Here is a 63,965-nt window from a genome sequence, read left to right on the forward strand (position 1 = left end):
TTTTTGACTGCCTTAGCTACCTGTGCTGCCACCTTCAGTGATCAGTGGAGCTGCACACCCAGATCCCTCTGCATATCAAAACTTCGAACAGTTCTGCCATTCACTCTATAGTAAGATGTACTGCTTCATAAAGAATTACATTTACATTGAACCTTGAAGTCACAAAGCATTCTATTGAAACAGAAAAGGACATTGAGCAGCAACAGGAGAAAGTCTGGTGAGAAGACTGAAACCGAGGACAAAAGGAAATGGTTGCAGAAGTTATTTAAGGGGAATGGAAAGGAAAAGCTAACAGTCTCCTGATGCCAGTGTTTCTTCAACATGGTGATACTCAACAGTCGATTCTTCTTCTGGAGCTGTGGACAGGCAACGAAATAATTTACTTCAACTCTTCATCCCCTAGTTGAAATGGAACAGATGAGCCAGGCCAACATTTTAACAAAGTTATGCTATCCTTTGCTTTTTTCTTCAGACAGATCATAAAACCAGCGATTCTGAAAGGTCTGGCTTATATGAGTTGTAGGTCCAGTTTGATTATACCTAACAGATACTGCCTTAGGAAAGAGGCTTTCAAGTTTTTTTTTAAATACATGCACAATGAAAGGGGAGTGGCCAGTTTTCCCAACTCAGCTTATCTCTAATTTGGTTTGGTTTTAGCAGTCTGGCTGTTCACAGAAAACAGTCAGTGGATGTGAAGCTGCTAGCCAAAGAAGCAGATCCATGCTGATCCTCCCTCTCTCAGACATCTCTCCTGTATGACCCTATGTTTGGTTTTACCTTTTGTGACAGGACAATTTGAATCTGGATGGAAAAAAAACAAATAAAAGACATTGTGGTCACACCTTACACTGAAAAATACTTCAAAGACTGATATAGGAATTATTTTAGACCTGATAAGGATTGTGGTGGAACAGAAAGAATTTCCAGCTCCTAAACTTAGGCACATTGCATCGCAGATTAGTGGTTTGTGGGAGTGGTGCCAAGTCTGAGCTTTGCCAGTGAATGAACAGACATTGGCATCAAAACTAAAAATACTTGGTACAGAGGGGAAACCTGAAAGATCTTGTGTTACAGGGTAGCATCCCTACCTCTAGGCTAAGGAAGTTGGAACCACATGAGGAGCCTCAGTATTTGACTGAAAGGGTGTCAATTTGGCCTGAGGAAATCACCTTCTTTGGGGCCTGCGAGAACAGAAAATATGGGTGACTTTATTCAGCAGGAGTTAAAATTCCACTATCCTGTCAGCAAGTTCAAATTTAGATGTTATGTTAGTGGACCTCACACTTCTCCCCACTGGTTTCTAGTTCTAATACATTTGTGTTCCATGAATTCTTATCATATTAAAACTGGTTACACTTATATTCTACCTTTGTGATTAAGTAAGTGACTGCCAGAATTTAGTGTCACTTACTTCACATTCAGTTAAAGGTGATGTGTATTGGTATTATGCCACTTTGTCTGAAGTCAGTGGTTGAATTACGTGGCTCAAACGTGAGGAGCAGGAGGCTCCTCATGTGGGTCCAACTTCCCTAGCCTAGAGGGATGCTAACCTCTACCACAAGATCTTTCCTGTGAGCATGTCTTCTGGGTCCAATGAGCATATTACACAACTCAGGTTGCACGAATATACCATTGGAGTGAAGTAGCAGTGATATTAAATTCAACATGAATGACACAGATAATTGTTTGTGGAATTTGAAGTGTGGCATGTTAATCACAATGACGGAATCAGAAATTATCTTCCATTTTTGTTTTCTTCTTTATTGCTGGTTTAAAATGGTGGTGCAAGGGAATCATGAGACGAGGGATGATTTTCAGTGGTGAGAGCTCCCATCAGCTGACAACGCAGCAGACATGTGTGGGCTGCAAAAAATCCTCCTGGGTAAACAGGAAACCTCTTAACCAAGACCACAACTTTCCATACAAACATTGGGGTTCATCACCATTATTTGCTGAGGCTTAAAGTACTGGCAAGCCCAGTTGGCAAGCATTAATGGTTGCAGGTAAGTTAAGAACATTGCATTCATAGTGAAAGAAACCATGCAATTCACACTTTATGGAACTTTCTTGCAATGTCCAGTATTGCATTCATCATTTGGTGAGATATGACTGAACTTACAGACTCAACCTGACATGCCAAGCGAAAAATCACTGACAGAGTAACTAGGGGCCAAGCAGCCTGATGACGTAGTTATCAGGGCAAGACTTGAACTTGTAATCTGGTGAAATAGATTGAGAGATATTTGCTTCAATAGTTTAAAATGATATAATAGGTTATTTGTTGATCTGGGAAACTTACATTCTTTGGAGTGGATTTTACATAGCCATCAAGATGATGTTCAGTAGGAAACTGAAGAGTTCTGAATGAACTCAAACTCAAAGTCATAAGCTCTGGTGGACAACACCCATGGACCACAATAACTCAGGCTAATTATGTGATATGGGTTTAGATCAGAGTGGTGCTGGAAAAGGACAGCAGGTCAGGCAGCATCCGAGGAGCAGGAAAATCGACGTTTCGGGCAAAAGCCCTTCATCAGGAATAGAACAGGCTGATTATGTGATATGCTCAGTGGACCCAGAATACATGCTCACAGGAGAGATCTTGTGACTCAGGGTAGTGTCCCCACCTCTAAGCTAGGGAAGCAGAGTTCAAGACCCACTTGGTCTCCAGATGTGCAATAATACTCTGAGCTGGTTGATTGGAAAATATCTATATAACCACAGGAAGTGATGTGATGTCATTTGACCTTGCTATTTTTCACAGCACCATGACAAATGTTAAGATGTTTTAAAAATAAATTCAATGTTTTCCTTACCTCAGCAGACTCTGTAAATGTTCGTCAGCACCACAACAGGACCAAGTATGTTACACAATCAACCAAACTTGACCTGATTCAAATGCTTTTGGCCTGGTTACCATTGTAATAGCGTGCCCACATCAGTGTATTTTTTTCTTTTAGCATTAGATCCAATTTGCTCACAACTTCACAGAATTATATTACTTAAAATGCGAATGTTCTAAAATGCCACACGCTATTCAATTACTGAACAATAGCTTTAACAAAGCAGCCAGGCCTCCCCCTCCTCCATCCCATTCCCCCACCCCACAATAGATGGATGACTCAATAATGACTCTGAATATGACACGTGAAAATGGATCGTTACAAGTTATTTGGAACTTCAGCTGTGAATATACACAACATCTTTTTGACAGTACCTAGAGGAAGGAAAGAAAGTAAGTACCTGAAAGCTTGAACAAAAATCTAAATGCTCAACACTTTAAACAAAATGGTGACGCTGTTCTAGTGGGTCAAAACAACCAGGTCAAAGTTTTCTCAACAATTTAAATCAATGGTTGGTATGCCAAACAATAAAAATGTCACAAAACATGTGACCAACTTCAAAAAGTTTAAAAATGCGGAATGCTCAAAAAGCAACTTATATTTGGTTGAAATAAACCCTGAGTAAAAGCCTTATAACAAAGACATGCACTGCGTTCTGGCAGCTGACCATTTACATTTTTAATATTACGTTGGATCTTAAGATTTTTCTGATATATTTCGAGTTCACACTAGAGATTTTTTGCACGAAACTGCTCCAAGTCAAGATTGACACCAGAAGTAGATCACCCAGATTATAGCAAAAACATTTTCAATACAGTGCATTATCAACCCTAGATGTGCCAGTCATGTCATTGAAAATCCAATCTGCTCAACAAATTCAGACAACTAATAATTTACAATCAAGATGAAGCATGGAGCAAAATCTGTTAATTTCTGCAACAATTAGTCATGGCCTTTACTACATTTCTTATCACAGAGCAGAAGCTCCCCTATATTACCTGTTCACAAAAAAGGAATTATGTTCATAAACTGCCTTTAATATAATGAAATAGCTCAGGGTGTTACAAAGGGCCATTATGAAGTAAAATATGACACTGCATAAGGAGATATAAAGTTAGATAGTCAAGTTAGTTGATATAAAGTTAGTTAGATAGCTTTGATCAAAGAGGTGGATGTTAAGGAGTGTCATAAAGGAGGAAAGCAGGATCTTGAGATCAAAGTATAGGGAAGGAATTTCAAAACTTAGAGCGAGAGCAGCTAAAGACACAGTCTCAAATGATGGGGGTACCAGTTCAAATTGAGAAGCTCAGGAGGTCAGAATGAAAGGAGTAGTTGATATCCTCGAGGATGGTAGGACTGCATGAAATTTCTGACATTGAGAGGGATATGGCCATGGAGGACACTTAACAGCTAGGAAGAATACTTTACAATCAAGATATTACTTGACCAGGAGACAATGTAGCCCAAAGAGCACAAGAGACAAATTAAGAGCAAGTTCAAATGTGAGAGACAAATTAAGAGCAAGTTCAAATAGTAAAGTCTAAAAGTAAAGATAAATGGTTTGCAACTGAAGATAAGCTCAAGCAAAATTGGATAATGTTGCAGGGGCAGAAATGAATTTTCTTAATGACAGCATGTATGTGTGGTCAGAAGCTCATCAAATATGACACTAAGGCTGCAAACAGACTGTTGCCATTGACAGGAATGATTTCAGTAGCTGGGAATGGAGATCATAATCAATGGTGTCTGTTTTCCATTCACTGAAGCTGAATAGAATTTATCCTTGCTCTGCTATAGGGGGGAAAAAAAGCTAGCTGTTTGGTGAGACCCTTCCTCCAGTAGTTGGCTCTTAACTTCAGTGGACGACAGAAGTTAATTGGTGAGCACCGGTAAGTTTTCAGCTATTCTAATTCTAATAAATAATTTATAAAGTTACAGGATAGTAGGTCAGCTTGGCCAAATGGAGCGTGTGTACTGCATTTTGTGAAAAGTTCTAGATGCACAATGTAATCCAGACAAACACATCCACAGAAGGTGACGTTGGCTACATGAAGGTGAGCTCCAGGTTTCATAACTGTGCTTCATTAGCTTTTCAGCCAAGTAAAACAGTTGATCACATAAACATTTATTACCACATAGATATAAAATACCATCAAATTCAGTGCATATGGAAAAAGTCACCTACATGCTTTCTTAGGAAACTTAGGCATAAACATATGAACATAAGAAATAGGAGCTGAAATAGACAATTCAGCTCCTGAACCAGTTCCACCATCAATAAGATCTGTTTGCGTTTCGAATTCTACATTCCCAACTATCCCTGATAACTTGTGAGTTTCTGGCCTATCAAGAATCTATCTGCCTCTGTCTTAAAAAACCATTTAATGACCTCGTCTCCACTGCCTTCTGAGGCAGAGTTCCAAAGAAAGACATTTCCCTCATCTCTGTCTGAAAGGATTATTCCTAACTTAGAACTGTGCAGCCTCATTCTAAATTCATCCAAAAGAGAACATCCAAATTACCCTGTCAAGACCATTCAGGATCTTGTACACTTCAATTTAGTCACCCCTTACCCCTCATTACTCCAGTGAAAATACATCTAGCCTGTCCAAGGACAATAACCATAAGATATAGAAGCAAAATTAGGCCATTCAGCCCATCCAGTCTGCTCTGCTGTTCGGTCATAGCTGATAGGTTTCTCAACCCCATTCTCCTATCTTCTTGTGATCCATCATCCATCTACCAATCAAGAACCTATCTATCCCTGTCTTAAACACACTCAATGATTTGGCGTCCATAGCATTCTAAAACAATGAGTTCCACAGATTAACTACCTTCTCGCTGAAGAAATTTCTCCTCTTCTCATTCTAAAGGGTCATCTCTTCACTCTGAGGCTGTGTCCTCGGGTCCTATCTCTCCTACCAGTAGAAACATCTCCACATCCACACTATTCAAGCCTGTCATATTCTGTAAATTTAAACCAGATCCCCCTTTATCTATCAAGTTCAGACCCAAAGTCCTCAACCATTCCTCATATGACAAGTTCTTCATTGCCAGGATCATTCTTGTAAATCTGCTGTGGACCAGCCACTGCCAGCAGATCCTTCCTTAGATATGGGGTCCAAAACCACTCACAATATTCCAAGGGTGTCTCACCAGAGGTTCTTACAACCTCAGTAGTGCATCTCTGCTTTTGTATTCTAGTCCTCTTGAAATGAAAGCTGACATTGCATTTGCCTTCCTATCCTCATAAAACAGCTCTTTCATTTCAGGTATCAATACAATAAACCACCTCCAACACACTTACAGCCTTCTTTAAATAAGGAACAGCATTTGAGATGTGGTCTGGCAAATAGACAAAGTATAAGATCCTTACTTTTACATTCAATTCCACTTTTAATAAAATATAGCATCCCTACGACTTGACGAGACTTGCAGCTCCATCAGTTTTCCCAGTATCACTTCTTTTGTGATCATAATTATGCTAAGTTAATCTATCTGTTCCACTTCCTGATTTACTGTTATTAAGTGGAATGTTGCTTGTATCTTCTATATTGAATGCAGAAGCAAAATATTTGTTCATTGAATCTGCCATTTACTTATTGTTTACAATTAAATCCCCATTCGCCCTGTCCAGAGACCCGAAACTCAGTTTTCTCTTCCTTCTTAAATACCTGTAAAAACTCTTGCTATCCATTTTTCCATTTCTAGCTAGCTTCCTCTCATACTTTAATTTCTTCCTCCTGGTTAATCTTCTAATTATGTTCAGCTGTTCTTTATATTCTGACCAGCCACCCGTTTTGTCACAGTTATATACTTTTCCCTTATGTTTCATGCTTTCCCTAAATTTTTTTAGTTAAGCCTACATGGTAGGTCTCCCTTTAAGACTTTTCATTATAGCAGGAACATATTTATTTTGAATATTCAGAAATATCTCTTTAAATTCTGCCATTATGCCTGTATTGATCAATCCCATAGCAGAGTGTGCTAGTTCATTTCATCTAGCTTAGCTTTCATGCACACATAGTTGTCTTTACTTATGTTTAAAATCTGAGTCTTATATTACTTCTTCTCTCTTTCAAGCTGGCTGTAAATTTCAACTGTGTTATGGTTGCTGCTACCTTTACACTGAGGTCATTCATTAATCCTGTTACATTACACAATAGAGACCCAATTATAACCTGCTCTCTGGTTGATTCCAAAATGTGCTACTCAAAGAAACTATCACAAAAACATTCGACGAACTGCCCAACAAGGGGACTGCTACCAATCTGAATTGACCAGTTACGTGTATTTTAAAGATACGTATGAATATTGATGTCTCTGTCTCTCAAGCACCCGATATTTCGTGGATACTTTGGGTCAGATTGTAATCTCTATTAGGGAGCCTGCATTCCTTCCTTTACTGTTCCATAACTCCATCCAAACTGAGTCTGCCTGCTAATCTCTCCTTAACCAACTTTATGTCTAACTACTGTACAATTGCCATTTTAAGTGCTCTCTCTCCATATTTATCCAGCTTCCTATTTTCCTTGTCATGTACTTCTCAATATTAGGACCTAGTCCCCGTTATCCTGCAGCCATGTCTCCAAATTGTGATCAGATTGTCTTTATTTATTTAACTCAAGGTGAGTTACTAATCAATTTATTTTATTAAGAATGCTACGCACATTCAGATCCAGGCTTCCAAATAAATGCACTCTTAGGCAGCAACAATCACAATATGATTGAAGTTTACATCCAATTGACTGGTATGTCCCTGAATTGTTACATGTTTCATAATGGATTGAAGACAGAAGTACCAATCTTCCAATACAAATCTTACTTAACCAACAGAGGACCTTTTGAAACATTTGCAGTGTAATTAGCATCTTTAATGCAAAAATATTTCTTTAAACCACCATGCCATGCCATTCCATCTTTCTCGTGTAATCTCTCTCAGAACATAAGGATCACATTCCTCCCAATTTTCTGAAAACATCCCTATTTCATTCCTATTCCACATCATTATCCTACTCCATCCCTATTCACCATGTCATTATTCCATTACTATCCCATTTCCATCCCCAATGACACATTTCCCATGCCAGCCTATCCTTCCTCCCACACTGTCCCCTGTCTGCCATGCTGTCCTCGAAGCATTGCGGATGATACGAAAGTCGGAGGAGTTGTTTACGGATGATACGAAAGTCGGAGGAGTTGTTGACAGTGAGGAAGGATGTGGCAGGTTACAGCGGGATATAGATAAGCTGCAGAACTGGGCAGAAAGTTGGCAAATGGAGTTCAATGTAGCTAAGTGTGAGGTGATTCACTTTGGTAAGAGTAACAAAAAGATGGGGTACTGGGCTAATGGTCGGATACTTGGTAGTGTGGATGAGCAGAGGGATCTTGGTGTCCATGTACACAGATCTTTGAAAGTTGCCACCCAGGTAAATAGTGCGGTGAAGAAGGCATATGGCGTACTGGCTTTTATTGGTAGAGGAATTGAGTTCCGGAGTCCTGAGATCATGTTGCAGTTGTATAAGACTCTGGTGTGGCCGCACCTGGAGTATTGTGTGCAGCTTTGGTCGCCATACTATAGGAAGGACGTGGAGGCACTGGAACGGGTGCAGAGAAGGTTTACCAGGATGTTGCCTGGTATGGTAGGAAGATCGTATGAGGAAAGGCTGAGGCACTTGGGGTTGTTTTCATTGGAGAAAAGAAGGTTTGGGGTGACTTGATAGAGGTGTACAAGATGATTAGGGGTTTAGATAGGGTTGACCGTGAGAACCTTTTTCCACATATGGAGTCAGCTATTACGAGGGGGCATAGCTTTAAATTAAGGGGTAGTAGGTATAGGACAGATGTTAGGGGTAGGTTCTTTACTCAGCGAGTTGTGAGTTCATGGAATGCACTGCCAGTAGCAGTGGTGGACTCTCCCTCTTTATGGGCATTTAAGCGGGCATTGGATAGGCATATGGAGGATAGTGGGCTAGTGTAGGTTAGGTGGGCTTGGATCGGCGCAACATCGAGGGCCGAAGGGCCTGTACTGCGCTGTATTCTTCTATGTTCTATGTTCTATGAAGCCAAAAATTCCCAATCTCATGCCGCCTTCCTCCTGCCCTCCTATATCATCTTCCTCACTGCATACCTTACCCCTGATGTGAAATATCCCCTCCATTCCTCTCCTCCCTTCCTGATCATGCACTTTATGTTCTAACACAGTGTTGCCACACCACACACACCCTCCACCATCCTTCCCATATTGTTCTATCTGAATTAAATAACTTTCATATTTTAAGATAATGTTCCTGTGTGAATTAATGTTGTATATATGATTTATTCCTCAGGTCCTTTACAAAATAACGTGCACATACTATCAAAGGCACCACTGAAGGTAAAACCTGTGACTGAACATCTTCAGAGCACTAAGATGGGGAAGGAACTTCTCTCAAGTGGTTAGTATTGTAGATTTTTTATCTTATTTTCATTTTTCAAAACTGAATGAAAGGTAAGTATGGCCAAATAACCAGAGTCGAGAGTGTGGTGCTGGAAAAGCACAGCAGCCCAGGCAGTATCTGAGGAGCAGGAGAATCAATGTTTTGGGCATAATCCCTTCATCAGGAATGAGGCCATGGGATGTTATGAAACTTGAAAGGGGTCAGAAAAGATTTGCAAGGATGTTGCCAGGGCTGGAGGATTTGAGCTACAGGGAGAGGCTCAATAGACTGGGGTTATTTTCCCGAAAGCGTCGGAAGCTGAGGGTTGACGTTATACAGTTTATAAAATCGTAAGGGGCATGGATAGGGTGATTAGCCAAGGTTTTTTCCCTGGGGTGGGGGAGTCCAAAATTAGAGGGCATAGGTTTAGGGTGAGAGGGGAAAGGTTTAGAAGAGACCTAAGGGATAACATTTTCAAGCAGAGGGTGGTGCATGTATAGAAGAAGCTGCCAGAGGAAGTGGTGGAGGCTGGTACAGTTACAACATTTAAAAGGCATCTGGATGGGTATATGAAATAGAAAACATTTAGAGAGATTTGGCCCAAATGCTGTAAAATCAGCCTATGTATATTTAGGATATCTAGTTGGAATGAGCAAGTTGGACCGAAGGGTCTGTTTCCATGTTGTATAACTCTATGACTCAATCTCTATTTTAAGTGTGTAAGGGTTTATATGTATATGGGCCAAATGCTGGCAAAAGGGATTAGATTAATTTAGAATATCTGGGAGGCGTGGACGAGTTGAACCAAAGGATCTGTTTCTATGCTTTATAACTCTATGACTCCATGACTCTATGACTACCAATCGCATCATTCTTTTGGAGGTCCCATTATGTGCTGGAAGCATGTGTTTTATCACCCTTCAATCATTCTCAGATAATTATTCTTTAATGTTTTGCTTGTTTACATTTTCATAAATCACCAACCTATGTAAAACACACAAGTGATCTACTGCGTTGATCTACTACAGGCCCATAAAAGAAAGACTGCAAAGCTTATCTTTTTATTTCATTTTTTGAAGTTATATTTATACTATTAGTAACTGTAAGGTAATGTAACTTCTTTAAAAATTTCTCTATTTTGTATGTAAGATCTGTACCTAGGTTCCTAAGTACCTAATTTGTACTAAGATGGAAGCATCAGGATGACATTGTAAGCTTTTCATTGTACTCCTATACTTCTTGAGAATTTGTGACAATGAATCTAATTTTAATTCAGGTCAGTTTACCTGTACAGGGATCAACACCAAAGGCAGGGATAGTAGTTTAGCAAGTATGATAAGCATTTTACATCACAAAATGATCAGATTAATTTATTAATTTCAGTTTGCAACATGTCTTTCAACATCCTGGAGGTATTTACCAAGAATGTGAAATGAAATAAAAAAGTATATTTATTTCTATTTTAGTGAGTGTGATCTTCTTTCTGCAAGTATCACTGGGTAAGTCAAACACATTTATAGTTTATATACAGTGGTAAGCTTCACTAGCCCAGGGAACAGTAATGTAGTGATTAATTTATTTCAGTATTAATCCAAATGAACTTGCATTCAAATCCCACCACATCAGTTTGATGATCTGAATTTGGGTCAAACAAATAAGTTAATGAAAGTCAGGAGAGATATATTTAAAGGCTCGATGAATCGATATCACTCGATTTATGCAATTCGCTGAAGTCAAAATTACCTAAACAGCATGAAAACAGGTTGACCCCTACATATTGGATGAATGAGTTTTACTGATGGCTGGAGCTTCCCCTGACTGTAATGTCTTCCTCAACAGAAATTAGCTTAACCAGTGCAAAAGATTAGGTAATGATAAGTCCAAACTATATTCAGCACAGCTGCAGTTTCACGATGACTTCTGCAAGTTTATATTTTTTTATTTGCTCAATTCTGGTCTAATCAGCAGATTTGTATAGCCCAACATTGTATATTCATAATTGGGGTTGTCTCAAAATTACATTCATGGAGGTTTTGAAAACTTAATATTTTTTGATTGCAAGGACACTTTTGAAAACACCTGAACATAGCTTTTAATTTGGTGAGAAACTGACTACCAAAGCCCTACAGAAGTCGTAAATATGGTTCTGTATATGTCCTCCAGGTCACTTTTAGAGATTTAAAATGCAGCTACTTGAAGGTGACAGCATGACGAAAAGAGCTTTAGTGTGACAAATCTATTTTCACTTCTATTAAACACATCACTTTCAAGTTATCATTCTGAAATATATCAAGCAATACTTTTAAAAGTTATATTTTAAAGCACTTTTCAATTTTACAGGTCTACAAATACTTGGTGTTCAGGAGTACACAAACACATTTTTTTCAGAAATTTGCAGAATAATTCTTTCTGAAAAAGTATTACTTTGTATTCAGTTTCAGACAATGCAGAAACTCTATCTCATGTTTTATTTCTCTCTCCCTGTCAAAGTGCTGTGAGTGACTATACTGGAAATATCATATTCACCGATCAGTTCAATAACCACCCTCAGCAAATCAGGTTCAAACTCTTAGCAAAACCTATTTGTTCACATTTAGTATTGTCTCATGAAAATTCCAAATAGGTTGTGAAGATATTTTTCACCAGTCCAGACAGTATTCAGCATTCGTTTCACCTGTTTATTAGAATGTATCACAGTTTCAATTGTTAATTTTAAATTATTATAAAAGTATTTAATTATATAATTATTCTACATTTAAAAAAGAAAATACTTTCTAATTTCTTTTGTTTTAAGGTAGATCCAGGAGGTTATCTGCCAACTTGGTTGAACATAAAGGCTCTGAAAACTAGAGAGAATGAAGGATACTTATAGCATTGTACTTGAAAGGGTGTTGACGGAAACAGCAAGGGTCATTTTGGCAGTGAAAAGTTCAAGGCAACAGAGAAAGTCGGTCTCTGGAATCTGACTAGCTTTCTCTGGTCTAATTGGAACTTGCAAGGTTTGACAAGAATGACAAAATTAGTCCAAGCAAATTGTTCACTATAATGAAAGTTTCAAACACTCAAAGCCAAAACATTTTGTTAAGGAGGTTTGCAGTAAGACACAAATTCTTGACCGAACTTTCTCACTCAAATTGTGAAATACATGCCCAGAGAAACCCATTGAAGTGGAGGCAGTACTTGGAATCACTAACAATTAAATGTGTGTAAAGTGTGAAGCTGAGCTGGATTTATCTAAAATTAAAAATCACACAACACCAGGTTATAGTCCAACTGGTTTATTTAGAAGTACAAGCTTTCAGAGCGCTGATCCTTCATCAGACCTAGTTATCAGATGAAGGAACAGAGCTCTGGAAGCTGGTACTTCCAAGTAAACCTGTTGGACTATAACATGGTGTTGTGTGATTTTTAACTTTGTCCACCCCAGTCCAACACCGGCACCTCCACATGTTGTGTAAAATTGACAGTTTTGCACAGACCAATGACTTTTCTAGCTCCCAGACATCTCTTTCTAATCATCAGCTACATGCCCCATCATAACAGATGTCTGTTTCTGTCTATTTTATCCAGAAACAGAAATAAGCTTACACCTAAATTTCTTTTGGCTTAAGTACAAATTAAAACATGCAAATTAATGTTAATTGATCAAATATTATGGAACATGAGAATCCAAATTGCATTTACTTCACATAGTGCTGCTGCAGAAGTACTGAAGACAGTTTATTATTAAGTTAAATGCAAAGATTATCCTGGAATCAAAAGTAATAGCCCTCTTAGAACCTCATCAAATGTTTGTTCTGACCAAGGCTACAGCAAAGTCTATCGTGGGTTTTTTTCTTCAGATTTGCCACTTTATCGGCTTTAATATTTGAAATAACTTCAACATTTTCTTCATACTTTAGTCTCTTCCTACAAACTAGTTTGTTACTACACAAACTGGGCTCAGTACAGACCAGAAGGTGGTAAATTCTTCCCAGAAAATGTTGATCCCTGTCTGTGCACCCACCTGATTTATGCTTTTGGCAGCTTGGCAAACAATGAACTCACTACCTATGAATGGAATGATGAGCCCATGTTCAAGAGATTCAATGATCTGAAAATTAGGTAAGCCATATCATTCCTTCTGCATTGCATTTGTTACAAAAAGCATTTGTTGCTAGCTGTTCTTTTCAAATCTGAGATAGATAAATTTATTAAGCAAAGGGATATAGACCAAAGACGGGAATGTAGCTTTAGGCCATAGATCAACCATGATCTCATTGAATGGTGGGACAGACCTGAGGGGCTAAATGGCCTACTCCATTTCCAATGTACAAATCCCAGATGCGTTTTGCAATTTAGTTTTCTCGCATTGTATTACTTTAAAACGTTGTGACCGTGATAACCACTAGAACCATTACATAATCTTCACAGAGAAATTAAATGATCATGCAACATACTTTATGGAAATCCTGAAAATCACAGTTTGTATTCTTTCTCTTAATAGAAATAATAATCTGAAAACCCTTTTAGCTGTTGGAGGTTGGAATTTTGGTACCACCAGGTAATGTTGATCATATTTTAATTTTCACAAAATAGTAAAAGGCAAAAGTAATGTTTGAGAATTGACAATTGACAATGTCAGAACTTCTCCAAACTGGCTATTAAAGTCCAGCTGAAAATTTATAATTATGAGAAAATACTTCATCAACATATAGCGAGCTGAAGGAATTCTGTCCTTCCTATCATATTTGTCGAGAATGTCGAGAATAATAGATTGATGCCAGTCAGAAAACCCAACAATATGGTAACTTTAGCAGATAGGAACAAGTGCAGGAAATTTGGATTGGTACACTTTTAGTGGTGGTTATGTAGGTGCAGACTCAACAGGCCGAAGGGCCTTTTCTGCCCTGTATGAATCTATTAACAAAGAGTGTAAATATAAGACATTGGATAATTAATTAGTGTCTATAAAACAGTGACATTTGTTGAAATACTCCAAAGATTATTATGAAATATTGCAGGTTTTCAATCATTGAGGAGATGTGTAAATCATCTGTCAATGCTTATGTGGATGGCAAGGGTGGATGGCATCTGGCCTAAATGATTTTCCAGTTATTTAATAAAGAACATCCCCCACATTCCTCTCTGCATTTCACAGCTGCTCAAGATTGTTAATGATAAGGAAAGTCATCATTTGTATTTTCTCATGCAACTACTGATCACTGCTAAAATTATTTTAATGTCTGGCACACATAAGCTAAAATAGTGACTCCAGTTAAAAATAAGTTCTTTAAACCATGCTGAGAATGTGAAAGGTGTGCTGTCAATGGAAGATTTTTCTTCCTTTCCTCATCCTGGAGGGCTTGTTTCATAGCTTGACATTTTGTATGAGAAGATAAATTACCTTGCATCAATCCAAAATTTACCATTAATGAATTGGAACCTGTGTCTCTATTAACTTTCAATTACTTTTTTCTGTAGCCAAGTCCAATGAAAGAGGTCTCATCTGAGACTGTAATTCCTGACTCCCAGTTTTACATTCTGCATTTTTTTGGTCTCCACAGCTAAGGAAGAAGTCTTATGATGCCAGGTTATAATCCAACAGGTTTATTTGAAATCACAAGCTTTCAGAGCCTGACCAAGGAACTGCGCTCTGAAAGCTTGTGATTTCAAATAAAACTGCTGGATCATAACCTGATGTCATGCAACTTCTGTCTTTGTGCACCCCAGATCAACACCAGCACCTCCACATCATAGTTAAGGAAGGGTATATTTGCCTCAGAGGATGTCCGGCGAAAGTTCACTGCATTCATTTCTTGACGAAGAGTGTTGTTCTATGATAGAAAGCTGAATAAATTGGTTTGATACCCTTTGGAGTTTCAAAGTACAGGAGGTGACCTCTTGAAACTATAAAATTACAAAGGTCCTTGACAGGCTAAAGAGAGATTGTTTAACGCAGCTACAAATCTAGTACACACAAGTTAGACTTTGACACAATCCATTTGGATGGTGCACATGCAATGGGTTTGCTGGAAGTTGGTGCAGGTGTGAAATTGACATAGCATGGTGACATATAGCAACATGTCAACTGTCCTGTCTGCTCATTGCTGACAGCCATGAAAACCCTGCTTGTCTGTGTGTCTCCATTAAAAGGCAGAATTACCAGAAGCATAAAAGAACAAAAAGGTAGAATCTCTGCTATGAGCATGCAATCAGGTGCAAAAGGATGGAGAGCGTTAAGAGAGCAAGCAAGGAGCCTTGATCTGCAGCTTGGCCATATACATGAGATGGAAGCATGTCCCGGTCTGTAAAGTACCTTGGCAGCAGCATTGTAAGGGAAAATGCTGGTGCACTCCGACATGCAAATTGAAATGCAAAACCATCTTCTAAGTGGATGGGAGGTGGGACATAATGATGCAGTGATGCCTGTACATGCGGAGTGCCAACGTCCATGGATGTGGAATATATGCAGCTCCTGACCATGGAGCATGCTTTAAGATACTGGTTGCTTGGTATCCAAGATGGACAGCTGAAGGAGATAGCAGTAAACTGGAGTTACCAGATAAGCACTTTGACTTCCTCTTCATCTTTGACTATCTAGTGGGTTAAAGAATAGGAAAGTATGTATTAATGAGGCAAGGTTAGGTTATGATGAGATGTAAATGCATGATAATAAATGCAAGTAGTCTTCTTGCTGCTCAGTGGTGAGAGACTTACTCAGAGTTCAGCATTTAGTTGGAAATTGTGACAATGTTTGCTTTTGATGTTGTCACTGGTCATCTCACCCTACTTTCTCAACATTCTCAGCAACGCCCAGATCATTGTGTATCTGAGAAAATCTGTCCATGATGTCTGCACTGCTTAAAGTGAAGAACAGTTTGGAAAGATAGGCATTTTTTATGAGTTAGAGACCAATTGATTTATAAACATTCAGTGAATCACTACACATTATAAAACCCATTTGACTTCACCTGCTCAAAAGGCAAATGAGAGAAATTAACTTTAAGGTTGGTTTACGATTATTCAGAGCTGGGGACATCATGAGGGAGAGAGATTGGAGTTAGGAACATTCTCCAGTTTCAATGTATCTGTGTTTTCCTGGGCGAGATCATTGTGATTACTGAGAGAAGTTAAACAAAATAAAAAACAGACAAACTTGCAATGTAAACAGAGTAGGTGACAGGATAGTTATAACACAGAAAAATGTTCCTAAATTAAGCTTTGATCTTATATTTCTCTGTGCTGTTCTTAAAAATTGCAGGAATTAACACTTTAAACAGTGCAGCTTAGTATGAGAATGTTAAGTGATCAAAGCAGCACTACTGGTTAGAAATAAATACACATCAGTTCTCCAAAGGACGTTTACTCGCTTAATGTTTACCCATGTTCAATCTATTTCTGTGATTAGATTTACAAGCCTGGTGGCTACAGAGGAAACTCGAATAACGTTCATCAATTCTGCAATCAGTTTTCTGCGGACCCATGGATTTGATGGTTTGGACTTGGACTGGGAGTATCCTGGCTCCCGAGACAGTCCACCAGAAGATAAGCAACGTTTTACAGCATTGGTCAAGGTGATAGGTCTAAGGTTATATACTTTTTAAGGTCTAGTATTACAGAGCACAGCTACTTCAGCAACAAAATCTCTAGTATTTCCTTTAAGATAAGATTATGGTTATTTAGATAGTGGAAAAACATAGCAAGCACAAATCAGCTGGGAAACCCTAAAACTGTTAATACATTCCCAAGAGCAAAGTATTGCAACTGCTGGAAATCTAAAATAAAAATACCAGTAACTCTCAACAGGTCTTGCAGAATCTGTGGAGAGAGAAACAGACATTACACTCCAGATTAATGATCTTTCATTAGAACGTTCAGAGGAAATAGGGGTTGGGGGTGGGGTGGGGTGGGGGGTGAATGTTGTAGAACTAAAGGTGTAGTTTCCAAAGTTGGTCTCCCCACATAAGGCAAAGGTGAGAAGAATTTCTTCTTCAGAGAGCCTTGAAGACTAAATCATTGAGAATATATACAAGACTGAGATTCTTGTACTATTGGGCAGTCAAGGGTTATGGGAAGAGACAAGTAAGTGACGTTGACATCAAGACCTGTTCAACCAAGAGATTGCCAATGGAGTATCGAGTTCAAAAACATATGTTCCTGCACCTTTTTTTCTGTTCCAGGGTTCTTGTGTTCCACCAGACCTGCTGAGTTTTCTCAGTATTTTCTATTTTAAAGTCAAGGTTACATGGAAATGGCTGAAAGATCAGCACTGAAGGAAGTTTAACCAGGATCACAAAGGAGTACACACAGATCACTGAAGTCAATGACAAAATTCAATGGAAACAGCATAGCAGAGGAGATTTGCCTACAGCAGTCTATATTTTGAATAATGTCTATTATGATTAAAAATCAAAATGTTCTCATCATTTGCAGGAATTGAGGGAAGCTTTTAAAACAGAAGGAGAGTCTTCTGGAAAGGACAGGCTCTTACTTACAGCTGCAGTTGCTGGTGGTAAAGATACCATTGATGCTGGATATGAAATAACTGAAATTTCAAAGTAAGTGCAACTTGTAGAACGCTTGGAATTCACAGGCTTTGAGAAAAGCTTTCATTATGGATTATACAATATATTCTGAATAAGCTATTTGAAGTCTCCTTTCCCTTCTTATAAACAGTTGAAGAGTTTGAAGATGTTAGTTTTAAATATGCTGTCATAGACCTCTTCCAAGTAGCACCTCCACAATTCCCCTTGACAGTGAGAGGACACTCCATGGGAGGTTAGATGATGCACCAAGCTTATCAGCTGTTACCCTGCCTGTCACCCTTTCTGAGCCCTGCCCTCAGCGTTCTGCAACAAGATCTATTTGTAAGCTTATTCTCTGGTGAGCTGGCGCAAGAGCTATCATTTATCCCTGGCCTGGCTACAGTCCACACATTCAGAGTGGAGAGTGTGGTGCTGGAAAAACACAGCAGATCAGGCAGCATCCAAGGAGCAGGAGAATCAATGTTTCGGGCATAAGCCCTTCATCAGAAATGAGCCTCATTCCTGATGAAGGGCTTATGCCCAAAACGTCGGTTCTCCTGCTCCTCAAATGCTGCCTGACTTGCTGTGCTTTTCCAGCACCACACTCTCAACACTGATTTCCAGCACCTGCTGTCCTCATTTTCTCCACACATTCAGAGTGTGTCACCATGAACAGGTCTCACCTTTATTCTTGTCCCTTGGGTGCCAGGAATGTGCCAGTACCTGAAGCTGGTGACAGCGTGTCAGATCAACCGATGGTGTCTTTCCACGAATGTAAATGTGTAGCTCTCTCTCCTCTTCCTCTGCAGATGCTGTGATTACACATGTGGCAAATCTTGGCTGTCTGAAAGCATAAAATTAGAAGATAAAAGTTGGGGGTGGAGAGGAGGGATTAGAAAGGAAAGCAAAAAACCTCATGAGCCCACAATCTGCAACTTGTTCATGACAACAGATAGTAGGATAAAGTTGAAGTTGAGAAGGAACAAAAAAGTGGAATATGCCATAATTCATAATATTCTAAGCAAAGCCACAGTCTCCATTGCAGTCACTCCAATCGTACGCAGAGCCATCTTCTTCTGATTCAGGCTTTGTGACCCCTTGCTTTATCTGGTTTGTTTATTTCTTTTGTCTTGCAAGAAACAAGGCAAAATAACATGTCAGTGCACAGCATTTGACAGTGTGAGAGGCTGTACTGAAGTGCTAAGTGGTTGCATGTGAGGTTACACTGACTGCCCTCGAGCACGCACATGTGGCTATTGTGGCATTGTCACCAGCTTCTTCTGAGTGAATCACCAGGAACTAACTTATCCGTCATTTTCTACCATTCCATTCAAAGGCTATTTGTGGTCCCCTTGGAACTGTTAACATCTCTTCCCTAGTTCACTTCCACAATGCCTCCAGTGCATCCTTTAAAACCTCTCACTATGCTGATTGTCCGTTTCCTTGTTAATTAAAGCATTGCAGCAATAACATTCAGCAGCTGCCTCCTGTTTTTTTTCAACAGATATATAGATTTTATCTGTGTGATGACGTATGACTTTCATGGGGCTTGGGAGAACATTACTGGTCACAATAGCCCTCTCTATCGTGCGTCTACCGATGAAGGAAAATTTATTTACTTTAATGTTGTAAGTATGTGAAACTAGGTTTCATTCTCACTTACAGTATCTTCCCTTTTCTTTTTAATACATGTCACCAGCTGGTCCACCCTAGTTGCCAGAGAAGAGACAACCACATTGTCATGTGGTCTGGACTCATATGTCAGTAGGCCAGTCCAGATTTCCTTCCTGAAGGACCAGCAATGAACCCGATGGGTTTTTATGACAATTGGCCATGATTACCATTCAGCCAAGTATTTCTTATTGATTTGGAATTTCATCAGCTTTTATTGTGGGGTTTGAACTTATATCACCAGACCACTGGTCTGGGGATTCTTGAGCACGAAGCCAGTGCCATTGCTTCCCCTTGGGTTTATATATCATAGCAAACCATTTTCACTTATAGAACCTCAATGAAGCTATCAAATTATCTTGCAGGACTTTGCAATGAAGTACTGGAGGGATGGTGGCATCCCAGCAGAGAATTTAATTGTTGGATTCCCAACCTATGGACGTAGTTTCACCCTTAGCACCTCCCAAACAGGTGTTAGTGCTCCAGTGAGTGGGGCTGGTCAACCAGGCCAAATAACCAGGGAGGCTGGATTCTGGGCCTACTATGAGGTAATTACGCTGAGAGAGTTATTCATTTATCACAAGATAAATCCTATATTGTATTTTATAGAAATTGTTCAGGATTAAATTGAATAGGCCGGGAGTTTCACCACAGGTTTCAGAATCCCAGCATCAGTTACTGAATGGGAGTCAGGGTATAGCGTGTCATCACCCCTTCATGATTTTTCCCATTTGGCCAGTTGGTGGATAATCCAATCAGAATGGTGATCCATTTCTTAAGGTGGGGGGCCAGAGGAAGCTTTCCAGCTGACTAAAGAAGCACAGGGTGCTTCCTCAGGTATGAGAGAATGTGGCTGCCTCATAATGAAGGTGCACTCTCAAAATTTTTCAATCTTATATAGAAAACAGACTGAGCAACCAGGACACCATTCTGCAGAGAGAATCAATATTCAGCAAGATCCCAACAATTCCACACATGGCTGCCCAATCAGGTTCATTGGTGTTGGTGATTGGAGTGTTAGACTAAGAATCGTAGTGACTCCCTGTTGGTGGTCAAACTTTGTCATGTGATCATTACCAATAGAGCAAGGAGAACATTTCATGTAACATTTCATTGAATGGCAGAAAGTACAAGAAGATGGGAGTCTCTCAATAATGCCTGAGTTTAAACCTTTGTTACTTTCTTAAGTCCTGTGCCATGGAAACTACAGCTTGTGGACACAGTGACTGACCAAGCCAAATAAATACCTGAATGATTTCAGCTACAAAGTATGGTACATCATCCTATTTTTTATTTCTTAACTATATCCATACTTCTAATTTTGCAAAACAAATAGGCAGACCATTATGAGGAAGGTAGGAATTTTGCGGACATTGTGCCCTTTTTCTGTTTACTATAATCCAACACGTAAGGGAATCACTCAGCTTTATTACGTGAGGTAACCTCATCCCTCACTGGGGATTTGTCTATTTTCCAGCAACGCTCTTCAACTTTGTAATGAACGAAGGTAGTGAGGGTTATCTCATACACTGTAGCATGATTTAGACCTTTCAAATTTATAACTGGAGATTAACTTACTCTCTAACTAGTCAAGCATGGTAGGCCTCATCAGCATAAGGTTTTCCACCAATGTTCACCATGACTTTTTGTGATAATTGTCTAATAATGAATCACTTATCAGTGATCGATTAACTCCATGAGTTAGTTCATTTAAAACAACAAAACTCGTTACATTTATGAGTCAGGCATTATTGATTTCTGTGCATGCAGCTTGCAAACCAAAGCAGAATAACTGGCACACAGGATTGCTATATTGAATACATACAGCACATGGAATCCTTAAAAGTGAATTCTTTTAAAGGTAAAGTGGCCTTACAAATGGTTGAACTGTGATGTTCATACAAATGGGAAGTGTGACACTCCAGAGAGTTGTTGAGCTAACTTCTTTCACTCATTACTGCTCAAAAGTTTGATAAGCTACTAAGTAACCCATTGTGTGTTTGATAGCAGTTATTTCAAACCCAACAAGAGTCAATTTTAAAATATAAACATGGTAACAAAACAATAATTAACAATTTATAAAACAATTAAGATCCTCTTCCAGCCTTGTAATATGACACTCTCAGTCAGAATTAAAGTAATAATATTATATCAATGTAATACTTAATATCCCTTAAAGGTTTTATAATGCCTGTTGTTTTGATTAAATATATTTTATTAATTAACAATGGGAATTAAATAACTGATGACTATAAATGGATTTTAAACTAAAACGATACATTTGTTTGATAAGTTGAAAATATTTATTGATTTAATTGACAGATTTGTACATTTTTGAAAGTTGCTACCTCAGAGGTGATCGATGACCAGCAGGTTCCATATGCATTCAAGGACAATCAATGGGTTGGATATGACAATCAGCAGAGTTTTATAACCAAAGTATGTGTTACAAATCTATTGTCGCAGTTTCTCACATAAGTCATGTGTTTTCAAATTACAATTCAGTAACAGCTGAAATCCAGACAAGTCACTCTAAGATAATTTTATTTGTCACTAAAGATTGATAATGGAGATTTCAGAAACTGCTTTGATAACATTAATCAGTTGTTAACATAGAGTTCTTCCTCTTTCATTCGGGGTCCTCCCATAAACTTGTTCAGTAATGTAAATGTCTCAAAAGATCTCCACTCCCATATGTTTGAAGTTAAAAATCACACAACACCAGTTTATAGTCCAACAGGCTTAATTGAAAGCACTAGCTTTCGGAGCACTGCTCCTTCATCATATGGTTGTGAAGGACACTATTGTAAGACACAGAATTTATAACAAAAGTTTACTGTGTGAAGTAAGTGAAAATATACATTGAAAAAGACCTTGATTGTTTGTTGAGTCTCTCATCTGTTAGAGTGACTATGTTGGTTTCACTTCTTTCATATGTAAATCACAAAACCTTTTTTAAAAGTTACATTCTCAGGTTAACTTTAACAATTGGTGTCAGCCCAGATAATATGTTGAAGGTGTTAAGCCCCATGTGCTGTTGTCTGTGCTATACAGTTTAGACTGATTCTAATCTAAAAAATGAGTTAACAGAGTCTTACATGGATTCATGCAGTTTTTAAGCAAAATACAATGTAAGTCTGCAAGTACAAGTTCACCCCACAAATGTATATGTGTATGTGTGCATGTGGGTTTGTGTGTGTGTGTGTGTTTCTGGGGTGAGGGGTTGTGAGTGTCTGTGAGAGAGAGTGTATATGTGAGTGTGTGAGTGTAAAGAGGTCTAAGTCTGTGAGAAGGTGCATGTGTGAGTGTAGAAGTGTGCGTCTGCAGGAGTGTGAGAGAGTGTGAATAGGAGTGCCTGTGTGTGTGTATAGAAGTGCCTATGTGTGTATAGTTCAATGGTGATCACCTGTAGTGTCACCTCCAAATCATTTCCAAACATATGGGTTGGACTGATTTGGAGGTGACCACCATCTGTCAGCGGTGGTCTATTCCTGATGAAGGGCTTTTGCCCGAAACGTCGATTTTGCTGCTCCTCGGTTGCTGCCTGAACTGCTGTGCTCTTCCAGCACCACTAAACTAAAATCTGGTTTCCAGCATCTGCAATCATCGTTTTTACCTCCAAATCAGTCCAACCCATATGTTTGGGAACTCAGTAACTTTCAGTGGTATATGAGTGGAATCTCATCCAATATATACTTTCAGAAGGAAAAGCATTACCTCCAGTAAAATGACCTGTTTATTTAAGGCATTTTAATGGTATGTTTATATATTTTTACCTGTAGGTTCAGTGGTTGAAGGAAAACAACTTTGGAGGTGCCATGGTGTGGACTTTAGACTTGGATGATTTCACTGGAAATAAATGTGGTCAAGGAGTTTACCCTTTGATCACCACATTGAAGACACTCCTTAACATTAATGGTTTGTACAAATGCTATATTAATCCACTCAAACTTGAATTATGCCCTATTGCTAAATCATTTCAAGTGCACAAACCTATTTTATGTAAAACTTTAATTCCTGCTGTGGTTCTGTTCGCCGAGCTGGAAGTTTTTGTTCGTAGTGTACACCCTTATAGTAGTGTACAAAATCCCATGCAAGGACTGCACAAAACACTATATAGGACAACAGGAAGACAGCTAACGATCCGCATCCACGAACATCAACTAGCCACGAAACGACACGACCAGCTATCCCTAGTAGCCACACACGCAGACGACAAGCAACATGAATTTGACTGGGACAACACTACCATTATAGGGCAAGCAAAACAAAGAACAGCCAGGGAATTCCTAGAAGCATGGCACTCATCCACAAACTCCATCAACAAACACATCGACCTGGACCCAATATACCGGCCACTACAGCAGACAGCTGAAACTGACAACCGGAAGCGGCAGGGACAGGCCACTATAAATGCCGGAGGAAACACCACAGAAGCGCTTCACAAGAGGCTCCCAAGCACTGAGGATGTCACCTAGACAGGGGACGAAACGTTTGCAACAAAAACTTCCAGCTCGGCGAACACAACCACAGCAACGAGCACCCGAGCTACAAATCTTCTCACAAACTTTGAACTTTAATTCCTCATCAAATTTACGCTTATATTTTCCAGTTAAAGTTAAGATGTCAACATTTATGATGGAAGCTGCCTCTATAAACTTCACACATTGAATTGGGCAAAGGACATTTTTACTAAGCTGTGAAATGATTTAACACAAGTGCCATGGGAACGGTTTCTTGAAGGTAAACAGTGTCAAAGAAATGGGAAAAGCTATTTCTGCAAGTACAAAGAGTGGTGCTCACAAATCCTGAGTAGCACTGAGGGAGGATAACATCTAAAAAAAGGAAGCTAAGAGTTCAGTGATGCACAAAGCATGGAGGAGGATAGAGAGTGCAGAGATAAAAGTAAAAAAGAGATGATAAAGCAAAACAAAGAGTCACACATTTGACTGAGATCACCATCAAGGACCCCTAGCACAACACCTACTTCTGAATCTTGGAATCAGGGAAATTCCTCCAATGGTTGAAGTCATATCTTGCACAAAGATGGTTATGGTTGTTGGAGGTAAATGCACCTCAAGTCCCATGATAACTCTACAGAAGTTCCTTATAGTAGTGTCCTGGTCCCAATCAATAAGGACATGAGAACATAAGTAGCGATGTTCGATGATTATTATGGAAAGTTCAGCACCATTCAGCACTGGATATAAAAGCAATAATTATCCAAATGCAACATTTAAGCTTGAGCTGATAATTAGCTGGCACAGTAACATTCACATCATTTTAAGTGCCAAGTAATGACAAGCTCCAACAAGTGAGAATCTAACCATCTTTCCCTTGACATTCAGCAGCATAACTATCACTGAAGACTCAAATACCAACATCCTGGTAGTTGCCATTAATCAGAAATTGAACCAAACCAGCCATATAAATACAGTGGCTAAAAAAAGTAATTCTGAGGCTCAGAGTTCTGCGGAACTCATCAGTTTCCCAAAGCCTATCTATCATCTACAAGGCACAAATCAAGAGTGTGATGGAATATTCTCCACCTGTCTGGATGGTTGTAACTCTAACCACCCAAGGAGCTTGCTACCATCCAGGAAAGATACCTGCTTGAGTGGCAGCCCCACCCACCACCTTCAATATTGACTTTCTTCACCAGCAACACAGAGTGGCAGCAATGGTTACCATCTAAAAGATGCACTGCAGCAACTACCCCAGAGACTTCTGGCAGCAAACCCAAAGGCACAATCTTCACCATTTCGAAGGACAAGGGCCACAGATGCAGAGAAACATCACAGAAACATTATGGGCGGCACGGTGGCACAGTGGTTAGCACTGCTGCCTCATAGCGCCAGAGACCCGGGTTCAATTCACGCCTCAGGCGTCTGACTGTGTGGAGTTTGCACATTCCCTCCGTGTCTGCGTGGGTTTCCTCCGGGTGCTCCGGTTTCCTCCCACAGTCCAAAGATGTGCAGGCCAGGTGAATTGGCCATGCTAAATTCCCATAGTGTTAGGTAAGGAGTAAATGTAGGGGTATGGGTGGGTTGCGCTTCGGTGGGTCAGTGTGGACTTGTTGGGCCGAAGGGCCTGTTTCCACACTGTAATGTAATGTAAATGTAATCACCAGCTTCACTCCTTCCCTGCCACAGGGCGAAGAACCTGGAATTCCTTCCCTAATAGCACTGCGGGTATGGCTGCATCCCAGAGACTGCAGCAGTTCAAACAGACAACTCACCACCACGTAGAAACATAGAAAATAGGAGCAGGAGTTAACCACTTGACCCATCAAACATGCTCCATCTTTTAATATGGTCATGGCTGATCAGCCAACTCATCCAACCCTGGTCCTACTTTCTCCCCATATCCTTTTACCTCTAAGAACTCTCTCTAAATCCAACATTCACCACCTTCTCAAAATCAATTAGGCAATTGAAAAGTTTAGGACAACAAATTTGCTAAGAACCCATAAGCTAAGAGAACAGGGAGGCAGGAAGGGGACAACATATCAATACATATAAAGAATTGGAAATGTGTTGCTGGAAAAGTGCAGCAGGTCAGGCAGCATCCAGGGAACAGGAGAATCGACGTTTCGGGCATAAGCCCTTCTTCAGGAATGAGGAAAGTTTGTCCAGCAGGCTAAGATAAAAGGTAGGGAGGAGGGACTTGGGGGAGGGGTGTTGGAAATGTGATAGGTGGAAAGAGGTCAAGGTGAGGGTGATAGGTCAGACTGGGGTGGGGGCGGAGAGGTCGGGAAGAAGATTGCAGGTTAGGAAGGCGGTGCTGAATTTGATGGATTTGACTGAGACAGGGTGGGGGAGGGGAAATGAGGAAACTGGTGAAATCCGAGTTCACCAGTCGATTCTCCTGTTCCCTGGATGCTGCCTGACCTGCTGCGCTTTTCCAGCAACACATTTCCAGCTCTGATCTCCAGCATCTGCAGACCTCACTTTCTCCACATATAAAGAATTGACTTGCCTACAGGAGGCAAAAAGTAAGAATTACCTTTTCAAGTTGGCAGGATGTAAGTGTCAGTGTGGGAGTCTGACCTACTTAAAATCAATATCAATGACATGGATGTAGGGAAGAATGGATGCCAGCTAAATTTGACAATGCCTGTAAGATAGACAGGGAAGTAAATTGTCAAGAACAGGCATAGAGTCAATAAAAGAAGACAGAGAGGTTGAGTATGTGGGCAAAAATTTGGCAGATGGAGTATATTGTGAGTAATTGCTGACACTGACAAGAAAAATAGAAAAACAGTACGCTGTTTTAATGGGAAGAGGTCTCAGAACTTTAAGTTAAGGATACATGAACAGCAAGTTATTAAGATGGCAAATGGAATGCTGGTGTCAATTACAAGGATAATGGAAATTAAAAATAGGAAAATATTACTACAGCTTTTTGGGGCCTTGATAAGATAACATCTGGAGGATTGTGTATGCTTTTGATTTCCTTATTTGAAAAAACAACGTAATTGTGTTAACAGTAGTTGAGAGGTGTTTGCACAACTCATTTCTGGGGTTGGGGGTTATCCTATAGGAAAGGTTGCCTACTGGACTTTAAAAGAAAGAGAGGTGAGCCAGACAGATAAGGGTGGTCAGATTTCCTTCTCAAGAAGGCGTCATTGAACCAGGCAAGTTTTTTGCAGCAATCTGGTAATCATTATTCCTAACGTAACTGTCTTTTTTAAAATGAATTGAATCTAAGTTACAAGTCTTGATTATTGAATTCATGCATTCAGATCATTAAATCAGATCAGGTGATTTGTATCCGAGTAGCATAGCCATTATGCTACCATTTCAATGACTTGCAACAAGGAATGCACAACACACAAGCGCGTGGTCTAATTATCAAATATACCCCTAGCTCCCAGCCAAAAGCTACACTTGGTCTTGACTGCTCATGCACCAATATCATGGAAGGTTAAGGTGTATTAATGTTAATGTTAATTTAAAAACCAAATGGCACATTAGTTACAGAAGAATGATCATAGAATCTTTGAATCCCTTCAGTGTGGAAGCAGGTTATTCAGTCCATCAGGTCCACACCAATCCTGCGAAGAGCATCCCAACCAGAATCACCCTTCTATCCTTTCCCATGGCCAATCCATCCAGCATGCTCATCCCTGAATGCTATTGGCAATTTAATATGGCCAAACCACCTAATCTGTATACCTTTGAACTGTGGGAGGAAACCGGAACACCCACTGTGGGAGGAAACCCACACAGGTACAGGGAGAATGTGCAAACTCCACACATACAGTATAAGAGTAAAAAGTATATAGAGTAAAGAAGTTTTACAAAATTATATAGAGCATATCTGAGGTCCTGCATGCAGATTTGACTTCCTTATTTATAAAGTGACAGATAAACTTCTAGAGAGAGTGCGACAAAAAAAAAATTTCTAGGCTGGGTTTTTGGGATGAAGGGATGGCCTTATGAGAAAAGATAGATTAGACCAGGTTTATATTCACAGGAGTTTAGAGAATGGAGAAGTGGCCAGATGGAAGCATTATATAAACATTCTGAAGGGGCTTGACAGACACTGAGAAAATGCTTTTGGTCAACTGGGAAAGGTTCACATTCTCAGAATAAGTGGACAGCCATTTATGACAGACGTAACAAGAAAATACTTCGCCAAAAGGTTTGCAAATCCTTTGAACTTGCAACCCTTTAAAAGTCAGTAGAATGTTGAGCAATTATTTTATGTTTGTAGTGAGGTAAGGTGCAGTTGAGGTACAAAATCAGTCACAGGCCAAATGGCTTACTCGTCCTATTTCTTATTTAGGTAGCCTGTGTTCTTCAGTAAACACAACACAAACAAATGGCAATGCTTTCAAAAAAGTAGAAACTTAAACTTGTAAATTTTGAATTTAGCTTATTTTTGTGGTAAGTATGTGCAACTCAATTCAAAGTCAAAGTTCTCAACTTGCCTTTCATATTCCTTCAATAGCCTCAACCCGATTTTGTTTGACAGCCTCTGTCAGGCTGACATGCTGGAATTCACATGCTGTGTTTCCAGCTCTTGTCTCTGTTTCATTCATTCCATCACTCTAATAATGTGATAGAGCCATCAACTATCTTGTTCTATTAAGTCCTCTTCCTAAAACTTTTTCATCCTGTTTTCCAATCGAACCACCTCAAATCTTTCCTGTTCAATCTTGGTTTCAGTCATTGACTCATTTCTTTTCCTTCTGTTGTTCAGTATCATTCCTTTGCCTCCATGAATCACTTTTTTACACTCCAGTGCTGTACAACTACAGGTTGTTGTGAAACTTCCTATTATGAAATCTAATCTGTCATATTGCCATATTTTATGTTTAAAAAAATCACATAATACTAGGTTATAGTCCAGCAGATGTTTTTTTTTAGATTACTTACAGTGTGGAAACAGGCCCTTCGGCCCAACAAGTCCACACCGACCCGCCGAAGCACAACCCACCCAGACCCATTCCCCTACATTTACCCCTTCACCTAACACTACGGGCAATTTAGCATGGCCAATTCACCTAATCTGCACATCTTTGGATTGTGGGAGGAAACCGGAGCACCCAGAGGAAACCCACACAGACACGGGGAGAATGTGCAAACTCCACACAGAGGAGGCGGGAATTGAGGTAGTAGTGCTAACCACTGTGCCACCGTGCCACCCATTTGGTGTTTGGAAGCACTAGCTTTCGGAGCACTGCTCCTTCATCAGGTAGCTGTCATGAAGGAGCTGCTATTCTGAAAGCTAGTTCTTCCAAATAAATGTGTTGGACTATAATCTGATGTTGTGTGATTTTTAACTTTGTCCACCCCAGTCCAACACCAGTTCCTCCATATCATATTTTATGTTGCTTATTGTGTTGTCACAGTGTAGTCATGTGTAGAGGCAGTTGAGTCTAACAAGGAAATGGAAGCCTTAATCAAAAGAAAGACTAAGATACTATTTTTATTCTGCTTTACAGAATGTGGGCTATCAACACCTTTTAGCACAACTACCAGGGTGACTCCCTCTACAGGTGGCATAACTCCAACCGTTGTGACTATAGCCCATGAATTTTGCCAAGGCAAGTCTGATGGGACATATCCTGATTACTCTGATCGTAGTAAATATTACCAGTGTCACACTGGACAAACCTACCATATGATTTGTTCTGAACATCTAGTCTTCGATGAAAATTGTAGTTGTTGTAATTGGCCTTAATGAATATATTAGTGACAAGTACATTTGCTTAAAATGCATTGTTTCAAGACGTAAATAAATAATTAAAGCATACAAAATGAAAATAAACTTGCTGATAGCCTCACATTATTGTATTTACCAGAATTCAGTGTGAAAATAAAGGAGTGTGTCATAAGTAATAACGATGGCTTTTCATTTCAGTAAATCAATATGGTACTGAATTATTTGTTTACACAACAAGGTTTAAGATTAATGAATAAATGAACAGGTGAAATAACTGCAAAGAGGCCAGTATTCTAACACTAAGTCACCCTTTATTTTCTTGTCCCCAGTGCACTGGCTGTGGCCAACCAGTTTGGAGTCAATCTTCTGAACTGAGGAGATTCTAAATCCCCTATTTATATTATACATTTTCTTTTTTTTTTAAAGCTCAGAGTCACTCACCAGATCTGAGGAGATTCTAAATGCCCTGGTTATTTTTTTTCTCTTCTTTTTTTTAAGAAAATAAACAGAAAACAAAGAAGAAGAAGGAATGTCTCCCAGTCCAAAAAACGTTGCCAGCCAGCTCAGAGTCAGTTCCCTGAACTGAGGATATTCTAAATCCCCTGTTTATATATTTTTTTAAACAAATGAATCATAATGTCCCTACAGCGTGGAAACAGGCCCTTCGGCCCAACAATCCACACTAACCTTCTGAAGAGTAACCCACCCAGAACCATCCCCCTACTTCTCTCCATTTACCCTAGACTAAAGCATCTAGCCTACACATTCTGAATACTATGTGCAATTTAGCACGGTCAGTTCATCTAATGTGCACATCTTTGGACTGTGGAAAGAAACTGGAGCACCCTGACAAAATCCACACAGACACCGGAAGAATGTGCAAACTCCACACAGTCACCCAAGGCTGGAATTGAACCAAAGTCCCTGTTGCTGTGAGGCAACAGTGCTAACCACTGAGCCCACTGTGTTGCCCCTTTATAACCAGGGCTTCCTGACTGGGCCAGGTTAACAACTCCAATCAAGGATCTCGTACTCAATAAGATCCATCTGGTTCCAGTTCTCCAGCAGGGAATCACACAACTGAGAATAGTTGGACTCTTTGGACTATATTTGCAATGGTGTCATCAAAGTACCTCAGCAGAATAGTTGTGTGAATCTATATGTATTGAACAATTACAATGCTGAATTTCTTCAAGCAGTCTTATTTTCCACAGTTCTCTCTGTAACAGTTTGTTCTTTCAGCATCAAAACAGCATAAATTGAAAGATTCTTCAGTTGTACATTTTTTGCCATTTTGATTTGGATTTAATTCCTTTTAGTGTATATTTTGCCCTCAGCCCAATACAAACATAATATCCAGTGGATATTTATGCAAGAGTGCAAGAGTGGATGAATAACACAAAAACAAATAATCTGTAGCTTGGGCCTCCATCCTTCCAAACACAAGTAAGCAGCATTAAAATTATGTTACAGCTCCACAACACTCACAAAACCCAATATGATCCAAAAACAAAGAGCAACCCATTTGATTTGCACCCCATCCACCATCTTAAACATTGACTCCCATTGTCACCAGTGAGCAGTGATAACCATGTGTGCCATCTGTAAAATGTACAACAACTCCACAAGCATCCCTTGATATTACCTTCCAAACCCACTGTCTCTATCAACTGGAGGGAGAAGAGCAACTGGTACATGGGGGCAGGACAAACTCAAGGTTTTCCTCTTCAAGTCACACAGCATCCTGACATAGAGCCGCGTCAACATTCCTTTGATTTCACTCGATCGAAATCCTGAACCTCTGACCTGAATAGCACCATGGTTGTACCTACACTATGTGGACCGCAGCTGTTCCAGAAGGCAGCTCACCATCACTTTCTCAAGGACAATTAGGAATGAAAAATAAGTGCTCCCCTTATTTTGATAAGGGGAACGAGAATAAAATAATACCCATAAGTAGGCAAGGATCTAACTAAAAACATTCTGACAAATCAAATTCCTACTCCATATCATATTTGCCTCCCCAAAAATTATTAATCTGCTATATAAATGAAAAGTTCTTTTTTTATCCGGTGAAGAGAAATGCCCGGAGAATTTGGGATACCAAAACCCAAATGGTTCCAATTTCCTTCCCAAGTCAATTCCCAGGAGGCCTGTCTGGCATTACTGTGGTCAGGGGTTGTGCCAAATTTGTATTGATACAGGTGAGTTCCTTTCAAATTATATTAAAACATAGAACATTACAGCACAGTACAGGCCCTTCAGCCTGTGATGTTGCACCGTACTGTGAAACCAATCTGAAGCCCATCTAACCTAGACTATTCCATTCTTGTTCATATGCCTATCCAATGACCATTTAATTGCCCGTAAATTTGGTGAGTCTACAACTGTTACAGGCAGTCCGTTCCACGCCCCTATTACTCTGAGTAAAGAAAATACCTCTGACATTTAGCACCCCTCAATTTGAAGCGATGTCCCCTTGTGCTATCCATCACCATCCTTGGAAAAAAGCTCTCACTGTCCAGCCGATCTAACCCTCTGATTATCTGTCTCAATTAAGTCACCTCTCAACCTTCTTCTCTCTATGAAAACAGCCTCATTCCTTCAGCTTTTCCTCATAAGACCTTCCCTCCAAACCAGGCAACATCCTAGTCAATCTTCTCTGAACCCTTTCCAAAGCTGCATGCAATAACTCCAAATGCAGCCGCACCAGAGTTTTGTACAGCTGCAGCATGGCTTCATGGTTCCAAAACTCAATCCCTCTACTAAGAAAAGCTAACACACCATATGCCTTCTTAACAGCCCTATCAACCTGGATGACAACTTTGAGAGATGGACACCAAAATGGACACCAAAATCTCTCTGCTTCTTTACACTACCAAGAAGCTTACCATTTGCCCAGTACTCTGCATTTCTGGTACTCCTTCCAAAGTGAATCACCTCACACTTTCCTGCATTAACCTCCATTTGCTACTTCTCAGCCCATCTATGCAGCTTATCTATGTCCTTCTGTAACTTACAACATCCTTCGGCATTGTCCACAACTATCTACATTTTGTTGCATTTCATTCATTGAAATAAGCATCAAACAAATGTTTTTGTATGAATCAATGATTTTATTTTTCTGTGTAAACTGCAATTTATGTCTTCAGATGAGGAAAATCAGATGTGGTATATTTGTGGTCTTTATTGACAAAGTAGTGTCACTTCTGTAATCAAACTGAAGACCTATTACAGCTTCACTGGTGCCCAACGAAGATAAATGGCAGGCCTGAAAAACAAAAAGTATTTTAGTAATCTCCCATGCAACAATAATATAATAACAAAAATATTATAATGATAACAATAATATTTCAATATCACATTGGTGCCATAGAAATTGCATACATATTGGGTGCTTTGTAAATTATAATTTCTTTCTTGTTTCCTCACCTTTCTTCTTACCCAACAACACATCTTCATTCATAGCATTCCCCAATTCCCAAACCAACTTCTGCAACATATCTAAAAACTGCTTGGGCTGAATTAAAACTCCATATTGCAAACATTTATGAAAATTACAGAGGAATATTGAGAGACTAGGAGAATGGGTTGAACTGCAGTAGATGGTGTTCAATGTAAGTAAGTGTGAGGTTATCCATTTTGGACGGTAGAAGGATAGATCAGGATGTTCCTTAATGGCACAGAAGTTAAATATAGCAGATATCCAAAGAGATTTGGGGTTTCAGGTGCATAGATCTTTAAAATGCCACAAACAGCTGCAGAAAGCAATGCAGAAAGCTAATGCTGTATTTTATACCTAGAAGAGTACAAGGATGTAGAAGTTATGCTACAGTTATATCCCACTTGCAGTACTGACAGCAGATCTGGGCACCACACCTTGGGAAGGATATATTGCCCTTGAAGGAAGTACAACATAGGTTTACTAGAATGATCAATGGACTTCATGGGGTATTTTGATTAGAGATCATACAAATTAGGCCTGTTTTCTCTGGAATTTAAAAGGCTAAGGTGTGACCAAAGTCTTCAAGATATTAACAGGGAAAGACAGTATAGATAATGATAAACTATTTCCATTGGTTGGAGATTTGATAACTAAGGGGTATAGTCTAAAAAATAGGACTAGACTCTTTAGGAGAGATTTTAGGAAACACTTCTACACGCAAGAAGTAGTAGATGTTTGGAATTTTCTTCCACATAGAGAAGTGGATGGTGGCTGAATTGTTAATTTTAAATCTGAAATAGCCATATATTTGTTAAGCAAAGGTATTAGGGAATACGGACTAAAGGCAGGAATATGGAGTTAGGCCACATATTAGCCATGATCTCATTGTATTGTGGGACAGGGTCAAGGGGCTGAATGGCCTACGCCTGTTCCTACTTTCATAATAGAGCTCAACCATGAGTACCGCAGCTGCTCAGCAAAGCAATCAATGAAAGGCAATCAATGTTGACCTGGCCAGGATGTCCATATCGCAAGACCAAATAAAAATAATAACACACAACATCCATCTTAACCCGACTAAAGATAAATAAGTTACAGTCTTCTGACAAACTCCATCAGGAGTTTTTAGAATTGAAATACTTTGGAACTCAGCAGACTTATTTTTTTATCAATTTTGCCCAATTATTTTGAATTCCTGATGCAATTCTATAGGAAAACATCAGAAATTGTATTCAATGCAATGCTATACTATGGAAAATCGCTGTGTTACGAATAGCTAATTTCATAATGCATGCGTTTTATAGGTGTACCTTGTAGTAATTGAAGATAATTAGAAATAGCTAATTGAGAAACTGATAAAATGATGCAAATCATTCAAATTTTGGGTAATTATTTTTCAAAAGGGAAGTTTCATTTTGCTGCTGAGTAGGTGGGTGAAAGTATCCTCCCCTATAACCACAATATCCCATCCAAATCTTTCTGGTGGAGGCTGTTTGACACAAGATATTTCAGAAAAGGCTTTTGAATTTGAAGCGTGAACCAGGAAGATTTAAGTTATTAATGTAGATTTGCAGATCAAACAAGCTCGAGAAGAAACGGTAAACAATATGTTTCTTATGAATTCTGGGAGTCTGTTGAGATGGTTTTTATTCCCAAACACAGAAATAAATAATTCATGTGGTTCCCAAAATCAAAAAAGTTGTTTTGAAGGTAAAGGTAATTGATTTGCATTTTCCTTTGGGAACATTCCAAGTATGCCAAATTGTTATGGAATTAACTGAGGTGCTCTGTTGTTTTGGTTTTTTTCCCATATATTTTATCAAAGAAACAGGCAATGAGCTTGGTTAGATAATTTTTACATTATAGACTAACTGGAACTTTGTGGAGAACCAAAGTCAGTTCCTGACTCTTGGGTGGAAATAAAAAGAACGAGGTTGAAAACCTAATAAATCACAACACACAGCGCTAATTCAGTGGATCTTGTTGAATTGCTGTAAAAGACACATTTCAGAGGCATGCAGCATGTCTATGCTGATTAACAAACACCAAACTACACTAATCCCATTTGTCTGCTCTTGGTCCATTGCCTTCTAAGCATTTTGAGTGCTCGTTCAGATGCTCCTTAAATGTTGCAAGATTACCTGCCTCCACCAACCTCTTATATTTGGGTGAATAAACTTTTTCTCAGAAGTCCTTTAAACCACTTACTTTTCACCTTAAACTTATGCCATCTGGTCTTAGACACACCTGCCATGGGGAAAGAGATTCTCATGATTCACTCTATGTCTCTGATGATTTTGAATACCTCAGTTAGATCCCTCTCAGCCTCTTCTGTTCCAAGGAAAACAAATCCAATCTACCCAGTGCATCTCAGCGTATCTGACACTTTCCATCCCAGGCAACATCCTGGTGAACCTCCTCTGCACCTTCTCCAGGGCAACCACATCCTTCCAATAATGTAGCGACCAGAACTGTACACAGTATTCCATCTGTGACTTAACCAATGTTTTGCAATGGAAAGAAGACTTCCATGCTCCTATATTCTACATCCCAGCTAATGAAGGCAAGCATTACATATACCATCTTCACAATCCTGTCCACCTGTGCTGACACCCTCAGGGATCTATGGACATCAAAGTCCTTCACCTTCCCTTATTAGACCTCCCAAAATACACCACCTCACACTTATCAGGATTAAATTCCATCTGCCATTGCTCTGCCCAGTATCAGACTGGAGCCTGAGACCATCCTTCTCAGTATCAACAACATCAATTTTCATGTCATCCACAAAGTTACTAATTATATCTTTTACATTTACATCCAAGTTGTTAATGTACATAACAAACAGCAAGGGTCCTAAGCACCAATCTCTGCAGTACACCATTGGTCACAGGCTTCCAAGCACGAAAATATCCCTCCACCATCACCTTTTGCCTCCTATTTGCAAGTCACTTTTGGATCCAGATTGCCAACTTATCTAGGATCCCATGGGTTCTTATCTTTTGGACCAACCCTCTATGTGGGACCTTGTCAAAAACCTTACTGAAGTCCATGGAAACCACATCAATTTCTCTACTCTCCTCAATATATTTAGTCACCTTTTCAAATAAAACTCAAATAAATTAGTGAGACAGGATCTCCCTCCAACAAATTCATGTGACTATCCCTAATCAATCCCTACCTTTCTAATATTTGGAGGTGCCGTGGTTGAACTGGGGTGTACAAAGTTAAAAATCGTGCAACCCAGGTTATAGTCCAACAGGTTTATTTGGAAGCCTCACACAGGGCACCTCACACCTTCAATGCATTATCTGAGACGACATGGCACCTATTGCTAAAGTTCACTTGAGAACGTAACTTTAAAAGAACCTCTGGGATTTACTTATGAAAGAACTGAAACCAACAAAAGACTTAATGAACAATCTTTTGTTTTATACTCCACAACCACCTGATGAAGGAGCAATGCTTGGATTACAACCTGGTGTTGTGTGATTTTTAACTTTGTACCTTTCCAAGTATTGATTAATCCTGTCTGTCAGAATTTTTTCCAATAATTTCCGTACTACTGATGTCAGACTAACTGCTCAATAATTACCTGGCTTATCCTAGCTGCCTTTCTTGAATAAAAGAACCACATTAGTTATCCTCCAATCCTCAGGTAGTTTACCAGTGACCAGCAAAGTACTAAATATTTTCACCAGGGTCCTAGCAATTTCATTCCTTGCCTACTATAGCGGCGTGGAATAGATCTCATCAGGCCGTGGCGATTTGCGCACCTTTATGCCTGCTGTAACATCTAATACATCCTCCTTATTAATCTTAATGTGTTCCAGAACCTTGCAATTCCAACTGAAATCTCCAGCTACAATGCCTTTCTCCTCTGTAAATACAGATGAGGAGTATTCATTTAAGGCCTCACCCGTGTCCTCTGGCTCCAGGCGCATATTGCCCCTTTGGTCTCTTAAGAGACCACACTCCTTCCCTGGTAATTTTCTTAATATAATAAGAAAATGCCTTGGGGGTTTTCCTTAATCCTATCTGCCAAATATATTTTGCAGCCCTCTTTGCCATCCTCATTTCTTTTTTAAGCAACTCCCAACACTCTATATTTTTGAAAAGCCTACCCTGTTTTAATGCACTGTATCTGCTTCCTTCTTTTCCTCAAACTCTTCACATTCCTTGACATCCAGGGTTCCCTAGACTTGCAGACCTTGCCCTTCACACTCAGAGGAACACATTGATCCTGAATGCTCATTGTACTACTTTTAAAAAATTCCTACTATTGGGAATCAAGCTTTCTTGGAAGCTTTTCATCTTCCACTTATCAGGACAATGCACAAGAATCCTAATTCAAGGAGAAAAGTCAATACTAATATTGCATGACAAGTTGGCAAGCGGAATTTGTCTGGAAGAGGCATTGCCATGGAGACTGCACCCACTAATGTTGTTTGACAGTTAACTGCCAAGCTTTATGTAAATGTTAAATCTGGCAGCTTGACAATGATGCTCAGGGCATTGTCATGATAAATGAACTGACTTTGTTGAGTTGAAACTGGCATAACGTGTGTATTTTTTTTTTCTGTCTGCAAAGAACAAATTTACAAGTGGAAAGATTATGACATTGCACTGTATCTGTTTCAACAAAACAACTGGTATCCATTTGCTGGTTCATTTCCCAGGACAATTCCTTGAGCAATCACAGACAACCTGCCAACCTCAGCATTTAGATAAAGCCTGATGGTTAACTGTCAATTAGCATTAAAAACCAAAAGTACTGCGGATGCATAAATCAGAAACAAACACAGAAATTGCTGGAAAAGCTCAGCAGGTCTGGCAGCATCTGTGGAGAGAAATCAGAGTTCATGTTTCAATTCAAGTGATCCTTCCTCAGAACCCCTGAGGAAGAATCACTCGACCCAAAAAGTTATCTCTGATTTATCTCCTCAGATGCTGACGGATCTGCTGAGATTTTCCAGCAATTTCTGTTTTTGTGTCAATTAACATTATTGTGTGTATTCTCCATGGAAACACTTCTACCAATCAGCATTCACTTCCAGTATCCATGATCAGCACTCTCTTAATCAGTACAAATATTGGCTTTCCTGCTGAACTGTTATTCTTGCAAATGTAGCTGTTACCGGAGAGCTTTTGACAAAATGTGTCTTTTTCCTGAACCAACAAATGACTATTTGAAGAGTTTGCTCCATTTAATTCTTGTATGGTCATTTTTTTCTTTGTTTTAAAAATAAATTTGTTGCTTAGTTCTTTTAGTTCAACGCGAGGCTTCAAATATTGCTTCATACATTAACAGACACTGTGGACATCATTGTAATTATTTTGCACAGAATGTCCACTTTCAGCTGTTACGTGCATCATTAAGAACCCCTACCTTCTACTTAAGGCCAGTTGCAACAGTCACAAGAAGGATCAAAGACTAATCCAACAGCACAATTCTTCAGGTAGGTCACTCCATTCACACACTGGTAAAATTTGTTCTTGGCTTTTGGATCAGCGTAGATACCGTTTGCTTTGCCAGCACAGAACCCACTTCCACCACTACCACTGCTGCCACCACCACCACTGCTGCCACCACCACTAGGAGCCTGGGTAGGAGGAACAGCTGGTCGCAGTGTTGTTTTAGATGGGACACAGGCTAGAAAGAAACAAAATTCATGGAATTATCACTTCCTTCAAAATTGGTAACAAACGAAGACTCTATGACATGCTGAAGTAGGTTGCTAATCAATCTGCTAATTCTTCCAACATGGTAAGTGGGAGATTAGATTAGATTACATTACATTACAGTGTGGAAACAGGCCCTTCGGCCCAACAAGTCCACACCGACCCGCCGAAGCACAACCCATCCATACCCCTACATTTACCCCTAACCTAACACTACGGGCAATTTAGCATGGCCAATTCACCTGACCTGCACATCTTTGGACTGTGGGAGGAAACTGGAGCACCCGGAGGAAACCCACGCAGACACGGGGAGAACGTGCAAACTCCACACAGTCAGTCGCCTGAGGCGGGAATTGAATCCGGGTCTCTGGCGCTGTGAGGCAACAGTGCTAACCACTGTGCCACCGTGCCGCCCAAAGTCATGGGCAATTGAAAACCCTCAGACAAAACTCAATGCCTCATGGTATCAGGAACAAGCTGCTTGCAAATTCAATAAAATAAGAACACTGGGGAAACCTTATGATGTTGTTGATTCTGTGTGTGGAGTGTGTTTGCTGCAGTGCAGATCTTGAAGTGGGGTTTAATTATCATTTTATTTTAAATCAAGTTGCATAAAATGTGTGCTCGAAGTCATTGAACTGCCTGTGATTAAAAAAAACTGATCAATTATTTTGTCACAATATGATATCCCCTTAAATTATGTAATTTGTTCAAGTACATTACATACTGGATGCAACATCTGGTTCAAATTCATGACTTAACCTGTTAGCAGGCATATTACTGCTTGGCTCATCCTTTTCTAAGGATTGTCAAGCTCATAGACGCTCAGCTTTATTCTGGTAGTCAGATTTCTTTAGACCTAATATTTAGATTGAAATATACATCAGCAGTCCAAAGAATTCTTAAGATATTTTAGTAATCAATGGCTGTCTATGAAGTCTTTGTTATGACAACCAAGTAATCAACTCAGACTGTAAAGAACCTGATAGTTACATGCAGAGATTCCTAGTCCGGTGTGCAATGCATTCATGAGAGGATAAGGCCCCTCATCACAGAAAGAACCAGAGAAATCATCCATGCCAAGAGTCCACACCATAGCTCCTCCATAGTTGTTCTTTTTCAGCCATTCAACCTAAAAGATATTGGTAACAAATTCATTTCATAAATCCTTGTTTGCAAACACTTTTACCCCAAATATAAATAAAGTTTGGCAATGCAATACTGTTGAATACAAAAATAATATTCTGAAATTATTCTGAAATGCAATGAATATTGATTCATTAAACTTGCATCATGGACTAGGTAACATTTACTTCCATGACCATGAGGCAGAGGTTAGAAATTTCATTGGTGTTGCTGTATTAGGGTGTCTGTCAACCAATCATTTCAGAAACTGTCACAGACTCTGTCATTGATTTGTAACTGGAGTACAAACAGCTGGGCAAACAGAAATACAAACTAAAAACTCACTTCTGTCAGGAACTGGATAAGAAATAAAAATTATAGTCAGAACTCATCAAAAAAGATATTTAATTAAAAACCATTAAAATAGATAATGCAGCAGGCATGGATGAACTGTTTTCATAGTGTTCTTTCATTGGCAATTTTCTGGGCAATTTTTCTTTAGTCTCATTGCTACAGTTGATGGTCAGGATACAAGACAAATAGTAAAATAATCTGTTTAAGAAAAAAACATTGTCCAAACAACCCAATACTGTAATGGTTCAGTTGTTCAATTAATCAACATCATAGCATGATTGTAATGTTTAGGAAGACAAGTTAGTTGTATATTATAACACAAATTGCAACAAATAACCAAATAGAAAGCCTATGACATCAGTGTATCAAAGTTACCTTGTCTTTAAAGCTTTGTACATTGTCATATCCAACCCATACGTTTCCTTTGTAGCCATATGGAACCATCTGTGGAGCATCCCATTTCATAGTGCCATCTTTCAAAAACATGCAGATCTGTCAGAAAAGTGAAACTTTAGTATTCAAATCACCCAGCAATTCCTTACCATTGCAATAGTTTGGAACTGGTGAATGAGGTTGACATATAAGCTGCTAATGACTGTCAGTAATGTTTGCATTAAAAATGCATTTTCTTTTAGGGAGGGAGGCTATGGAGCTAAAACATTAAATCATGCCCCTTTAGCTCTGTGCATTCTCCAAGAAGACAACCGTGCTCAAAGTGAGATAGTCAAACACCTTCAGATGTCTCTGCTCATCTCAGTATAATGCTTGAGATCCTGTTCCTTTACTAGTGAAGAGGCAGCAATAAATCCACACATGGGAGAGATGATCAGATAGGGATGTTTTTGCTAATGATTTTGGAATCCACTGCTTGTCTTTCAATGAGGTCCATCCCAGATACTTCCAGCACTCAAACAGCACATGCTTGGAAAATGCAACAGACAATATTACTTAATCAACTTTAGGATGTTTGACTGATGGGGCAATACAGATGTTCTTACAATAAAAGTGGGATCCTTTGGGAGAAGGAAATTCACTGCATGGCTAGTTAGCATTTGTAAATATAAACCTTATGGAAAAAAGAAACAGCATGAGTATAGTACCTCATAATAGGACAACACTCCAGATTGCTTGGTGTATTTCCCAGCTGGTGCAGGACCTCCTGCTGGGGCTCCAATTCCTGTCTCAGATGTGGTCAGTATGAAGGTGTGGCCATATGTAGCGAATCCAACATTCAGTTTCTCTGCAGGGGCGCCCTTATCTATCCAAATTTTCATTGCATAGTCCTATTAAAACAAACCATGAGAGCATATGACTAAAAGGGTTCTAAAACTCATCTGGTTGAGGTTAGTTAAAAAAACTTTTAAAGTAATTAACAAAGTGATTATCTTCTATTTTCATTAAAACTTACCACATTAAAGTGCACGTTGGCATAAGATTTTGAATTTGGAAGAGGATAAAGAGGGCTATTTTCTCCAGTCTTGGGACTTCCAGATCCAGTAAAATCATATGTCATCACATTGAAAAAGTCAAGAGTCCTGTATAAGGAAAGATGTGAGTTACGCAAATGGGTTATTTATTAAAATAAATGCTTCTTATCTGATCTATTAAACAAATCAGCACTAACAGATGAAACTGTAGAAATTAAACAAGGGCTTGGACATGAAATTGGGCCTCATCACCTCAGTGTATTCCAAGACAGTAAGGGTCTTATTGGTACACTGGCAGTGTTCCTGCCTCTGAGTTGGAAGGTCTGGGTTCACCTTCAAGCTATCCCGGAACTGTGTTATAATATGTTTGAGTATTGTAATTTAAAAATACGTATTCCAATACCATTCACATCTAATTAATTCATTTCAGTATGCAGTCACTGCTGTATTAAGATAAATACCCAATCAAGAGTGACATGATGCTGTTAGCTGTGGAATAAATGTTACCATGTACTCAAGGCAATCTATTTCTTGAATAGATTCAGGAGAACTTTCACATTTATTTAAGAAGGTATTGCAATGCAGCACTCTCTGACAGTAGTATTGAACTGTAGCTGAGAACATGTGTTAAGTCTTTGAGCAGGATTGAACCTTGTATCATCTTAATCCAAATCAATTCAAAATAATTCAAATTATTTCCTCTATTACTCACCGTGCCACCGTGCGTGGGCGGCACGGTGGCACAGTGGTTAGCACTGCTGCCTCACAGCGCCAGAGACCCGGGTTCAATTCCCGCCTCAGGCGACTGACTGTGTGGAGTTTGCACGTTCTCCCCGTGTCTGCGTGGGTTTCCTCCGGGTGCTCCGGTTTCCTCCCACAGTCCAAAAGATGTGCAGGGTCAGGTGAATTGGCCATACTAAATTTCCCGAAGTGTTAGGTAAGGGGTAAATTTAGGGGTATGGGTGGGTTGCGCTTCGGCGGGTCGGTGTGGACTTGTTGGGCCGAAGGGCCTGTTTCCACACTGTAATCTAATCTAATCTAATCTATTACTCACCTCCTGCTTCTCATAGCTTGGAACTCAATGAAAGAAAGAATCATGATTGTACCTTTCCTAGTACTATCCAAGCTGTGAGTAGAGTATAACTGGAATTTTCCCAATCAAAAACCAAATCTTAAAACATGTAAGAAGTTAAGCAAAGAAATCATAAATTTTGACAAATAGTTGTATTCAACTTACCTTTCTTCATCTTTCCAGCATTGTCATCCTACCCTTCACCCCAACCCCCTCTCTATCCTCCCTACTTTCTATATCTCTCTCCACCCTTCGTTTCAAGAATTGGTGGCATTTGACAATTCTTTCAGGACCATTTTTTATCTCTTGCCAAAATACAAGCATCACACCAGAGAACATACAAACAGGCGTAGGTCATTCAGTCCCTTCAGCCTGTTCCATCATTAGATGAGATCATGGTAAATCTGTAGCCTATCTTCATATACTTGCCTTTGGTTCATATCCCTTGATACGTTTGCTGAACCAAAAATTCTGTATCCCAGATTTCAAATTGATCTAGCATGAACTGTCATTTGAGGAAGACAGTTTCAAATTTCTATTACCTTTTGTGTGTATAAATGCTTCCTTACATCTCTCCTGAATGGTTCAGCACCAATTAGAACATAGAACAATACAGCGCAGAACAGGTCCTTCAGCGCTCGATGTTGTGCTGACCTGTGAACTAATCTAAGCCCATCACCCTACACTATCCCATCATCATCCATATGCTTATCCAATGACTGTTTAAATGCCCTTAATGTGGCTGAGTTAACTACATTGGCAGGCAGGGCATTCCACGCCCTAACCACTCTCTGAGTAAAGAACCTGCCTCTGACATCTGTCTTAAATCTATCACCCCTCTATTTGCAGCTATGCCCCCTCATACAAGCAGATGTCATCATCCTAGGAAAAAGACTCTCTCTATCCACCCTATTTGATCCTCTGATCATCTTGTATGTCTCTATTAAATTGCCTTTTAGCTTTCTTCTCCCCAATGAGAACAGACCCAAGTCCCTCAGCCTTTCCTCATAAGCTTCAGACCAGGCAACATCCTGGTAAATCTCCTCTGCACCTTTTCCAATGCTTCCACATCCTTCCTGTAAGGGGGCAACCAGAACTGTACACAATATTCCAAGTGCGGCCACACTAGCATTTTGTACAGTGGCAGCATGACATTACAGCTCTGGAATTTAATCCCTCTACCAAGAAAACCTAATACACTGCATGCCTTCTTAACAGCATTATCAACCTGGGTAGCAACTTTCAGGGATCTATGTACATGGACACCAAGATCCCTCTGCACATCCACACTAGCTTTTCATTGACCCAGTATTCTGCCTTCCTGTTATTCTTCCCAAAGTGAATCATCTCACATTTATCTGCATTAAAATCCATTTGCCACCTCTCAGCCCAGTTCTGCAGTTTATCCAAGTCACCCTGTAACATGCAATATTCTTCCAAACTGTCCACCACTCCACCGACTTTAGTATCATCTGCATACTTACCAACCCATCCACCTATGCCTTCGTCCAAGTCATTTATAAAAATGACAAACAGCAATGGTCCCAAAACAGATCCTTGTGGCACACCACTAGTAACCATACTCCAAGCTAAATATTTTCCATCATTGCCATCTTACAGAAAGCCAGTTTCTAATCCAAACTGCTAAATCACCTTCAATCCTATGCCTCCACATTTTCTCCAACAGCCTACCATGGAGCCTTATCAAAGGCTTTGCTGAAGTCCATGTACACCAAGTTAACTGCCCTACCCTCATCCACAATGAGGTTTGTGAGACACGACCTGCCCTTGACGAATCCATGTTGACTATTTCCTATCAAATTGTTGCTTGCTTGATGATGATAAATCCCATTTCTTATAATCCTTTCCAAAACATTTCCCACAACAGACATAAGGCTCACTGGTCTATAATTACCTGGGTTATCTCTACTGCCCTTCTTGAACACGGGCACAACATTTGCAATCCTCCAGTCCTCTGGTACTAAACCTGTAGACAATGATGACTCAAAGATCAAGGCCATCTCCTTCCTAGCTTCCCAGAGAATTCTTGGAAAAATCCCATCCAGCTCAGGGAACTTACTACTTTCACACCTTCTAAAATTGATAACACCTCCTCCTTACTAACCTCAATCCTTTCAGGTCTAATAGCTCATATCTCAGTCTTCTCCTCTACAATATTCTCCTTTTCCTGAGTGAAAACTGATGAGAAATATTCGTTTAGCACCTCTCCAATCTCCACACACAACTTCCCACTTCTGTCTTTAACAGGCCCTATTCCTACCCTCGTCATCCTTTATTCCTCACATTTCTATAGTAAACTTCAGAGTTGTCCTTTATTCTACCTGGTAAAGACTGCTCATGTCCCCTCATTGCTCTTCTTAACTTTCTCTTTAAATCCTCCCTCACTACTCTGTACCTCTCCATTGCCTCAACTGAACCATCTCGCCTCCATGTCACATAAACGTCCCTCTTCCATGTAATAAGAGACACAATTATTTTAGTAAACCAGGCTCCCTTACCTTATCACTTCCTCTTTGACTGACAGGAACGTACCCATCAAAGACATGCAATATCTGTTCCAGACTAATTCTCAGACTATGACTCCTAGTTCTAGAATCCCTAACCAGTGTAAATAGTTTACGTACCTGTATTTTCTTGCTAATATCTTGAAGCTTTCAATCAGAACATCCTTAACCTTCTAAATTCTAGAGAAAACAGGCCTATTTTTTATATTCTTCTCTCGTAACTTAACTCGAGAAGTGCACCTATTGTTCTACTAGACTTATGTACTCCCTCAAGGCCAATACATCCTTCCTAAGATGTGGCACCCTGATCTGCTCACAACTATTAACTATTACTGATGACTTTATCTGTCAAGAATGGTAAACAAAACCAGAAATTGTTGGAGAAACACAGCAAGTCTGGCAGCATGTGTGCAGAGAAATCAATATTGACTCTGCTTTCTCTCCACAGATGACGCAGCATCCAAGGAGCAGGAGAATCGATGTTTCAGGCATAAGCCCTTCATCAGGCTTAAGCCCGAAATGTTGATTCTCCTGCTCCTCAGATGCTGCCTGACCTCCTGTGCTTTTCCAGCACCACACTCTCGACTCTGATCTCCAGCATCTGCAGTCCTCACTTTCTGCTACACTACAGATGATGCCAAACCAGCAGAGATTCTTCAGCAATTTCTGTTTTTGTTTCAGATTTTCAGCACCCGCAGGTCATTGCTTTTCGAACACTGATAGACAGTTAATTGTGTAGAGATTCAAAGCAGACCCCAAATATTTTTTCACATGCACATTCAGTTAGAGCTTTTGGACAGTCAACAGAAACAAAACTCGCAATGTCAGGGACAATCGCAGCACCTTGAGCACGTTTCTGTGGCCAGCAGAGAAAAAGCAGAATGGTGTGTTGTTTCCCTGGTGTCAGGTTCAAGGATGTCTCAGAGAGGGTGCAGAATGTTCTCACGGGGGAGAGGGGCCAGCAAGAGGTCATTGTCCACATTGGAACCAATGACATTGGAAGGGAAAAGGTTGAGATTCTGAAGGGAGATTACAGAGAGTTAGGCAGAAATTTAAAAAGGAGGTCCTCAAGGGTAGTAATATCTGGATTACTCCCAGTGCTACGAGCTAGTGGGGGCAAGAATAGGAGGATAGAGCAGATGAATACATGGCTGAGGAGCTGGTGTATGGGAGAAGGATTCACATTTTTGGATCATTGGAATCTCTTTTGGGGTAGAAAGTACAAGAAGGACGGAATGCACCTAAATTGGATGGGGACTAATGTACTGGCAGGGAAATTTGCTAGAATTGCTTGGGAGGATTTAAACTAGTAAGGTGGGGGTGTGGGACCCAGGGAGATAGTGAGGAAAGAGATCGATCTGAGATGGGTACAGCTGAGAACAGAAGTGAGTCAAACAGTCAGGGTAGGCAGGGACAAGGTAGGACTAATAAATTAAACTGCATTTATTTCAATGCAAGGGGCCTAACAGGGAAGGCAGATGAACTCTGGGCATGGTTAGGAACATGGGACTGGGATAGCATAGCAATTACAGAAACATGGCGCAGGGATGGGCAGGACTGGCAGCTTAATGTTCCAGGATACAAATGCTACAGGAAGGATAGAAAGGGAGGCAAGAGAGGAAGGGGAGTGGCATTTTTGATGAGGGATAGCATTACAGCTGTGCTGAGGGAGGATATTCCCGGAAATACATCCCAGGGAAGTTATTTGGGTGGAACTGAGAAATAAGAAAGGGATGATCACCTTATTGGGATTGTATTATAGACCCCCCAATAGTCAGAGGGAAATTGAGAAACAAACTTGCAAGGAGATCTTCGCTAACCGTAAGAATAATAGGGTAGTTATGGCAGGGGATTTTAACTTTCCAAATGTCGACTGGGACTGCCATAATGTTAAAGGTTTAGATGGAGAGGAATTTCTTAAGTGTGTACAAGACAATTTTCTGATTCAGTATGTGGATGTATCTACTAGAGAAGTTGCAAAACATGACCTACTCTTGGGAAATAAGGCAGGGCAGGTGACTGAGGTGTCAGTGGAGGAGCATTTTGGGGCCAGCGACCATAATTCTATTTGTTTTAAAATAGTGATGGAAAAGGATAGACCAGATCGAAAAGTTGTAGTTCTAAATGGAGAAAGGCCAATTTTGACGGTATTAGCTAAAACTTTCGAAAGCTGATTGGAGGCAAATGTTCGTAGGTAAAGGGACGACTGGAAAATGGGAAGCCTTCAGAAATGAGATAACAAGAATCCAGAGAAAGTATATTCCTGTTAGGGTGAAAGGGAAGGCTGATAGGTATAGGGAATACTGGATGACTAAAGAAATTGAGGGTTTGGTTAAGAAAAAGAAGGAAGCATATGTCAGGTACAGACAGGATCGATCGAGTGAATCCTTTCAAGAGTATGAAGAAAGTAGGAGTATACTTAAGAGGGAAATCAGGAAGGCAAAACGGGGACATGAGATAGCTTTGGCAAATAGAATTAAGGAGAATTCAAAGAGTTTCTACAAATACATTCAGGACAAAAGGGTAACTAGGGAGAGAATGGGGCCCCTCAAAGATCAGCAAGACAGCCTTTGTGTGGAGCCTCAGAAAATGGGGGAGATACTAAATGAATATTTTGCATCAGTATTTACTGTGGAAAAGGATATGGAAGATCTGGACTATAGGGAAATAGATGGTGTCATCTTGCAAAATATCCAGATTACAGAGGAGGAAGTGCTGGATGTCTTGAAATGGTTAAAAGGGGATAAATCCCCAGGACCTGATCAGGTGTACCCGAGAACTCTGTGGGAAGCTAGAGAAGTGATTACTGGGTCTCTTGCTGAGATATTTGTATCATCAATAGTCACAGGTGAGGTGCCGGAAGACTGGAGGTTGGCAAACGTGGTGCCACTGTTTAAGAAGGGTGGCTGACCTCGGTGGTGGGCAAGTTGTTGGAGGGAATCCTGAGGGACTGGATGTACATGTATTTGGAAAGGCAAGGACTGATTAGGGATAGTCAACATGGCTTTGTGCGTGGGAAATCATGTCTCACAAACTTGATTGAGTTTTTTGAAGAAGTAACAAAGAAGATTGATGAGGGCAGAGCTGTAGATGTGATCTATATGGACTTCAGTAAGGCATTCGACAAGGTTCCCCATGGGAGACTGATTAGCAAGGTTAGATCTCATGGAATACAGGGAGAACTAGCCATTTGGATATAGAACTGGCTCAAAGGTAGAAGACAGAGGGTGGTGGTGGAGGGTGGTTTTTCAGACTGGAGGCCTGTGACCAGTGGAGTGCCACAAGGATCAGTGCTAAACCCTCGACTTTTTGTCATTTACATAAATGATTTGGATGCGAGCATAAAAGGTACAGTTAGTAAGTTTGCAGATGACACCAAAGTTGGAGGTGTAGTGGACAGCGAAGAGGGTTACCTCAGACTACAACAGGATCTGGACCAGATGGGCCAATGGGCTGAGACGTGGCAGATGGAGTTTAATTCAGATAAATGCAAGGTGCTGCATTTTGGGAAAGCAAATCTTAGCAAGACTTATACACTTAATGGTAAGGTCCTAGGGAGTGTTGCTGAACAAAGAGACCTTGGAGTGCAGGTTCATAGCTCCTTGAAAGTGGAGTCCCAGGTAGATAGGATAGTGAAGAAGGTGTTTGGTATGCTTTCCTTTATTGTTCAGAGTATTGAGTACAGGAGTTGGGAGGTCATGTTGCGGCTGTACAGGACATTGGTTAGGCCACTGTTGGAATATTGCGTGCAATTCTGGTCTCCTTCCTATCGGAAAGATGTTGTGAAACTTGAAAGGGTTCAGAAAAGATTTACAAGGACGTTGCCAGCGTTGGAGGATTTGAGCTACAGGGAGAGGCTGAACAGGCTGGGGCTGTTTTCCCTGGAGCATCGGAGGCTGAGGGGTGACCTTATAGAGGTTTACAAAATTATGAGGGACATGAATAGGATAAATAGGCAAAGTCTTTTCCCTGGGTTCGGGGAGTCCAGAACTAGAGGGCATCGGTTTAGGGTGAGAGGGGAAAGATATAAAAGAGACCAAAGGGGCAACTTTTTCACGCAGAGGGTGGTACGTGGATGGAATGAACTGCCAGAGGATGTGGTGGAGGCTTGTACAATTGCAACATTTAAGAGGCATTTGGATGGGTATATGAATAGGAAGGGTTTGGAGGGATATGGGCTGGGTGCTGGCAGGTGGGACTAGATTGGGTTGGGGTATCTGGTTGGCATGGACGGGTTGGACCAAAGGGTCTGTTTCCATGCTGTACATCTCTATGACTCTATAACTGGATTCAGTCAGCTCAATGCTGATTGGAGAGTGAACCAAGTACTTTCCAAGTCTGGATTGTTCAGCTGTCAGCTCGTTAAATTTTCAGAAATGGAAGGAAGCACAAGAGAAAAGATTTATTTCCACCATTAGCCCTATAAGACTACGATGAGCACGTACTTTCCAAGCTCGGGAACCTCATAGCTGGAATCAATGATAGCCAACCCAGCTGGAACTGCAGCAGAGAGCAGCAGTCTTGGTCTTCCTGTACTTTTTCCCTCAGCTTCAAAGGCAGCCACCATTTCCTAGAAATTAAAAATGCAAAAAAGGTTCACTTAGTTACAGAACCACACAAACAGGAAGGTATCATATTGAAATCAAAGAAACCCCTGGCTTCATAAACATGTATTTGTGGCCAAGCATCATGTAACTATCCAGTTCAAGGGTATCGTCAGAGGTAGGAACCGGCTCAAAGAAAGCTGTTACTGCACAGGGCCAGAACATCATTAATGAAGTTGCTATTAAATGTTATTGATACGGTAATTCAAATATTCTAATTTTGAACATTCCTGTTTCATAATTTGCAAAGGCTGCAAAATAATATTTTAAAACTTTCTGTGTAAAATGCGCGTACATTTGGTTAGGGTGCAGATCCTCCAAGATCTCAGTGAATAGCACAGCATGCCAGATTACCACAATGACCTACCCATGCTCCTACCTTCTTATACCTTTGGCAAGTACTTGAGAGAAATTGTAAATTTGCAACAATGTTTGGGAGCTCTTATATTTTAATTCGTAAACTAGCGTTCAGTTAAATGCATTTGGTCCTACCTGAGCCAACAGAGTGAAGAGATGTTTGACTTGTGAGCCAGGATATTCCCAGTCAATATCCAAACCATCAAACCCATAACCACGCAGGAAGTTAATTACAGACTTTATGAAAATTTGTCGAGTTTCTGCTGAGGAAACCATAGCGGTGAATCTAGAGGAGAGGAGAATGTTAAACATAATCAAAATAAGTGTATTTTGCATTCTGCAATTTCCCCTCAACATTTAAGAGCTTCATATCTTTTACAATTTTAAATATATCACAATTTATAATGTAGAACAATATAGTTCTATCATGGAATTGCACTTTGTCCTTTCAACAAGCATTCAATCAATCTTCACTACTGTGTTAATTTAAAACAAATCTTTGTCAAAATTGCCTTATTTTTCCTTTCTGACTGAGATTGTCTCGTAAATATTGTTTGAATTGTAATTTAGGGAGAGCTGAATAAAGTGACAGCACTCTCATTAATGGCAACCTGAGCCCATGTCTAAAACTACACAGTTAACATTTCAAAAAGAATTGATTTGACCCCAGCTTGATTTACATTGCAACAACTTGCTGCAAATATTAAAACAGAATAGTTTAATCTTACTTCTGAGTTCCAAAGTTCCAGCCTCCAATGGATAGAAGTGTCTTCAGGTTTGCATTTCTGTTGTAAAAATTAACAAATTGCCCTTTTAGAATAAGGAATATAAGCAGATGTAATTATTAATACTTCAACAACTGCTGAAAGTCAATATTGTCAAGATCTTTGTATCGCTTACTCCTTTTCGTAGTAAATGTTAATGGAGCAGAAATACCTCAGGAGTGTACAAATATGTAATATGATGTCCCAAAAGTTTGAGGATGTTCAATTCATGTAGATTTGTGGGCATCACTGACAAGGTCAGTAATTTATTGTGCATTTATAATTGTGCTTGAGATGGTAACTTCTTAAATTGCTGCAATCTATCTGGTGTGCTGCTAGGAACGGAATTCCAGGATTTTGATCCAGCAGTATTGAAGGGGCGGTGATATGGTTCAAAGGCAGGATTAACTATGCCATGGAGAGCAATGTGCATATGGTGATGTTGCCATGCAACTGCTATCCTTGTCATTCCAGTCAGCAGAAATCATGGGTTTAGAAGATACTTTCGAAGGAGCTTTTGTGACTTGCTACAGTGCATATATGTGAAAGTATGGAGGAAGTGATGGTTTAAGCCAATAGATGCAACAATGATCAAATGGACTGCTTTGTATTGGATGCTGTTGAGCATTGAAGCAGCATTTATCAAGGCAAATGGACAGTATTCCATCATACCAGTAATATCCACCTTGTAGAAGGTAGACAGTCTTTAGGGAATCAGGAGCTAAGTTACTCACCTCAAAATTCACAAGCTCTGACCTACTCTTGTATCTATGGTGTTTATATCTGGTATCTATTGATCTAGTTCAGTTTCAGGTCAAAGTTAATATCAGATGATTGATAGTGGAGATTCAGCAATGCTAATGCCATTAAATATCAAGGGCAGATGGTTAGATTCCCTCTTGTTAGACATGGTCGTTGCCTGACACTTGCTTGTCACAAATACTTGCGCCATTTATCAGCCAAAAACCTGAATGTTATCCAAGTCCAATAGCATGTGGACCCAGACTGCATCAATATCTGTGGAGTTGAAGATCGCATTGGACATTATGATATTAAAAGAGAACATCCCAACTGCTGACCTTAGGATAGAAAGGTGGCCATTAAAGAAACACCTGAAGGTGGTGAGGCCTGAGATACTCCTGCAGCAATGTCCCAGGATTGAGATGACTGGTCTCCAACAATCACAGGCATCTTGATTTGTGCTAGCAATGATTACAACTAATGAAGAGATATCCCACATACTACCATTGACTCCAATTTTGCTAGTATCCATGATGCTAAATTCAATTAAATGCTGCCTTAATGTCAAAGACAGCCACTCTCAGCTCACATCTAGAATTCAGTTTTTTTTGTCCATGTTGGGACCAAGGTTGCAATGAGGTCAGGAGCTGAGTACCGCTGGCAAAAACAAACAGAGCATCAGTGAGCAGGCAATTGACACATAGTGCCAGTTGATAATAAAGCTCATGCCCCTTCAATTTGCTGATACTCATGCGGAGGATGATGGGATGTTTATTGGTCGGATTGGATTCATCTAGATTATCAGATGCAAAGGGGAAATTTTGCATACTGTTGAGTAGGTCCCAGTGTTGCACCTGCACTGGAACAGCTTGGGTCATTATTTTAAAAATAAAACAGTTTTCTCAGAACTTTTGCTGGACAATACAGCTACTGCAAACATTGTTAAAAATCACACAACACCAGGTTATAGTCCAACAGGTTTAATTAGAAGCACCTGGTGTTGTGTGATGTTTAACTTTGCACACCGCAGTCCAGCACCGGCATCTCCAAATCATGCCTGCAAACATTGGCAGTGCAACAGAAAACTGTAAATAACGAGAGAGAAAGCAAAATCAAGGGAACAAAATCACTTATGATCAGGTTATGAATATGGTCAGGTAATATTATGAAAATACTTAACATGTATTGATTGGCGATTCACTTGGTTGGAACAGTCAAAATGCAAAGGCCATAACACTCACCTGGTGTTGGTGAGCAGAGAGGAAACTCTAGTTCTTTCCAAAGGCCAAATGCACATTGCTCTCCATGGCATAGTTAATCCTGCCTTTGAACCATATCACCGCCCCTTCAATGCATATGTGTACACACTGCACTTTGCATGTGCAGCAGCATATTCTGAGTACAAGTGCAATCTAGTTGCACACTAGATAAAATAATTCATCAGCTTGATGTACAAGCTCAAGGTTTATGAATTGCATGTAACTTTTTTTGTTTACATATCAGAACATAGTAATGATTGTGTCTGGCATTGCCTCACCCATTGCCTTTCCCAACCTCTGCCATTGGGACAGAAATCAACAAAGCCCAATTCCATCCACATATGACCAATCTGGCTGGATCCGTCAAATTATATTAGATAGAATTGCACAGTATTTTTTGGAATAGGACAACCTATAAAACTATAAAAAAACTCAAACTATACTAAAAATTACCAATACACTCTTAATATTGAGAGTACAGTTATACTTGTTTTTAAGGGAGTTGAAAGTGTGGTAGAGAGTCCTGTCATTCCATTCAAAGGTGGTGATTTGATTGTCCTTCATTCCAGCGAAAGCGTAGATCAGATGCGTGCACAAGCAAGGGTCCACATTGTCTACTGTGTACTTCCCTGCTCCTGGTCTGTACTGAGCCCAGTTTGTAAAGTAACAAACCAGTCTGTAGGCAGAGCCTGCCAGTGATAAAAGACAATCAGCACAGAGTCTCTACTCATTGCATAAAGTTTACAAAAGCTTTAAAACACAAAGACTTACCCAGTTCCAGGCATGCCAACAAGACCAATGCTATAATAAAGAAACATAGAATAAGTATCAATATTATGATTGAAATATGCTTAAAGGTTCAAGGGTTCACAGAACTGGAGTTATATGACTGACTGACATTCTCTAACAATTTATTTTTGATCAGACTCCTTTCCTTAAGTATCTGCTTAAGTGAAATCTTCAACATACATGGAGTTAGGATCTCCATGTGCTTGGATTTACCTCAATATCATCTTCCTGTCCACTGCTTCTGTTCTGTTAGATTTGTTGCACAATAGCCTGTCTTGGGTGAAACGCAACTTTTAACAGCTAATCAATGAGAAGACTGCATTCACCACCTACAGCCCCAACCACAATCGTCCCACTGACAGCTTGCAACTGCAGAATTAACTAGATTTTTCACTATACGTGGCCTATTCAATTCTCTATGAACTTTCCAAGCCTATATTCTCTACACCTCAAAGACAGAGTAATTCTGCCTGACTAGTATTGAACAGCTTCTCTTCTATTTCAAACCATCATCCAGCACCATCACCTTCACCATCTTTCGTCTCACTGGAGTAGAAAGCAGACCTGGGCCATCTAGGAACTGAGTAGGTTAGAGCTTCTTCAAGTAAGAAGGGCTCATGCCTGAAATGTCGATTCTCCTGCTCCTTGGATGCTGCCTGGCCTGCTGCGCTTTTGCAGCAACACATTTTCATCTAGGAACTGAACCTTAACTACATATTTGGTGTGAGCTGTCAAGACTAGTCCTGCCTCTTCAGCTAGTTTGCCTTACAAGAGAAATACAGTTTAGTCAAAATGGCTGAAGGTTGGAAAGTCTGAGGTGTCAGGAACATATTGCCTGCCCCTCCCAGCTCCATAAAATTGGAGTGATTTTCTATAACAAAGGTATGATATTAATACAATTTATTCTTTGTTTTAGATTATATTTTGAGTGATGGGATGTATTAGTTTACTAACAGGAGACAGTTAATCTCTGACCTGACCTGGACCTTTACTTTGAGATACAAATTAAAATACAAGACCTTCCATTGATTGTATGTGGCCATAATTTAGCTAAATGTTAATTATAAGAACTTTTCCAGTTGATCTAGAAGTTCACAATTTAGGTTAAGGAAATAGCTGTATCAAACTACAGATACATAATCTCAGGTAGATAGAATAGTGAAGAAAGTGTTTAGCATGCTTTCCTTTATCGGTCAGACTAATGAGTATGGGAGTTGAGAGGTCATGTTGTGGCTGTACAGGACATTGGTTAGGCCACTTTTAGAATATTGTGTACAATTCTGGTCTCTGTCCTACAGGAAGGATGTTGTGAAACTTGAAAGGGTTCAGAAAAGATTTACAAGAATGTCGCTATTGTTGGAGAGTTTGAGCTATAGGGAGAGGCTGAATAGGCTGCGGCTGTTTTCCCTGGAGCTTCAGAGGTTGAGGAGTGACATTATAGAAGTTTATGAAACCATTAGGCGCATAGATAGGGTAAATAGACAAGGTCTTTTCCCAGGTTTGGGAGAGTCCAGAACTAGAGGGCATAGGTTTAGAGTGAGGGGGAAAAGATTTAAAAGGGACCCAATGGGCAACTTTTTCACACAGAGGGTGGTGCATGTATGGAATAAGCTTCCAGGGGAAGTGGTGGAGGCTGGTACAATTACAACACTTAAAAGACTCCTGGATGAGTATATGAATAGGAAGGGTTTAGAGGGATATGGGCCAAGTGCTGGCAAATGGGACTAAATTAATTTAGGATATCTAGTCAACATGGGCGAGTTGGACTGGTGGGTCTGTTTCCTTACTGTACATCTCTATGACTCTATGACTTTAATTGCACCTGAATACATTAGAAAGATATTGCAAATTCCATGAACTTGAATTGTCAAGAAGTATAATTGGCTTTGAATGATCGTACTCCAAACAGGGAAAAAAACACAAGCAATCTGAGCAACAAAGCAAACAACTATCATCCATAATCCAAAAAATTATTTTATCGAGTTGATCATGGACAAATTTCAAGTAAATGAACATAAATTGAAGTACGAAACAACTTTCTTACTACACCCTTACAAATAAGTATTTGTTTGGGAAATCACACTGCACTTGTAGTTGTATGGTGTTCCCTTGCTAATTTAACCAGTTAGTTCTCACTAGGTTAATGCTTTTGCTAAAATAACAAGCATAATGATTTCCTGCAGATATACAGCCATTGCCCGATATAACTTAACTGTATTTGCATTAACTTCACCAGTACTTAATAATGGAAGAAGGTTGACCTAAAAATTAACGTGGATCAATGGTTGCTGTCCAGCATGACTGTAGTTTAATATTACTTCGCAACTCAATTCAAACATTCAGATTCGCTGTACAGTCACAAAGCACAAAGTGAAGGAACAGGAGGTGGATAATCCAGTGGGGTATATGCAGTGTCCTGGGAGCATGTTACCATATTTAAGTGTCTTTAGTTAATTCAGCAAAGAATGAATCAATTCCTTTATAATTGGGGTTGGATTTGGGAAAAGTTCTATGCCCTCTTCAAAACCAACAAATTTACAAAGAGAAGTCTCAGAGCATTAGAGATAATAAATGGTGATATTAGCTTACCTGTTCCAAGTAGAAGCTTTGCCATCTTGCAGAAGGTGTGTTGTCAGCATCAACTCTCACTTTTATACACTGAGCTTATCTTCCATGTTAAATAATTACACACATTATTAGTCTTATCACTGGAAAGCCTTAATGGAAAAATAATAGTTCTTGTCTTATGTTCATATTATTATCTTCACTTGAATAACAACTTATCCCCTGTGCAATGTCATCTAGATTGTCGACTTTCACTGTCATCACAGTTTTGGGTTTGTACTATAAACAGAGGCCAGACACCAGGAGGGGAGGGACAATGCTGTTTTAACCTGGAATCAAGGAGAATGCCAAAGCTCCATCTTTAACCTCAGATAGGTTTAGATCTTCCTGTTAGGTAGTGTCTTGTTGGGATTTGAAACCCAGCAAATGGTGAATGAAACTACGAGGCAATCTTAAAGTCAAACATTGCTCATGTAAGATGAGAAGGGGCTTAACTTAAATGAATCGTTTCCTACTTTCAAAGTTATTAATGTGCACTTCTGACAATAGTGCAGCTTATGTAGCAAATAATGTACATTCATCCAGATTGCCATACGTTGACGGGAGACAGTGGCAAAGCGGTAATATCATGGAACTAATAATCTACAAAAACCCTGCCCCCAAGGAAATGTTCTGGAGAGATGGCAGCTATTAATAAAAATATTGATAATTCTATTAATAAATATGGAAAATACAGTAATAGCAACCACGACAAATATCATTGATTCTTGTAGAAATCTATCTGGTTCACTAGTGCACTTTAGGGAGAGAAATAAAGAATGGGCAACAAATGGACAAGAAATGTCCAAATCCCATTGAAAAATAGAAAAGAACATATCCTGCCTCAGATGTTGGGGGCAATTAGGCTCTTGTCTATCAAATTGTTGCTGAGCACTTAATACTGAACCCGAGTGTCCTGGAAACTTTGAAAAATTCCTCATTAACCATACGAATTACCACCATTCCAATCAGGATGCACAAAAAAATATACAAAGCTAACGATACATGCCAAGAACATAATGGATGAATTAAATGAATGATGCTGAACAAACTCAAGGGGATGCATTTCCTAATTCTGTTCATTTTGTTTTCTACTCCTTATGTTAAGGAAATATCTAAAATGCTCAAGTGGTAATGGTCAAAAGGATTTTAGCAGATATTTTCCTAATCATCTTGTTCAAAGACATTATTACATACCTCTCAAGCAGGTGGGACTTGAACCTAGGCCAGAGGTAGGGACATGCCCACTGTGTCACAAGACCCAAAGATTACCAAGCTTTCTTATCATAGACCACACCTGTGCCCAGCTGTTTAAAAGAAGCTATCTAACTAACCCCACTCCACTGCTTCTCCCTCAAAGCCATGTAAATATTTTCCTTTCAAAATTCCATCCATTCTCTTTTGAATGTTCCCATTGCAGCTGCACTTGTACCCTTTTAGGCAGTGCACCCCAGTGTACATAAAAATGTTTCTTCATTTTACCTTTATTTCTTTAAGTGATAGTTGTCCTTTACTTAGTGACTTTCTGCATTTAAATTGTTCCACTATCACAGCGCATCGCCGTTCCTTTAAATAATTGTCTGACCAAAGCAACTTAATTGGCTTTGCAAAGCTACCTTTGTGTTCATGGGTATTTTACTCTGGCTGGAGGATTCCAATCAAGGAGGATCTTGGAATTTGAATTGCTCAGTTGTTCCGTGAAGCCTGGACCAGAAGACCAGAAGAAGTCAGAGCAGAATTAGACCATTCAGCACACCCAGTCTGCTCTGTCATTCAATGAGATCATGGTTGATCTGATAATCCTCAACTTCATTTTCCTATCTTTTCCACGTAATCCTTGATTCCCTTATGGATTAAAAATCTATCCATGGTAGAGCCAATAAAATTGAGTTGTTCAAGGCAACAGAATTGTAGGAACTCAAGTTGCTCAGAGGATCGTGGAGGAGATGACAGGGACAGCGATGGATAAGACATTTGAAATGAAGACACTGATGACTGGGCATCAGTGAACACAGTGGTGAAAGGGGATTAGGAGTTAACTGAGTTAATACAATAGAACTTTGGATGATCTCAAGTTAGAGTCATAAAGTCAGACAGCATGGAAGCAGGCCCTTCAGCCCAACTCGTCATGCTGACCATTTCCTAAACTGAATTAATCCCACTGGCTGGCATTTGGCCCATATCCCTCTAAATGTTTCTTGACAATGTATCTGTCCAATAGTCTTTTAAATGTTGTAACTGCACCCACCTCTACCACTTCCTTTGGCAGCTCGTTCCTGATATACATTGCCCGCTGTGTGAAAAAGTCATCCCTAAGGTCTCTTTTAAATCTTTCCCCTTTCACCTTAAACCTGCCCTCTCTAGATTTTGACTCCCCTACCTTAGGGAGAAGACCTTGACTATTCACTTTAGTTGTGCCCCTCATGATTTTGTAAATTTTGATAACCACTCAGCCTCCTATGCTCCAGGGAAAATGATCACAGCCTCTCCTTATAATTCTTACCTTCTGGTCATGGTGACATCCTGGTAAATCACATTTTGCACCCTTTAATAACATCCTTTCTAAAGCAGTGTGGCCAGGATTATATGCAGGACTCCAAATATGTCTTGACCTACGTCTTGCAACAGCTGTAACAACAGTAACAGGTTTACGGAGAGTAGAATATGGAGAGAGGAACGTTGTTCCTAATGCCAGGTAAACACCACCAGCAGATGGGTACAGTACGGGAGCTGCCCACGATTGGTTCGGGTTGCATTGGAATTCTTGTCTGGAGCTAGATCATTTTGTGGAATGAAGGTGAACACCCCACTTCATGCCTCTGGCCATGTGGTTTCAGCCAAGAGTCCTGACTGCACTGTCGGTTGCCCTCCAAAATCTCAAAATATTGAGAAAGCTTTGCATTTAAATCAATGACAAGCTAATACCTTAATTCATTAACTAAGCAAAATTCTATCAGTTGAAAGTGCTTTTGCTTTGTTAGCTTTGGTTACTTTGTTCCTAAGTTTATTTTAGTATCCCAGAGCCATTAACCTTCCCTAACCAAGATAATAAATACTGATTATTCATCAACTAGATTAGAACGTCAGGGATCACTGAGTCTAATTTAATAGTACTTTGAATTCCAGAAATTCCAGATAAATCGCATGGCTCCACTTCATAAGTTTCGAGTTAACAGTTCATGCATGCAGTCACTGAAACAAGTTCTGAAACTGCTGCCCTTCAGCTGGCCAGCTTTCAGAAACAGCTAGCTTACTCTAATGCTAACACTGAACAATTGAATGAAAGCTATTTTCGTCAGCATAAATTACAGCATAGACCTGTTCAGCCAAATAACTTGTTAATGTTATGTTAATTCTATGTAGTTCTCTTAAGTATGTTATGGACCAGACCAGACCCCCTCAAAATATTTTAAGAAGATAGCCTAGACCTTAAATTTTTCTTACTTTAAAGCCTGTGTTCCAGATGCAACTCGATTGGTCAGACTACTCAACATTAAGCAAAACATAACTGATTTAAACTCTATACCTAAAATACAACAAAATGAAAGAAGAACTTTACTCTCCTGGAAAGCCTAACTGAATAATAGATACAGTAACTATTATTAATTTGCTGCTACGACATAGTAACAGCCAAAAAAACATACCCCTTGGCAAAAAGGCAAATTCAGAAAAATCGATTTGTCTCACAGGTAACCCAACAGCAGAGAAAAACCCCTGTATCTGTAACTGAGAGAGGGAAATGATAAGTTCTAATTTTTCAAAACTCCAGCAGCTTCTGCCTTGTTAAGACTCCAACAGCAACTGCTTAAAGCTAAACCAAAAGATTTTTTAAAAACTAGAAATCCTGGTCTGTGACAGCTAGCCACACCCATCCAGGCTACTACTATTGTGTTTTTTATATAAAATCCCTAAGATCTCCTAAGCTGTTTACTTTACAGATCTTCACTCGTCAGCTTAGTATCTCTGCCTTAAAACCTCTCTTCAAAAAAAAGGTCAATATAATCTCTTAAAGCTACATCTTCATCACATGTATGAAATAGTTAAGAGAAACAGGGGTCACCACAAAGTGGAGACACCATCTTTCAAACTTTTCAAAATTGAAAATAATAAACAGATTGAGCAGCCACACTTCCATTGCAGAGGATTAGGGAAAGAGTGGTGTCTATTACAAGGGAACTAAGGAATTTCATAAAACCATGTAGACCTACAGCTGGCAATCAGTAACTTTGTAATGTGCTTTTCTAAACATCTAATTTCATCTTTGCTTTTCAATTTTAAGTAAACCTGAATTGAATTATTACTCTGTGAACCTTGATTTAATTATTATTACTGTGTTTTAATTAAGCCAAAATTAATCAATTATGGAACCAATAGAAAAGATATCAACCCTACAACAATTCTAAAAAAAGAGTCAAATCAGCTCTGAAACATTAACTTTAATTCTCTCTTCACAGATGCTGACCAACCTGCTGAATTTCTCCAGCATTTTGGTTTTGGGTTTCAGATTTCCAGCATCTGCAATTCTGGGCTTTCACTGTCTTGGGCTTTTTTTCTCCCAGGGCTTTTCATTTTGGGTGCATCACAGTTGCTGCTGTGACTGAATTATTGTTTTTTCTTTCCTGAATCAGTACATCACAAAAAAACTAAGGGCTGAATCTCATTTTTCTATTTGGCAAGGTGTCAATTTTGTCAAGTTTGATGGAGGGGCTCTCTCCTCAAGACCTATCAAATTCTCTTGCTGCATTTCACCAAAGTCTGTGGTAAAGTCTGTGGCACTGATGGTCTCACACAAGGCAGCTCACACCCTAAATGCATTCTCTGGGCCGACATGACACCAATTGTTAAAGTTCACTTAAGAATGTAACTTTTAAAAAGGTTTTTCAATTTACATATAAAAGAACTGAAACCAACATGGTCATGCTAAAAGATGAGAGACTTAACAAACAATCCAGATCTTTTTCAATAAATCATTTCAGTTGCACCACACTGTAAACTTTTACTATAAAATTTTGTGTCTTACGATCTTATAATCCACAACCACCTGATGAAGGAGCAGCGCTCCGAAAGCTAGTGCTTCTAAATAAACCTGTTGGACTATAACCTGGTGTTGTGTGATTTTTAACTATATCCACACAGACCGTCACCAAAGGGTGGAATCAAACCCAGGTACCTGGTGCTGTGAGGCTGCAGTGTGAACTACTGAACCACTGTGCTACCCAATGATGCTCTGAAGATTCATGCAAGTCTGCCTTTACCTTTACTGAACAACAATACAATGGAATACCTCTCTCACAGAATTTTCACAAAAGACCTGTGCCCTGTGAAAGCAGGGTTCATGGATCAATCCGCTACTGGATGTTGTCTCGTCTTTAATGTTTCACTCCAGTAATAACCGTGTTGGAGTAGTAATGGGGTTGGTGGAGGATGGAGGGAATGGATGACAGTCTGAGTAATCTGCAAGATGCTGTACAATCTTGAAGGTGATCATTGAGTGGTGTTCTCATGTCGAGAAGATACTGCATCAAGATGCCATGGCTGACCACTACCTTTTTCCTGACTGATCATTCCCACTGAGGTGGCAAGACTAACATATGAAGAAAGATTGGATCAGTTAAGATTATAATCGATCAAGGTATGGGAAATGAACTGAGGCTTTCAGTCAACCAGAGTGCAAGACTTAATTGGTTGCTATTCATAGAAAGTGAGAGGAAGAAATGTCCATTAGGCAGAAGTTTTACAACCACTACAGCAGAGTGGGACTCAAAGTGAACCCTAAATGCAAGTTTCTGAATCAAACGCAGAACCTGCTGGTGAAACTCAGCAGGTCTGGCAGCATCTGTGAAGAGAAATCAGAGTTAATCTTTTGAGTCCAGTGACCGATACTTTCTCCTCACAGATACTGCCAGACCCGCTGGGTTGCACCAGTAAGTTCTATTATTGTTTCGGATCTCCAGCATCAGCAGTTCTTTGTTTTATTTTAATGTAAGTTCCTGAGGTTGTGTCTTAGACTAGGAGAAGAGTATTAAGCAATGGAAAATAGAGACAGTAGTTAAATTAAATGGCCCAACATCAGTATGTATGTGACGATCTTTACTTGGACTGATGAGTCACTGGAAAGAGCAATTTGGAGGAATGGGAGAAGACGTCTTCACCCCATAAGCCTGGTGAAGCGATGGGATTGGTCACCCCAGAGCAAGGAACTTAAAGGATGTTCATGATGTGCTAGTATTGGGAATGATCAGTCAGGAAAAAAGTAATGGTCAGCCTGCATCAAATTGATGCAGTACCTTCTCGACATGAGAACACCACTCAATGGTCATCTTCAAGATTGTACAGCATCTTGCAGATTACTCAGACTGTCATCAGTTCCCCCTATCCCCCACCAACCCCATTACTATCCCAACACGGTTATTACTGGAGTAAAACATTGAAGACGAGACAGCATCCATGGACCCTGCTTTCACAGGGCACAATCCTAAAAATGCGAGAGTTGCAAGATTCTAAGCTGCAAATCTGCTATGCAAAAGACAAGTACAGGAACGTACAGTTGAAGATATCTGGGAAATGGAAAGTTTTAAAGCAGGAATGCACATGGACAAGGCATCAATGTAGATGGCACAAGTTTGGTAGTAACAGAAGAATGCCAAATGTTTGTGGGATTTATGATCCAGGTGTGGTTAAATCTACAATTTCCAAACCACTGAAGTGTATAGCAAATGAAATTACTAACAGCAGAACTATGTGGTAAAAATCCAGAAAAGTTTCCACAAATTTATACCACTTACGTGGATTTAATTTTGACATGGAATGCCTTCACTGAGTTTACAGCACTGAGGTGGCAAGACTGACATATGAAGAAAGATTGGATCAGTTAAGATTATATTCACCGGAGTTTAGAAGAATGAGGGGATTCTCATAAAACCTATAAAATTCTAACACGACTAAAGGTAAATACAGGAAGGATGTTCCCGTTTATGTGGGAGTCAGGGAAGATTTTGTAGTTTAACTGGGTTTACATCTCATTTCTTTTTGGTATACTTGGTGCTGCTCCTGGCATGCCCTCCTGCACTATTCATGATACCAAGATTGATTCCCTGGCTTGATGATAATGAGTGGTGGGGTATGCTGTGTATGAGGTTACAGATTGTTTTGGAATGCAATTCTACAGTTGCTGAAGACACACAGTGCCTCATGGATGCACAGTCTTGAGTTGCTAGATCTGTTTGAAGTCTATCTCATTTAGCACCGTCATATTGAGGATAAGATGAGGTTAGAATCAGGTAAGAGGGACATCATAATGGTGGATAGAGTAGTTAATGAGGTGAACTTAGTAAGATGTTTGCTTGTTGGTTTAAGCGGGTGTAGAGTGGATAATCCAGGAGTGATGCAGCTGGCCCAACCACTTAGTTTTAAACCCAACAGAATTTATTTGCAACATCACCAAATGAAGCACAAACAAAAGAGACCAGAATGCAGAATAACTTAACCGATCCAAAAACTGCACAGATTATCCCAATTTAGTGATGCTATTCCAAATACTTGTAACAATCCCCATAAACACCCCTTTGCCAAAAAAGGAAAAATCCAACACAGGGTCTTACAGG

At 39.8% G+C, this 63,965-nt stretch overlaps 2 protein-coding genes across 2 annotated transcripts; one reads left to right on the forward strand and one right to left on the reverse strand.

The window, feature by feature from the left end:
• The first annotated feature begins 9,195 nt into the window (after positions 1–9,195).
• On the forward strand, positions 9,196–29,684 carry LOC122562968 (acidic mammalian chitinase-like). Its single transcript, XM_043716273.2, has 11 exons — positions 9,196–9,280; positions 10,729–10,761; positions 13,165–13,366; positions 13,749–13,805; positions 16,653–16,818; positions 17,678–17,802; positions 19,274–19,397; positions 19,806–19,988; positions 21,763–21,879; positions 23,223–23,358; positions 29,393–29,684. The coding sequence occupies exons 1-11, from the start codon at positions 9,256–9,258 to the stop codon at positions 29,629–29,631; spliced, it is 1,407 nt and encodes a 468-aa protein (XP_043572208.1). The 5' UTR covers positions 9,196–9,255; the 3' UTR covers positions 29,632–29,684.
• A 3,024-nt stretch (positions 29,685–32,708) lies between these two features.
• On the reverse strand, positions 32,709–56,386 carry LOC122563130 (acidic mammalian chitinase-like). The gene is made up of 12 exons (XM_043716580.2): positions 56,347–56,386; positions 53,740–53,769; positions 53,456–53,657; positions 50,933–50,989; positions 50,340–50,490; positions 49,689–49,813; positions 41,628–41,754; positions 41,320–41,502; positions 40,595–40,711; positions 39,734–39,872; positions 38,448–38,711; positions 32,709–32,884 (listed from the first exon to the last, which is right to left on the reverse strand). The coding sequence occupies exons 1-11, from the start codon at positions 56,369–56,371 to the stop codon at positions 38,455–38,457; spliced, it is 1,413 nt and encodes a 470-aa protein (XP_043572515.1). The 5' UTR covers positions 56,372–56,386; the 3' UTR covers positions 32,709–32,884; positions 38,448–38,454.
• Positions 56,387–63,965: the final 7,579 nt, after the last annotated feature.

Source organism: Chiloscyllium plagiosum, unplaced genomic scaffold (assembly GCF_037043375.1).
Source record: "Chiloscyllium plagiosum isolate Xiang-an unplaced genomic scaffold, Cpla_swu_hap1 HiC_scaffold_26, whole genome shotgun sequence".
Lineage (NCBI taxonomy): Eukaryota > Metazoa > Chordata > Chondrichthyes > Orectolobiformes > Hemiscylliidae > Chiloscyllium > Chiloscyllium plagiosum.

Coding starts and splice junctions, on each gene's coding strand:
- LOC122563130 (XM_043716580.2), bottom strand. CDS start 56,371: ATGGCAAAGCTTCTACTTGGAACAG. Junction 49,814..50,339: donor TCTTCACTCTGTTGGCTCAG/GTAGGACCAAAT, acceptor TTTAATTTCTAG/GAAATGGTGGCTGCCTTTGA. Junction 40,712..41,319: donor GAGTGTTGTCCTATTATGAG/GTACTATACTCA, acceptor CTTTTCTGACAG/ATCTGCATGTTTTTGAAAGA.
- LOC122562968 (XM_043716273.2), top strand. CDS start 9,256: ATGGGGAAGGAACTTCTCTCAAGTG. Junction 9,281..10,728: donor GAAGGAACTTCTCTCAAGTG/GTTAGTATTGTA, acceptor TTTCTATTTTAG/TGAGTGTGATCTTCTTTCTG. Junction 19,989..21,762: donor GATTCTGGGCCTACTATGAG/GTAATTACGCTG, acceptor TTTAATTGACAG/ATTTGTACATTTTTGAAAGT.